The sequence below is a fragment of the Cibotium barometz genome, chromosome 31 (genome assembly GCF_041138505.1).
Source record: "Cibotium barometz isolate CiBa-2024 chromosome 31, ASM4113850v1, whole genome shotgun sequence".
Lineage (NCBI taxonomy): Eukaryota > Viridiplantae > Streptophyta > Polypodiopsida > Cyatheales > Cibotiaceae > Cibotium > Cibotium barometz.
Window position 1 is genome coordinate 22,964,493 of NC_141076.1, and position 72,089 is coordinate 23,036,581.

The 72,089-nt window shown below is 41.3% G+C and overlaps 2 protein-coding genes across 4 annotated transcripts in view; one reads left to right on the forward strand and one right to left on the reverse strand.

The window, feature by feature from the left end:
* Positions 1-3,370: 3,370 nt before the first annotated feature.
* Positions 3,371-8,919, reverse strand: LOC147620636 (peptidyl-prolyl cis-trans isomerase FKBP16-1, chloroplastic-like). The gene is made up of 8 exons (XM_086824891.1): positions 8,793-8,919; positions 8,532-8,711; positions 8,382-8,416; positions 8,153-8,246; positions 7,957-8,017; positions 7,826-7,871; positions 7,482-7,552; positions 3,371-3,561 (listed from the first exon to the last, which is right to left on the reverse strand). Exons 1-8 carry the CDS (start codon positions 8,864-8,866, stop codon positions 3,484-3,486), a joined length of 639 nt encoding a protein of 212 aa, XP_086681017.1. The 5' UTR covers positions 8,867-8,919; the 3' UTR covers positions 3,371-3,483.
* A 38,706-nt stretch (positions 8,920-47,625) lies between these two features.
* Positions 47,626-72,089, forward strand: part of LOC147620637 (hsp70-Hsp90 organizing protein 3-like) — a 48,802-nt gene continuing 24,338 nt past the window's right edge. For all 3 annotated transcript variants that reach the window (XM_086824896.1, XM_086824895.1, XM_086824897.1), the window contains exon 1: positions 47,626-47,760. The gene's annotated coding sequence lies outside the window, so the exon portion shown is untranslated. The remainder of the gene's footprint in view (positions 47,761-72,089) is intronic.

Consider the following 72,089-nt stretch of genomic DNA (forward strand, 5'->3'; position numbering starts at 1 on the left):
ATATCTCTCTATGGAAATAAGTGTGGGTGTCTAGCTTGAGGACTAATTGGGGTTAGGCTTGAGCTTGGTGCTATACCCAGCCTAATCTATTCAGGAGACTTTCTGGCAACTCACCCATGTGTGGGAAGCACCTATCGTATTATTGAATTTTACCCTACGAGGTTTCCTTATGGTACCAACAATGAGTTGTGTCATGGTTCCTGTGGCACTAGAGCACAATACTATTGATGTCTATGCCTTAGTGATGGACACTCCATGTTTGTATGGTTTCGGTGAACAAATTGCGTACTAAACCATATCTCTCCATAGAAATCAGTGTGGGTGTCCAGCTTAAGGAATCGGCTAGGGTTAACCTTGACATTACCCCATATGTTGCTATGGTCTAATATATTGAGTAGAATTTTTGCCAATTCCTCCATACTCGTGTCCTTAATTAGAACAACTATTGCTGCTCATTGGGCTCCCTTAGCTGCCAAGGCTTTGGATGATGCATCCCCTATCTCTTGGTTTAGGTGAATGACTTCACATTGCTATCTTGTAGATTGTCTACTAGGTAGGTATATTTCCTTGTGGCAACACTCATCAAAGATGTAGTGTCTAGACCTATAGACATGGTCATGAAGCCTCTTGCTCTTAAAACCAATCATAAATCGATTGCAGGGACTACATCTCATATGGAGATACTTCATTTTGGGGCACCATCTAGCTCCACTGGATGAAAGTGCCACATTGAAAGTGTGTCTCAGACCTTATAGCTTAAATGGATATAGTGCCCTAACCCACTAGCATGCTTTGCCTTCAAGGCAAAGTCCAAATCAATAGATATTAGCAGGATCATCAATTCTTCCCATAGTAGCTTCACAAACTTGATTAAACTTCTCTAAGTACTCAATAGGATCTCCAATTTCATCAAATTTGGTCATCATCCATCCTTAATATGTGGATTCACTCAGTTCTATTGAAGTCTAAGCTTATTCATGGCAACCTTCCTTCCCATTTAAATATCACCCTTAGCATGTCTTTTACATATTCACATGGCAGTGGAACGTAGTTGCACAAACCCTGTATCTCTCAGGGTTTAGAGTTTCTTAACCCATAGGGTTGTTATGCAGTTTTTCCAATGACACTTTAAGTAGTCCCTATTAATTGTTCTTGACCTTTTCTCGTGTTCCATGTTCCTCGCCCCTGAATAGAGAGGAGATAGAACTTGGTTTCATGGTGAAGAAGCTTCCATAATGCGCTCCTTGAGAATGTGGGACTCTTACTTACACTGTTTGTGCTTGCTGAGTGGTTTGTGGAATGTTCACCCCTAATGGTGCTACAAAAGAGACTTACATATTGTCATAAAAACTATGGTTGTTAGGTAACTTGAATATGGTCAAACCTAACTTAGGATTGACACCAAAAGTTTGAAACATTGTGGAGTTTGACATGATTCAAGCACTTCTTAAGGGAGCGAGCCTTGAGGTTCCCAATCCTCCTCCTACCTCTTCATTGGAGCTTCGTCCAAAGATAGGGTAGTTAGGGTGGTTTAATGCCCTTTTTACAAAGTTTACGGTGCTATTTTTATTGAGCTCGCTAGCAAATTTGGGGTTCGAAGGACCATAGCAGTCCATGTTCCTCCCCTCATATGGACGCGTAATTGGCTCATTTTATCCCAAAGTTCTTCACTTGAGGTAGATTCGAAGGCATCTTATCTTCTTAGTAGGGGAGCACTCAGTTGAGAGTGCTAGTCGACATTTGCAAGGACTAAAGGGGTTTGAGGAGGTATATTTTGATATACTATAGTCAACGACTCAATTATCATTTTTAACAATTAATTCAGATCAAAGAGTTTCTCTCTAGTGAAATCGAGTTTCAAAATAAAATAAAAAACAATAAATCTAACACATCCAAAGCTCCAAAACCGTATGTTTTTCAAAGCCTAGCCTCCTAATCAACACCGGGTAATATTGATAATCCCAATAGCCTAGAATGGATTGAAAAATAGAGATTACATTAGTGTTCCGAATCAAGTGTGAGTTGGTCTTACCTTGGAGCCGCAAATGGGTGTGCTAGCTCTTTTTGTCGTGTCCTCACTCCGTTGTCACACTAGAATGCTCCATGGCTATGGGGGTGAGGAAGACCTTCCTTTGCCTAGATGGAAGCAAAGAGGAGATGGACTCCACAATGATTCTCTCTCACAAAAAGTGGATGAAGAAGAAACTAATGAGAAAGAAGCCAACAATCAAACCTATTCAAGCAAGCACCCAGCTAGCATGCAAGAATTCCACACAATATAAGCAAGGAAGAGTAAAGAAGAGGGAGAGCTCACAAGTATTCTATTGCAAGGGAATGAATGTGTATTAGTTAATGTCAAAATTGACTTTTATATACAAATGACTAGCTTTCACACTAGGTCAAACAAAACTTTAAAATAGTTTATTAGCACTAGTTCTAGTCTTAAGCACCTCTAAACACAAAGTTTGTCACTTTCACATTTGACGTTAAGCTTAGAGTAAGGCTGCTGTATAAAGTCTAGCACCGTCTTACAAAAGATGGGATTTTGCTACATGCAAGTAAGTACACATGGGTAAGATGGCCTCGTAGCTTTGGACTTAGCTTGATGCCTTGTAGTAGCATTTAGTACAACTATTTGAATGAATTTATTACTCAATAAATTAAGATAGCCATGGAGGCCAATTTGGACACCAGAGCGACGAGGACTCTTAAATGATATATTTTATAAACATGATCAAACTCTTGAATGATATACTATATCGGTGCCAAGATGGCTAGATTAAAATCAGAAATCAGAGCTGGAAGCAAGACTTACTTTGTGCAAGCAGCTTAATGTGACACTCGAACCACTTGTGTAAAGACCTTGACAATGGAAGCATTGTAAAAGAGGCTTAAAGAAATACTTCATTTCCAACCTCAACCATAGGATACAATGAGAAAATAGAGGACGGAAGTGGGAGTCTTTGTAACATTAATGAGCACACATCTTACACTCTTGCTCGTTCGGGTTTAGATTGAAATTGTTGGTTTTCTTGTGAAGTGATGGGTTGGTGTGTGTGTGTGCGCGCGCGCGCGCGCGTGTGAGAGAGAGAGAGAGAGCTATGAACTAAAACTTAATGAATCTATACTAAATAAAATCGACACTGATTTTTAGGAGCAACTCGCTGTGTTGGACCCATTGAGTATTTGCACCCTTTCAAAGAAAGACTTTGCATTAATACCAGCTGGTGGACAGTGTCAAATGTATGAATGAACGTGAACACAATGAGTGAGAGAAGCCAACTTAATCAAGGTTCAAACTCACCCATTCAACGCTGAAAGTTGAAATGTCTTCTCAAATTTGAACTACTAATAGGGTGACTCACGCATATTATACATACACCTAGAATTCTTCATATTGACAAAAAAGAATGTCCCAACTTTGCCCAGCACTGACAAAGGTTCGGCACACAAAAGACCAACACTTCATTTTTCTCATAAGGATCATTTTAATTTTAGCAATTGCACTTCGAACAGTAAGGGCTCTTTGGCATGTGAGAGCAGGCTTCTCTGAGGTCCAAACTGCATTTAAACAAACAACTGTCAGCGCATCCCACAGAAATCCATGCATACGAGCCTTGGTATGGAACAAGAGAATAAGTGTAGCAGACATTGAGAAAGGTTTCAAAAATGAAAAACAGGCAATGCTCAGTCACCACCAGCCCATTGACAGCTGCAAAAATAGGCCAATAACAAACAGCAAATATCAAGAAAGTACAACAGATACAAGTTACCAATCAGAGAATAAAGCAGATACAGCCTACAGGTCACCAATCAGTAGGTATAAGTGCAGGTTCAGTTGGTACAGCTCTGAAAACAGCCGGTTCAGCAGCGGAAATAGCCTGTACAGCAGGTATTGTAGCCAGTATTGGGTTTTCACTCTCCAAGGAGGCAGTAATGCCAACCATTCAAATATGTCTCTCTGAATCCAGTACAGAGGAGGATAAGACTAGTGCCGCAGGACTTCCTGAGGGAGCAAAGGTCTCTGAATCCAGTACGGAGGAGGATAAGACTAGTGCCGCATGAGTTCCCGAGAGAGCAAAGGAGTCCCATGTCAATAGAGCATCCTTTGGCAAAAAAGCCAGTCGAGGAAACAGTGGCACTCCGAAAAGACAAGGTCAAGAATGGAGCAAAGGTGCATGGTTTGCCACTGTGTTCCAAGTTTAGTGAGAGGGGATGTCACGTGCACCAGTCACCAAAGTGGCATAGAACTGGGGTATGATCTCAAAGAATGGTGCATGTGAATGCCTCCTTGGTCGCATGCCCACTCGTCCACATAGAAGCGATCAAGGCAGGCCAGGTTTAGTGCCTACGAGTGCCGATCAAATCTAGAGAAGCGAGGGCTGCACAGGGACAGCTAAACTCCGCAAGGTGCCACATCCTATGCATCAAAGCTGGAGGTAGCTCCTCCCATGCTGCTCCTAGGCCAGTCACTATGGCTACGGTATTGTTGTCAAAACAGTCCTTCACAGCCTCAATCATGCTGAAGTCACTCCCAATGCACCAATAGTCTCCATGCGGAAGGCCCAAACATACGAGTCCAAAAGTCAATGTGATCTCTTGCCCCGTTAGGAGCGTAAACATTGAGAAGGCCAACACGGTCCTCCTCAAAGAAAAGAAGCACCTATTGTGCCCTGCCTATAGGACAATGGAACCTCAAAGGCTTACCAATTGAAATGCATATATATTGTGGTGGTCATGAAGGGAGTGGAATCGGGGACCTTGCCCAAAGAGTGCCCTAATGCCAAGAGTTGGACTCCACCCAAATATACCCATTACCTTCAGTTGGTCGGCTGCCGACAAACGTGCACACAAGGGTGCTTGCTTTAAGAATAGTCACTGAAGATGCCAAGGTGGCCTCAGGAGGGTGGAGCCAAAGGAGACTTGCAATTATGAAGAAACTCAACCTATGGTGAAGCAACAAAAAGGAGTAAGAAACAAAGCGATGGGTAGCAATCAAAGGCGACTCTCGAAAAAGAAGGCCTGGGAAAGGGGGGCAAAGGGGAGGGGGAACCTGAAGACGAGTGGGAGAATGACCACAAGAGAAAAGACATGGCAGCGAACCATGGAATGGGGAGAAGGGTGGAGAGCTGCGGCACAAGGCTAGAAAGCAGCAATGAGTAAGGGGAGGAGAAGGGGAAACAATGGGAGCAAAGAGCAGAGAAGAAGGGGGGGGAGAGAGAGAGAGAGAGAGAGAAATGAAATGAAATGAAATGTTATATTAACGTCTTCAAAAGGCCATAATGACCTATGAGACCAAAAGTGACTAGGGCCTTTTGACACACTTTGTGTAGCATGCAACCGGTACGATCGTGTAACACGCAGCAAGGCCTTCTTTATACCTTTTCTTTTAGTGAGCTTAAGCAATCCACTTTAATCTTTGTACACGGGAGATAGAGCTGTAGATACGCAGAGTCCACCAGATTGGGTTGTCTTACCAAGAAACTTACTTGACGACGGTTGGCTATTGAATACCAAACGCAAGGACAAGGTAGACCAACATCAGCTGAATCACCAAGCAGTTTGTAGACAAATTTAGAAGCCAATATGCACACCCAGATCTACTGAGGGGATGCGGGATTGATGACTGAATGCTGAAGATGACTTCTTATGCTACCTTGGACTGTAGCACAAGAAAGTGCTATGCTGAAAATATGTATGCATGAGTCAGAAGACTCAAGCACACATGATAAAGGCTGTGTTTCACTGCTGAAATATGAGAGGGTGAGATGATTTGAGATGGAACTAAGGGGCACCTTATATAATATCCCCTGCTGCAAGTCGGTTTGCTCTACGTGCTGGTGGCCTGTAGGAAAAATCCGACGACAGTTGGGATTTGGAGCTTTACATGTGTGAACCACCCTTAGTATGTGTAAGTGTGCATATGTGGGTGAACAGCCTTTAAAGGCAAGATATGTGGTAAGCAGTAATGTCAGCACATGTGCCATGAGTCATTGTTTCAGTGTGTGTGAGTGCGAGAGTCATAAGATAAGGCTCTAAGCCTAATATTATACATCAAGGAGCAAAGACGGATACACTAAAAGGATGTATGATCAAGCTATGAATCAACGGTATCCAAATCTACAACTTGGACGAGTGCCCGTAATGGTCTAACGGAATACTTGGCAATTCTCGCTCCACGAGGTGTGGTAGCAAGCTAGGATGAATTCCCAGTCACACATGTACTATGAGATTAACCATTGTAGCAATAGACCACTCATAAGCCTTAGACCTTGACGGCCACAGTTTAAGTGTGTGAACACTTATGGCCTTGTATATAACTCAACACTCTCCCATTGTGCAATTGAGTCTTTCTATTGCTCCTCTATCCTTATGCTTGTGTAGCTACCATAGGTGTGAGAGGAGTGTGTAGCTATTCAGTGGACTATAACCAAGCCGGCATGAGAACTGATCAAGAGAAGTACGACATAGAGCTCTCTGAAAGAAGAGAGGGATGCATCCATTGTGACACATTAGTAAATTCCCCACAACATGATGCGTCTTGTTTTCTACCTGAATGAGAGAGTTATAGAGAGAGCCGCAATGGGCCATAACACAAGGTTATTGCATCGCTCCCTATAACCAGATCTACTTGTCAACTCCACCAAAAAATGTCAATAAAAATTTAAGATTAGTGCTGCACACTTTGATTGAAGCCTCGACTAAATTTTCATGCAATACTACCAAGGTTGCTTGTCACACCACGACACCATCAAACAGTCAGTTAAGCTACTTGTGGGTGATAAATTCCATTTAGGGTTAAATATGGGCAAATCCTGATAGCAAACAAGTACTGCCATGCCAAGATAATAATGTGCTTCAAATTGCTGCAAGGAAAGCAAGTGGAGGCCATGATGCACCACAGTTCGGCAGTCTACCATGTGCTAGTCAATGTGGGCTGCTATGCCAAGACAAGAATGGACTCTAGTTGGCCCAACCCATGGAGGGAACAAACTGCACCCCACTTGTGGCAGGCTTTATCCACCTACAAGCTAAAGATGCTAATGTGAGCAAAGCCCTGGGTGAGTTGGTAAGCTTTTGTAATGGTTGAAGTTTAAGGGTGATGTCTTTCTTAGTAGAGAGTGATGTGCAAAGGGTGTAGTCTCTTTATATTTTTTAGTAATTCAAAAAAGTGTCCTGCTTCCATGGCTGTAGGACTAGCCCTTTCCTAGCTCTAACCAGCTCGTAAGTGATACTAGCAAAGAAGGGGTGTGATTAAGAGTGAGCTAATGCCACTATGATCATCTGCCATAGGTAGATAATGTGAAACAAGACAATCAATAAGCAATACATGAAAAGTTCATACATCATATTTGACTTCTTTCTGGTACTATTTTTTCTATTATATGCCTATTATGATGACTTCTTTCTGGTACTAATTTTTCTATTATATGCCTAGACTCATTCAAATTTCAAGTTGTGAGGGAAAACATGCGTTGTACCTCCCTTGGTTGAGGTTCCAAATCTGTAGTAATGTACCCAACTGCTGGTGGGATTACAGCCCTCCGCTTTCCTTATTTTGAAAGCATTTCAACAAAATAAAAATAAAGTACCATTGTCAAAATTTCATGTGCTTGCAAATATCAATTATCCCCCCCCCCTCCAAAAAAAAAAAAGAAGCAATTCACTGCTTACATTGACACAAATTGAAAATGTAGGAGGGCTAAAACCATACAGGCTTGGAGAGTAAGATACAACCAATGTCTAGAATTGAAAATGCAGGAGCAAGCCCTGATTTGTTTGTGGGGTGGGGCAAGCCCAACTTAACTTCAGGGGACCAACTTACCTCCAGGCTTCATTCCAACAATAACTCTATAAAGGCCAGCTATCATCTAGCACCAACAAACCAGATAAAATGGTTAAGATTTCAATCACTGCTCAAAAGTTGAGAGTTAGAGCAAAAGCATGCTAAACGACCTTGTTTCCATCCAAAGGTAGAGTCACAGGTGAGCTCTCTCCAGTGAATTGATTAACCGTGCTGAGGAGAAGAATGCCAGTGATGTCAGTCATATAGAACATTATTGTTGTTGCTGTTAAGTAGTGTGGGTGGGGGTGGGGATGGAAGGATGCTATGTAGAACACTGTTGTGGACTCTGCAAGTGATCAACCTGACCTGTAGACGAAGTAGCCATTGGATCGCCTGCAGACATAGTTGAACTCAACCAAATCGCCTTCGCTCGCGGTCGCCCCACTGCCTTCCAAAACCTCTGCTAAAAATGATTACTTGTTCATTCAGAGGTTGGAACCTCGGCTAAAGAACAATTTTTGTTCATGCAGAGGTTTCCAAGGTTGAACTAACACTACCTTGGAAGAGATGGATGAAGATGACGATGATGTCTCACCTTGTATTCGGAGGCCCTTATCCGCGTTTATGAACCTGCGTGAAGACAGCATGAGAATGGAGTCAGTTGTGCATGTTCTGTTGATGTTGTGTGAGACGCGTGTGGAAGAGAGAGAGAGGGGGGTTGTTTCATTCATGCTTGTCCGCCTACCCAGGGAGATCGGGCTCTTCCATCATGGTGGATGTGGTGGCAGCGGAGGCTGTAAGTTCTAGTGGGAGGTGGCAAGGGGGCAGTGCAGCAGTAGCAGTAGCCAGCAGTAGCGCCGTGAGGGCATGTCGCCTTGCTGGCGCTGAGAAAGAGGCACGTACTACCCCAGCACCACATGGGCACCTGCAAAATCAAGCGACAGAAATAAGATAGGCGAAACAGGGCGATCGAAATTGACTTAAGAAACAGGGGCAGGGCACGTACTTCCTGACGGGTGACGACGACGCTAGCGACGACAAAGACGGCAAGAAGAAGGGTATACAGACTGTCACAGCCATCTTGTAGGAGGTAGCCTACGAGCGGCTGATAACATATAAGAGGTCGGCCACCCTAAGGTCACTTTGGAGCCCGTCGGACACCGTTGTGGTAATTTGTCCCCACGTGTGAAACGATACAGCATGTGCTTACTGTCGCACCAATTAACTAATGTACACCTCCCATTGTGCCTTCTATGTTACTACAAGCGGCCACCCAACAAGGAGGTGGCATTGTTAATGGACAACTATATCACCATGCTGGTGTTTCAAGGGGGTCCATCTCATTACAAGCTCCCATCGACATCTACGCCTCTGACAATCACCCGATCCTCACCAATTATATAGCCTAGTTGACCATTGTTAATGGACAACTATATCACCCATGCTAATGTTTCAAGGGGGTCCATCTCATTACAAGATCCCATCGACATCTACACCTCCGACGAACACTCGAGATTCCTCACCAATTATATAACCTAGTTCTATCTTTCGGGAGGCCCCACTGTCTTTGCTAATGCAACAAGAAGTCCTAGCCTCGAGAAGGGTGTAACTAGAAAAATAATTGATCGGGTACCAATCGCCCCCTCGTGTGTGGTCTTCCCCATCCCCACAAGTAAATTTTTACCTTTTATTCCACTAAAAATAATTTACAAGTTAATTTTAATTGAGTTTGCTTTTTCAAGCTTTCAAACTAATTTTTACAAAAATTGAATGATGTATTTTTCATAACAGGTCCTCCCATTTAAGAGAGCAATTATCATCACAGTTGGGTAGAATAGTAACAATGAAATGCTGGAGTCGCTCCAGAATCGCTGAAGAAAGAATCTGGTCGTGTGCATATGGAGTTAGGTTGGATTCACTCATAACCGGCTCATACACCAATTTGCAGTGTGCATACGGAATTAGATTGGACTCACTCACAATTAACTCCCAGAGGCGCTTGGTTGGACTCACTCACAACAACCATTTTTTGACACGGAACTGGTTAGACTCGTTCAACAACCATCCATCACATGGAATTGGTTGGACTCAGTCAACAACCATCCATCACATGGAATTGGTTAGACTCAATCAACAACCATCTTTCACACGAAATTGGTTGGACTCACTCAACAACCATCCAGCACATGGAATTAGATTCGCTCACAATTCATGCATTAGGTAAAGAACTGCTTCCTTAGATAGGATTGATTGGAGTTGCTCCAAATCATCCAGCATGTAGAAATTCACATACATTAAGGTGGAATGCTTTGAAGTCTATAAAAATTTTAAACACTATAATTCGAGAGTTAATAAATTAGTAAATCGTAGAGAGATAATTTTAAATTAGAATATAAAATTGAAAGGTTTGAGTTAAAATAAGAATTAATTTTAGCTAAATCAATAACTTATTTGAAATGGCAAATTATATTCTACAAAATAGAGTGATTAGTAACACTTATATGAAAAAGACAAATTATGTCCTACAAAATAGAGTGATTAGGAAAAAGGGAAAATTTTAGAAGAAACAAGCACTTATCTTGTAGGGGTCGAGCAATAAGAGTTGTAAGTACTTAGTGAAATAATAAAGTTCAAAAAGACTATTGAAATACAAAAAAAAAAAACCAATTGAGATTAGAAACTTGATTAAACCTAAACAAATGAAATGGGACTATCCTATTCTCAAGAGTCAACTCACCTCAATTGAGATTAGAAACTTGATTAAACCTAAACAAATGAAATGGGACTATCCTATTCTCAAGAGTCAACTCACCTCAATTGATATAAAATAATAATAGTTTAGGATTCAAGTCAAGCTAATTATTGACATTGGAATAATTATTAACTCCTCAATAACTCACAATGTTACCTAGGATAGACAATATTTGTGGTTTTTACAATGAAGTAAGATTATGCCAACACAAAATTAAAGGTGGGCTATTACGCAATTATTGAAAAACTAAACCTATTTACTCAAACAATATGCTATTAAAAGAACTTAAATTCTTATGGATGAAAACTGCAATATGAATTGTGTTGAAGAAACGGTATGTGTGTGTGTGTGTGTGTGTGTGTGTGTGTGTGTGTGTGTGTGTGGTGTATGCTACAAAAATTGAAGCCTAAAGAGATGGCGAGGGAAACTACTCATAAGAAGGGTACTAGCCATTATTGGGAACTCTTCTTTAGTTTTAGGAATATGGATGCATATTTCTGATAGGATATCAAAGAAAAACAAAATCTGTGGTCTAAATAAGGCATCTGTGTAGGCATTTCGAGCTAGGGAAGTAATGGTGAAATCCAATACTTTTGTTTTGCCAAATCCCAAGTAATTCCATAGTTCTAAAGCATGAGTGGGCCCTATCCATCAAGAAAAACTTAGGAGGAGGTTCATAGTCGATGAGTTTTTCCACTAATTTATGAATGTGTGCCCCTAATGTGTCTCTAAGAGCCAGAAGAAGTGGGCGGATCGAGGATTGGCTGGTCATTGTAGAAGAATTCTTGATAAAGACAAGGCAAAATAATTGAAAACTGCAAAAGTGAAGAGATAAGAAAATAAACAAGCTTATCTTACTCTTCTCGATCCCATCTAAGCCGATAAGGTTAGTCAATTTGAAGTCCATTGCAAGTACTTCTTGAATGGCAAATACTCAAAGAAGAAATAATGCCGAAAAAAATCTCGAAGACAAAGCGTCAAAGATTGGTCTCGAATGCGAGGGCTCTTCTCGATCCCATCTAAGCCGATAAGGTTAGTCAATTTGAAGTCCATTGCAAGTACTTCTTGAATGGCAGATACTCAAAGAAGAAATAATGCCGAAAAATCTCGAAGACAAAGCGTCAAAGATTGGTCTCGAATGCGAGATCAAGTGATGAAAAATTGCATAACCGGAGTAGCTCGGGCCTTCTTTAGCTTGTGGCTTGTTCGAGATCCATGTAGGGATAGGTTATTCTCCCTCTTCTTCTTTTCCTTCCTCTTCTCTCTCTTCTTTCTCTTCTTCCTTCTCCTCTTCTTCCTCTTCTTCTTTCTCCTCCTCCTCTTCTTCTTCTTCCTCTCTCTTCTTCTTCTTATTCTTCCTCTCTTTTCTTCTTCTTCTTCTTCTTCTTCTTCTTCTTCTTTTTCTTCTTCTATCTTATTCTTCTCTCACGACTCACCTCACACTCCCATGCAGCTCTGCTTTATCCCACACGAGGATGTTGATGCCTAGTGGGGAGGGCATAAGACCCACAAGGGCTTCCCTTTGCCTTCAATTTGTGGGGGGGAGAGAGAGAGAGAGAGAGAGAGAGAGAGAGAGAGAGAGAGAGAGAGAGAGAGAAACATCTCCCTATTGTTCGTCGTCTTGACGCCGGTGTGGGGCTTTGCCAGTGTGTTGTCGCCGCTGCCCTATTCCAGTGCATTACCCCTTCTCCGTGCCAATGCCAGTGCACTACCCATGCATGTTTGTGTGCACAAGTGTGCGACTTATGTCCCCTCTCGGGCTGTGGGCTGCGTCTACTGGTGGGTGTCATCCCCTTGCACGGTCGTTCGAGTGTCAGAAGAACACCAAAACCTTTTCTTTAAATATCAAAACCCTAACAAAGCATAGCCATGCTCTAATACCTTTGAAATGAGAATTCCCACGTTCGAGAAGTGTGCAACCAGAACAACAACAAACATCCCCTTGCATGGTCCTTTGAGTGTCGGAAGAACACCAAAACCTTTTCTTTAAATATCGAAACCCTAACAGAGCATAGCCATGCTCTAATACCATTGAAACAAGAATTCCCAACCTCAAGAAGCGTGCAACCAGAAAAACAATAGACTAGGTACCAATCACCCCCTCGTGTGTGCTCTTCCCCATCCCCACCACGAGTATTTTATAGCTTTTATTCCACTAAAAATAGTTTACAAGCTAATTTGGTTGAGTTTGCTTTTTCAAGCTTTCAAAATATTTTTTTCAAAAATTAACCTTGACAGTGTTGTTTAGAGTATTATTTTTACTCCAACAATATCTCTCTATGTGGCCTAGTTTGCCACACAATTTGCACTTCACTCTAGCTCTTAGTCCTTTGGTTAAGAATGCTTTCTCCTCATAGTGTGATGAATGTCCACCCACTTTAACTTTGAGTCTTTTCTCCTTATAGTGTGATGAATGTCCACCCACTTTAACTTTGAGTCTTTTCTCCTTATAGTGTGATGAAGGTCCATCCACTTTGACTTTGAGTCTTTTCTCCTCTTGAGTCAAGGCTTCTTCAATGCAAGTGAAGGTTGGTTCAGGTAGATTCTTCAAGGTATCCACCAATGAATGCTTCCAAGGTCATGCTCTTAAGAAGGATTTCTATGACATCCTCCTCATCCACTAGAGACCCAACACATGCAAGTTGTTGTATAACACTTTTCATTTTATTTAAGGGAGCTTGGAGTGACTCAATCCAAAAAACTAAAATTTAACACTAATTTTATAGTTTTTTTTTGGCACCAAATAGATTCTCTAGTTCATCCCATGATTCTTTAGAATTTTCTTCCAATGCAATGTGATGGATGAAACTATCTCCTAGTCCTGTTGCAAACGATGGTTAGGGATATCTCATCTCTTCTAATCCAAAACCTTTTTTCTTCTCTTTCTAATCTGGGACACTTCTCCCTTCCACTTACTATTCCCTAAATCCTATCTTTCATGAGTATAAACTTAAGTTTTACTTGCCATATATGGAAACCATCACCATTAAATTTAGCAACTGTGAGTGGAGTTGTCATGATTTCCTTATGGGAATGGGAAAATCTTTACAATGGAGTGACCCAATGCTAGTGTCTAGTCCCTTACTATTATGGTCCGTTTCATTCGCTCCTAGAAACACATTCCCTTACTATTATGGTCCGTTTCATTCGCTCCTAGAAACACATTCACAAGATTTTATCTTCACGAGATCTACAACTACCATGGTGATCTTTCCAGTGGTTGGAGTTTGATCATATCGCTTCAAAATATCCGCATTTATGTGGGTAGCAGTTTTCGTCTCGTCTCTCGTGAGCATTGCCACACCGTCGAGTTCTTGTCCCTTCTCTCATTTGAGATCACCTAAAATCACTCACACTCACTCACTAACATGCATTAGAGAAGATAATTAGCAAGAGCGAGACTCTATTACATAATGCGAGAGTCTATTGCATTATGAGAGAAAGTGACTTATACATAAGACTATAAGTGGTCACATACACTTAAATTGTGGGCCGACCAAGTATCCAAGGCTCATATAGATTTCTTAATTTCATAATACATGTGTGAAGTACATTCACAAGGAATCCATTTTAGCTTGTTGCCACATGCTCTTGGAGTGGGAATCGCTATAAGTATTATGTCGGACCTTTTTTTGTGCGTCTATCCAAGTTGTAGACTTGGACAACGTTGCTTCATAGATTGATCATACATACTTTTGGTGTCTTTGTCTTTGCTTTTTAAATGTAGAATTATAGTGGAAACTTTTGTTAACCCCAAAATGGGTTAACATTCTCCCCTTCTTGATATCAATCACATCACTCCATAGTTTTTGAATGATGCAACCTATTTTGGGTTTTTTAGTACAGAAAATATTGTTCTGATAGGAACAATGTCATTTTGTCTTCATCACAAAATTAAGTTCCTATGGTTTTAGGACACATGTCCATTGTAGCCAACATATGCATCCAATTTTCCTCATCGTCAGGGTATGGCAGTGAAGCAATGAAAGTTTCCTCATCATGCTCACACCTTTTGCACAGCTATGCTTATTTACATGACACACATTTATGCTCTCCAAATGTACTATTGCCATAGACCCTAATTCATTGTGATAGGCATCCTTGTTTATCTCTGTACAAATGGTTCTCAAGGTTCAACTTGATAGTATTATCATCTTATCGGAGGTAGATGTCATCTCTTCCTTAATCGTGGATTAACAACATTTGGCACATGAATGGGCGTCCAAGAATCACATCATAATTAGTGGGCTTTCTAAAGTCATAATAGCAAACATAGGCTCATAGGCTAGGCCACACGGCATTACTTCCAACTCCTTTAGAATTCCTATAAGTGTTCCTGAATTTCCAACCAATCTTTGAAGGTTTAAGGGGTTTAAGGGGCTTGCTCCCCTATCTTTGAAGGTTTAAGGGGTTTAAGGTGCTTGCTCCCCTATCTTTGTCACATGTCTTTGGTGGCTATGCTCACTCCTGCTCCACCATCTAGGATCACAAATATGGTTGCACCATCCAATTTGATTAGAGTGGTGGCATTCACTCCGTCACCTTCGGAATACTTACCCACTATGCTATACATTTTTAGTGGGTTTTTCTCATTTTCTTGGTCGGTCTCAACTAGGTCTCCTAATGGTTTAGGTTTTTATCCGTTGATGGACTTTATTTCAGGCTTTTGGTTTTCCTTTGAAGTACTTAGCCATTGTGATAGTCACAGGGACAGAAGGCATATTGGCTATGGTCATCGACTCTTCATCAGAGTTGATATATGAGGACATGTGTAATAATTTTCCTTTTAAGTACTCAACCATTGTGATAGTCACACGGACATAAAGGATTTCTCTCAAGGCTCCCATTTCTTCCTTAAGCTCTGGCCTTATTAAAGATATTAACTATGGTCATAGACTCATCATTTAAGCTGATGTATGAAGGCATGGTGTGTAATGATTTTCTTTTCAATTGTCATGGCACCTACACCTATTCAAACTCATTCCCTTTAGTGTTTTCTCCTACCATTTATTCCCCAAATGCAAGTTGCCTCTCGTAAATCTCTCATTCCCTTAGGATGTGATCATGTAGCACTCAAGTTTTCACATCTTCAGGCTTTAAAGGCTCGTTTATTGATTTCTTCCTTGGTTCCAAGATCTTTTAGTGCTTCCCTGAGTGGTATGCGATAGTCGATCTTTTCGTGATCCCTAGCTCAAAACGCTACCTTCATGGGATAGTTCTAAGACTGGCTATAGAGGTCTCAGTGTAGAAATCTTGTATGGAAACAACATGATTGGTCATGCGATTTCCTTGTTGGAATTAGGGTTAGGGTTGCACCAATGCACACACACACACAAGATAGAGAAGCTTAAGAGCACACAAACTCACTAGATTAGAAATCGAACAAATGTGTGCTAGATACAAAAGATAAGTACACACCCCAAAATGAGTAAATAAGAGGGTGTACATACGCACGAGGGAAAAAACCTCCTAGTGAGGGAAAAAGTGTGTCGACAGTCCTAAGTGTCTTCACACACATCACTATTCAAGAGTACTGAAACCAGCTCATCAAATTTAAGGACATTTGGATTTCCCTTCATCATGAGTCTAAGGGTAGAGGCAAAACTCTGATAAGAATCTGGCAATGCATTGAGAAATGTGGGAACCAATGTACTATCAAGATATATCTCATCCACACTAGCCAACTGCTCCTTAAAATCTTTGATTTTGGTCAAGAAGCTGTCCATTGAGTCTCCCTCATTCATGTGCTTAAACTCTAGTTGTTTGCGCAGATATGCAACACGTGTGATTCATTGCGCACCTGGTATAATGCAACAAGTGCATCCCATGCCTGTTTTGAAGTCTTACACGATTGAATATGAGGAATAATGCTTCGCTTCATAGAAAGTGCAAGCAATGCGTATGTCTGTGCATCCCTTCCATCCTATCTCGTTTGAGCAACAGTGGAAGGTACTAGTGGTGCATGTGGAGGAGCCACATCTGTATCAGATTCTACTTCAGATGTACCTGCAGCACCTGGTTGCACTGGTAATTGTGAAACAGGACAAGTTTCACTAACAACTGACCATATTCCAAAGGCCTTTAGCAACCAGTACATGCCTTATCATATAGGACCATAATGGGTAGTTAGTCCCATCAAGTTTGTTCTCAACAGGCAACATGTCCTTTCTCTGAAGCGAAGCATTATTTCTCATATTCGATCATGTAAGACTTCAAAACAGGAATGGGATGCACTTGCTACATTATACCAGGTGCACAATGAAGCACGTGTTGCATATCTACGCAAACATTTGGAGTCTGAGCACATGACTAAGGGAGACTCAATGGATAGCTTCTTGCAAAGATTTTAAGGAGTAGCTCACTTAGTGTGGATGAGATATATCCTGATAGTACATTGGTACCCAAATGTGGGAAATCCAAATGTGACTAAGGGAGACTCAATGGATAGCTTCTTGCAAAGATTTTAAGGAGTAGCTCACTTAGTGTGGATGAGATATATCCTGATAGTACATTGGTACCCAAATGTCCTTAAATTTGATAAGTTGGTTTCAGTACTCTTGCAAGAAGAGTAGTCTAGGTAAAACAGATCTGTTATGCAAGTTGGTGACCAAGCTTTTGTTTTGCCAACAGTCAGAAAGGCAAAGGTAAAGCTTCTTTGCATGGTGGCTATAAGCCAAAATCAGAATCCTCAGGTCAAGATGCAGAGAAAGAAGGTGATAAGCCTAAAAAGAAGGGCAAGTGTCACTATCTAAAACTAGGGCACTACATAAATGAGTGCAAAAAGGGCTAAAGAAGGAGAAAAAGAAAGAATCGGGCATGGCTGTGGTGGCTGATGCATCTGCACCAAGTGCAGAGAAGAAGGAATCTGTAAGTTTTGCTCAAGATGATTGGGCATGGACTGTCCATTCCAGTTATGACCCTTCTGTTCATGATATATGCATGTGAGTGGCAAAATTGGATGCTTGGTACTTTGAAAGTGGTGCTAGTAAGTACATTACTTCACATAAATTAAAAATTATTCTCATCTCTGGAATCTATCCCAAGTGCAGCAACCGTCACATGTGTAAATGGTTCCTCGTATCCTGTCAAAGGAGTTGGTAGAGTTGTGCTCGCTGCTGCAAATGGGGGCACATTTACTCTTTCTAAAGTTTTATATGTGCCTTACGTTAAGAACTTGCTGTCAGTTTTAGCCTTAGCCTTGTCAGGTTTGACGGTGAAATTTGTGGATGACAGATGTATAGTTCATGATAGAAATGATGGCTATTCTATCATTGCCTCAAGTACCTTGTTTCATGGCATGTACACAAGATTGATGTATTTGAGAAGTTGCAACATGATGCTTGCTCAGTCTCTACCACTTGTGCTATGAGTGATGTAGAATTATGGGATGCACGATTTGGCCATCTGAATTTTGGCAGTTCGTTACGCCTTCAAAGGCATAATATGGTGTCTGAGTTGCCAACTCTTGAGACTCCTACTAGACATGTATGTGAGTGGTGTATTCTTGGTAAAATGCATCAGGGCATCATTTCCAAAGGATGGATCTGTGAGAGCTATTAAGAAATTACAGCTTATACATAGTGATGTATGTGGTCCTATGAGGACACCATCTATTGGCAGATATCTCTACTTCATCACTTTTATTGATGATTTACTCCAGATATAGCTGGGTGTATCCGTTAAAGTAGAAGTCAGAGGTTTTTATGTGCTTTAGGCACTTCGTATCCATGGCAAAAATTGCATGTGAATGTAAAGTTGGCACCCTTCGTTCAGATCGAGGGGGGGAGTATATGTCCAAGGAATTTCATGCATATATGGCTGAAAAAGGCATAAGGCATCAATGTACACTGCCATACACACCTCAGCAAAATGGTGTGGCTAAGAGGAAGAATGGGTCTATCATGGAGATGGCACGATGCATGGTGAAAGCCCAAGATTTACCTCATGGTTTTTGGTTAGAGGCAACTATGTACACAAATTATGTGTTGAAGAAATGCCCTACCAAGGCCTAAAACTCCTTATGAAGCTTGGCATGGCAGGAAGCCTTCTTTGGCTCATTTGCATGTTTTTGGCTATCTTACTTATACTCTTGTGCTTGAGCGACAATGCAATAAGCTTGATGATAAGGTAGTTAAATGCATATTTGTGGGATACAGTTCAAAAAGTAAGGGATATAGACTCTACCATCGGGCCTCAAAGCGGATTTGGGTAAGTAGAGATGCTGCTTTTGTTGAAAACTCAGTTCAGCCCATGCTTTCATACAAAAAATAGCAGAATTGTATACTCACAGGACATGTTTGATTCACTCCTACCTTTGTTTAATGGAGGGCAGCCATATGTAGAGCAATTGAAGCTCAACCAAGTGCTAAAATTCAGCCTTTACAAGTGCAAAATCAGCTTGAAATCAACCTTTTGATAAGGCAATTATTGAGGATGTAGTGGATGAGGAGAGCGCAGCCGTAGAAAAATCTAGGCGTATGCCAAAATGGCTTGTGCAGACATTGAGGGATAGCAAGTTGGCAGCTCCTTTACCTAGGAGAACTCATGCAAGTTCTCATCATGCAGATTATTCTCATGTGGATCATGTTCTCATTTCTATTTTATGTAATGAGGAGGAACCTATTTCCCTTGAGGAAGCGCAGGATGATGATCATTGGATGCATGCTATGTAGGATGTGTGTATAACTCTATACTCAAGAATTACACCTGGTATTTGACAGATCTACCTCATGGTAAGAAGGACATTCGTGCTAAGTAGGTTTACAAGTTAAAACGCAAAGCAGATGGTAGCATTGATCGCTACAAGGCCAGACTTGTTGTAAAGGGGTATGCCTAGCAAAAGGGCATTGATAATGATGAGACCTTTGCACCCACATCTTGTATGACTAGCATTAAGTGTCTCATTGCTTTGGCAGCACACCATGGGTGGAATGTACATCAATTGGACATTAAGACTACATTCTTGAATGGTGATTTACATGAGGAGGTGTATGTATCGCAACCTCCTGTCTTGTTGTGAAAGGAGAAAGTCTAAAGCATGCAGGTTGAAAAAGGTTCTTTATGGCCTTAAGCAGGCTCTTAGAGCATGGTATGAGAAGATTCATGCATACTTGGTTGCAAATGATTTTTGAAAGAGTCCAACAGAGAGTACTCTCTATGTGAAGAGGAGTAAGGACACATTTTTGGTCATCGTTCTATACGTTGATGACATGCTGCTTTTTACGGGACCTGATATAGATCAGATTTCAGCCTTTAAGACTTATTTGTAGTCATCGTTTGAGATGTGAGATTTAGGGCCCTTGCATTACTATTTGGCGATTCAGTTTATGCAGCGTACTGATGGCATTGTTATGCTGCTGCAGTCTAAATATATACATAAGCTATTGAAGAGGTTTAATCTCGAAGACTATAAACCTGTGGCTACACCTATGGAGACAGGTACTCGACTTAGTCTTCAAGATGTAGGAGACTCTTTTGATGCTAGTTTGTATCATGCTGTTGGATCCCTTGTTTATGTATGCACCACAAGGCCAGATATACAGTATGTGGTCTCACAGTTAAGCATATTTATGTATAGCCTAGGGATGAAGCATTGGCAGGTTGCTAAGTGGGTTTTTGCTATTTATAGGGCACTCACTATTTTGGATTATTTTATCCAAAAGGGGGTGAGTCATAGCTGCATGCTTTTAGTGATTCAGATTGGGCTGGATGTTATGACACACGAGTGTCCACTAGTGGGTTTTGCTTTCGCCTTGGTGATTCATGTATATCCTGGCTCAGCAAGAAGTAGCCTACAATCGCCACTTCTAACTATGAAGCTGAGTACAAGGCAACTTTTACATCTACAGTTGAGTGTGTGTGGCTCAGACGTCCTATGGTTGATTTGGGTGTTGGACATTCATCTAGCACTACCATTTCACTGATAGCCAAAGCGCATTAGCAGTTGCGAGGAACCTAGTTTCATGCTCGTACTAAGCACAGTAGTGAGGTGCATTACCACTATGTCAGGGAATGACTCTCTGCAGCAGTGATCAGCTTGGTCTATGTACTTACACATGACAACATTGCAGATTTATTCATGAAGGCTCTTCCTCGTGAAAAGTTCAAACCTTCCTGCCTTTTTAGGATTGATCGGCCATACCCTGTACATGCTCACATCATCACTCCATGAGGGATTTGTAGCATTATATGGTAGTGATGTGTGTGAACACACTTAGGACCGCCGGGGCACTTTTTCCCTCACTAGGAGGTTTTTCCCCCCCGTGCGTATGTACACCCTCTTATCTACTCATCTTTGGGTGTGTACTTGTCTCTGTATCTGGCACACATTTGTTCATTCTAATCTAGTGAGTTTGTGTGCTCTCAAGCTCCTCTATCTTTTGTGTGTGCATTGTTGTCCCTAATTCCAACAATTAGGGTTGCAACAATGCACACACATAAGATAGAGAAGTTTGAGAGCACACAAACTCACTAGATTAGAAATCGAACAAATGTGTGCCAGATACAAAAGATAAGTACACACCCCAAAATGAGTAGATAAGAGGGTGTACATACGCACGGGGGAAAAAACCTCCTAGTGAGGGAAAAAATGCCCCGACGGTCCTAAGTGTGTTCACACACATCCCTACCATATCATGCTACATTCCTCCATTTCTAGTTGGATATGCTGCACCATGTGTAGTGCTTTACTTAACCTTGAGATCTCCTCTCTCATGTTGGGTTACTCTTGTAGTTTCTTTGGAGGGGTTTCTTCATTTTTAAGCTTGGTTTATATCTTCCTTCCACAGCTTTTTTAGCCATTTTCGAGAGCTCATTAGTCATATCCATCATGATCGATCCATCATTGCTTCTCATCCCTCGTTCCTTGTTTCGAGTGATTTGAATCAGAGGTTTCGGAATATCTTCAATTTCAATGTAACTTGGATCATCCCTTGGATCTTTGGTTTGTTTGCATCTCTCATCTCAATGGGCTTGTGACGCTTTTTGGGATTTTTCCCTATGTTCTTTTGTTCTATCTATAAGGATTTATCCATCAAGGTTTTCTACTTCTTCTTCTAAGGTAGTTTGAGTGAAGGTATTTGGAACATCCTTGATCTCAAAATATCCTAGTAAATCTCTTGGATCTTTCTCTTTGGTTTCATTCACACCCTTGGGACTTTGGGAAGTCGTTGGTTTGAGTGGTTCTATTGTGGGAAGTCCCAAGGGTGTGGTTCTATTATAAGCTTCACACCCTTGGGACTTTGGGAAGTCCTTGGTCTGAGTGGTTGAGTGATTCTATTGTAAGCTTCATACTCTTAGGAATTTGGGAAGTCCTTATTCTAATTGGTTCTATTGTAAACTTATTTGGCAATAGTGTTATCTTTCACTTGTTATTATGATCCATGCTTTCCCTTTCCCTTATTATGATCCATGCTTTCCCTTTCCCTTGTTATGATCCATGCTTTTTATTTTCCCTTTTGCTCTTAGGGGGTTTTAATGCATAAGGTATCGTGGACAGGGCTGCCTGATCTTGTAATTGCTTGGCTTAGGCCCTTCTTCCATGGAACTTCTTTTTCATTGGGTCCAAAGATGACGATGAACACGTTATGCTAGCAACTCCCAAACCTATGGGTGGGAGATGATATATCCATAGGGTGATTTAGATTTATCGGCTTAAGAGGGCAGTCACTAATCAAATGATCAATGCCACACTTTGTACACCATCTGTTTAATGGTGCGGAGGGTTAGCAGTTGGCTGCTTCTAGGTAAGCTCTCATTAGACAATTGGCTACTCTATGAAGGCCTTGACATCTAAAGAAAGCTAAGGGGGAGCTCACCTTGGTGCATTGATGTCTCTTGGTTGGTAAGCCCTTGATGCTATTTGCATTAATGTTATCAATTGGTGTGTATCTAGCATCAAATGTGGGCCATGTGGTGTTTACTCCTCTTGGTGGGCTTACAACCACTGAGTCAGGGTATTCAACATAAAAATCTAGTGGGTTAGGAGGTTCATCAATGGTTAATGTTGTTCATATTTAGCATCAAATGTCATGGTTGATGTAATGAAATAGGAACCTTAGTTAGGGCATGGGCATGGGCTCAACTAGAAAACGGGCTCATGGACCTTCATTTTTATCTTTTAATCATTTGACATTTGAATGAACCTTGGAGCCTTGAGCTACCATACCTAGCTTATGGAAGTCTATTTCCATTCTCATGGTGGGAGATTAAACCAATTAGGCATTATGTGTTATTCTTGCTAATTGCATGCTAATCTACATGATGATTTATCACATATCTCAGCTTTAATCTTGTTTAATATTACCTTAATCTTGTATAATGATGTTCCATTTCAATTGGTATCAGAGATCTTGTGTTTTGATCCATGGTTCCACTGATTTTTGCACATTTTTGGTTAAGACTATGGTTCTTGGACCAAATTGGAGCATAGGACCAAATCCTTTTTAGGTTGTGATCCATGGTTCCACTGATTTTTGCACATTTTTTGGTTAAGACTATGGTTCTTGGACCAAATTGGAGCATAGGACCAAATCCTTTTTAGGTTGTGACCAAATTTGAACTAAGTGGGAGTGATTAATTGTTAGTTTTCTTTTAATCACATTTTTAATTTCTCTTCCACTTTTCCTCAAGCTTTCCATAGCTAGGGTTCATCATACAGTAGCCATTTACACACACAACCTTAGGGCTTTGGTCGGACATTTTTAGCAACACATAGAGCACAATTTTGAGGTATTTATGAGGAGTGATGGTTGCCTTAAAAGAGTCCTTTATGGTACCCATAGGTTGGGATCTCCTATATTTGGTTTCATAAAGCTCAGCCAATCTCATGGCCTCTTTGATAGTGCTTGGACTTTGGGTTGAAACTCGCCTTGATGTTGAAATCCAAACCATGCACAAACTTTTTCATCTTCATGTCCTCATTCAATCCTTCCACTGACATTAAAAGCTTCATAAACTTCTTGATGTACTCTCTTACAAACATCCCCTTTTGAGATAGCTCATACCACTCCTTATGGCATCCATCAAGTACCAATGGTGAAATGAATGCAAAATTCATTTCTTTCTTCAACTTATCCATGAGTGCGGCATGTTCCCTTGTTTGACCAAGTGTCTCCACCATTGATGAGCATAGTCCTCCATATGCAATGATACAAATTAAACTTTGTCTTGCTCATCTTTTGGGTAGTGCTAAAAGTATGTCTCCAATTTAGTAATCCATTTCTCCAAATCGTATGAATTTGAGCCATCGCCTTTGAACTTTGAGATTGTGACCTTGTCTTTGACATCCTTTGAAGTATGGATTAAACTCCCATGATGTGGTGAAGGTTTGAATTTCTACATTTTGGAGTAAGATTGCAAGAATTGAGAGAAATCATTGTATTATCGCTTTTGATGAGATTAGGTAGTTCTATCCATCTATCATGTGCATCCCGTTGCCTCTTTATAAAGAACATATGACAATCTTGTGTGTCAAGCATGACCCCTTCTTCATCCCAATACATCTCCACCGCCATCATAGATTGATTTACCTTTTGTTGGATAGACACTCTCTTGGCATCCCCATAAGATGTACCCATAGGTGTGAATGGTACTTGTGGTGATTGCTCTTTCAATTGAGATAAACTGGCATGGAATGAAGTTGGTCCCCTATCCTTCAAGAGTGGTCTTTTAGCATCCATATACTGAGTCGGATTAAGGGAGCCTTAATGTTAAAATCATGGGTAGCCTTCAAGGAAGCCTCTTACCTAGTTTGCTTTTCTTCCTTGTGGCTTTCAACATAGGTTTCTTGGAAGGTTTGCTTGCCAATGGTAAATTGACACCCACCATTCCTCCCTTCATGATTATCGACTTGAGGTTGACTCATGGGTTGGGTCAACCTTTCCTCCATAAATCCCATCTTTGTGATGACCATGGTTTCAAACTTGAGTTCAAAGTGTAGTTGATAGAATCCAACTTCTACATGAGAGGTTTGAAGTCAAGTCGATCCACTAGTAGTTAAAAGAGGCCATCATTTGATGTGGGTTGTGATGAGGCTTGAGGGTTTGGCTTATGAGCACTCTCCACAATCAACTACTCTTCAACCTCCCTTGAGGCATGACCCAGAGTGTCCTTTATATTGTCCATAGTGTCATGATCATTCATATCCCCTCCATTCATTTCCTCAATGGCCAATAACAACTTCCTCAGTCTCCTTTTTGGCCTGCCGGGATGAAAATATAGTTTTTCCAAAAGTTGATGTAGGGATGTGGGAATGAGGTGATCTAAGGCTTGTTAGAAAGCTCTTAAGATGCCCTATCCATATATGGAGAAACAATGGAAATTGAATGTGCCCTAGTATTCTCTATTTTAGGATTAACATAGCTGAAAATGAAGATTTGCTCCTAGAATACTCAAAACTTATCAGAATTGAAAGTTCCTTGGCCCTTGAGAATGCTCTAGGAGTGTACTAAACAATGGTATAAAGGGTTTGATAGTGGTAAATATGCAACCATTCTCTATTTTGACTTTTGGTCAAAGTCAACCCTAGAGATTTGACCATCCAAATGATATCGGAATCGGATGTACTTTGGCTTGTTGGAAAGCCCTATGGTTTTATAATCATCCCATGATATCAAATGCCTCAAACAACTTGCTATTTTTTATTGGGTCAAAGTTTACCTTCTAGTGAAGTTTGGTAATTTGAAAAGTCAAACGGTGCCCAATTTGACTAGTTGACGGCTTGATAGGAAGGTCTAAGGAGTAATTTGAGAGTACATAAATGCCCAAACCTCAATATAAATGTGCACAGATTGAATTAGGGTTTTTAATTTCTACAAAAATTGTCAAAGTGACTCCAAGTAGATTCAGATTGTCCTCCAATTACATTTGGTCATCCTCCCTTGCATCATTAGCATAACGAGCATTCCAAAGCACATCATAGACACCGTATTTTTCCTTCAATTTCTTATGTGAAAATAATTTTGGAAAAATTTCAACATGGTCTCCTTTGCAATTGGAATCAAATCTCAATTTTTCTATTGCATGCAATCTCAATTTTTTTGTTGCATGCAATTGGAATCAGAAAAATTGATCAAATCTCAAATTTTCTATTGCATGCAACATGGTCTCCTTTGCAATCTCAATCAAATCTCTATTGCATGCAACATGGTCTCCTTTGCAATTGGAATTAAATCTCAATCAAATCTCCTATTGCATGCAACATGGTCTCCTTTGCAATTGAAATCAAATCTCAATTTTTCTATTGCATGCAATCCAATACCCAACAATCACTTGCACTTGACCTTATTGCATGCATCATTTGGCATCAGTTAATGCAAACTCTTTGACCAATTCATGTGCCACATTGTTAAAATCATGGGTGTACCATGTGCATGATTATGGTGATTAGTCTTAATCTTAAATTAATATGGTGATTAAGCTATTCTAAGTTGGATGATGCCTAGGCTTAAACATGATGATTAACTACTAAACTAATTAAGCTTAGACTCGGGCACAATTAGGTTACAAGATTGAGACTTGTACTCATAAAGAGGCTTGAGAGTTTGCTTCATATTTCATTGCTTGAAATGGCCTCCTTTTGTAAGAGGAGATACACTCTTTGGCTTGTACATCAATGTGGGATAATTCTCAACTCTTATCACATTTTCTATAGCTCTCATTGTTATGGATCATCCTAACCCTCCTTGAAACATATCCAAAAAGAGATTACCTGGTGAACCACAACTGTCTCATGAGGATCTTTCCAATGGCCGAGCTCGTAACCCTTGAGGTCTCCAAGCTCTCTACAACTCCTTGAGAAGCAATTTCACCGTGTCTCCCGCGAGCGTCGTCACACCGCCGCGTTGAACTACGGGTCCTCGTCCCTCCTCTCACCTCACTTCACTCACACACACTCACTAGTATGCATTATGGAGAGAGATCAGCAAAAGGATTAGCAAGAGCAAGACTCAATTGCACAATGGGAGAGTATGTTGTATTATGAGAGAAATTCACTTATATACATGGCCATAAGTGTTCACACTCACTTAAATTGTGGCCGGTCGGGCACTTTAGGCTCATAAGAGACCTAATGCTATTACAATGACTTCTCTCTTTATATATCCATGAAGTACATCACTTAGGACTTCATCCTAACTTGCTACCCCACCCTCTTGAAGTGGGAATCGCCATAAATACTCCGTCATACCATTATGGGCGCCCGTCCAAGTTGTAGCTTTGGACACTATTACTTCATATCTTGAATGTATGACCCTTTGGTGTATCTACCGTGACTCCTTGATGTAAGATAATGGCGGTAGCTCTTGTGAATCCTAGAATTGGATTAACATTTCCCCGATGACGATCGCGTCCTCTTGATTGTGTTGAAGACCTTTGTGTGGGGAGAATGAACAAGCTTTGTTGATGGCTTTGATGTTGAATGATGTTCGATGGTCTTTGTTCCTCCAGAAGGAATAAGAAAAGATAGTTAATGAATGAAGAGGTTAGTGGTGTATTGGGAATTCCTAAACGGGGTGGGGGGGTTTTGCAAATGATTACATTTTTATATTTGTGTGAGCTTCTTTTTTTTTCTTTTTCCTTTTTTGCTCACTTTGTTTTTGGCAATCATCGTCGAGACAAGGTTACATGTGATTTTTGTTAATGGGGACACTAAGAGATATTAATAATGGGAGAGAAGAGAGAGAAGGATCCGGAGGAACATAGACTTAATCATCAGAATGAGATGATGATTCTCAGTTCCTTATTTGATTTATTGAAGCGACATTCATCATTTGAAGTAAATGGCTTGTGATGATGTCCCTTTGCGTGACAGGATTCTTGTCAAATGTTGTTGAGTAGGACCTGATCCTGTCTTCTTCTGTCCATGTGCTTTTTATGTTTTTATGCATATTTAAGTGCTCTTAGAAGCAAATTTTCATGATGTACAAGAATTGAGTCATATAGACTCTTATTGAATTGTTTTGTATTGAAGTAGCCACTTGTTGGTGAGGATTGAAAGAATTACGTCGACTTGCGAGGCTAATATAGAGATCTTCACTGGGGATTGAAAATCATTCAGTTGTGAAGATTGTGGCGTCGTTTGGAGAGGTTTATAATTTGAAGGAAAATTCCAGGTGATGGGTTGTACCATTGACCAGGCTTTCGCCCGCCAACCATGGCCCCCATCTACAGATGTACCTAGAAGTTGTTGATGGTGAGGCTTTGGTGCAAATGTTCTCCAGTGCATGAGTATGGATTCGTACTCTTCATGGAACAGCTGCTACATTAATTTAGCCAAAAGAATAGTAAGCGACGATAAGCTTAACAAATAGATAGTGGCTATTATATGATATGGCTTAATCCATGATGAGGCTTAAATATAAAAGTGCAGGTTCTTAAGCCTCATCATGGCTTAATCCATGATGAGGCTTAAATATGAAAGTGCAGGTTCTTAAGCCATGAGATGGAATTCCATGAATTGTAATTTCGTGAGATGGAATTCCGTGAATTTGTAAATTTTGACCCTCTTTTTTTTTATTAAAAAAAATGGGTCATCTAGGTCATGATTTGCAAGCAACAGTTTCTTGTGCACTTATTTCTCACTTCCAGAGGGGTGACAAAAGCATCGTTATTTTGTTCTTGATGTGCTCCTAAGTCTCCCTATTTGATCTTGAATTTGTTGTTGAAATGATGCAAGGCAGTATGGAAGACTATTGATTGTTCGCTTGAACAGACAAGCGCATGAGAGTGGTGTTGAATGCATGAGAGTGGTGTTGAATGCATGAGAGTGGTTGAGTGATTTGCTTATTGTTTCTTAGGCCTCCATTTCTTATCGAACTATAGGTGAAGTTGTTAGGGTTGAAGTTAGGTGGTGAGGTTTTCTTCACATTGTTTGATTTTGGCAACCATATGATGGAATTACCATTATAGTATCCTTGTTGTTGAAGTACACGCACAGGCACCCATTTTTTACGAACACTGTAATTTGGTTTGCCGATGTGCTTGGTGTTGAGGCTTTCTTCTTTGTGCAAGCTTGGGGGACTTTGTGATGCACTTGGGGACCTAAGATTTGGTATTTCTTTGGCAGTACCCTTGTGCTTGCATCAGTGTTTTTGGTACCCACACTTGTTGCATTGGTGGAGTTCTTTGAGGAACTCGCATAGGCTTTTGTGGACGACGCTGTTGTGGATTACTTTTCTTCTTCCTTGGCTTTCGAGTGCTACGTTGAGGAAGAGGTTTTGACTTCTTATGGAGTGGCTGTCGATGACGAGGCCTTTGAGCATGTGGTTGTCTCCTTTGGTGAGGTTTGTTGATGAAGATGCATAGGAGCCAGGGCCTTTTCTTTGAGTTCCCTATTAGAGTTAGATGGTTGGGCTCTGGGAACTTCTTCAGGAATAGCTACTGATTGCTAGGTCTTGGCATCGAACTTCGTAGGTGAGGATGGGATTGAAGGAGTAGATGCTTTATCCGAGTTAGTCGTTGTTTGGCGCAGATGGTAGATCATTGTGTAGAGGGGCTTTTGTGGAAGAGGCTTATATCCTTTTGTGTTCAGCATCATAGATATCCATTAAAGTTGGATCCTCTTCCTAAAAGTATGGTATTGTCAGCTTTTTGTCGTTGTTGATCGTCATGTGATGACTCTATCGCTAGCAAAGCATAATGGTGCTTCAGAAGCAACACTCCATTTATGCCCCAAGATTAAATCTGTTTCTAACACATACTCAACCACAAAAAACTTGCAAGTAAGGGGGTTAGTTTCAATATACATTGTATGTTCAAAATATCCCATACATGGCACGTTCAAGTCGTGTAAAGTTAATCCTTTCAGGATGTGCCGTGGAGTGTTGGTTGACCTAATAAATCCCATAGCTCGAGGGTCATGAGATTGTGTTCTCGTGTTGGATAAAGCTGTGCTTGAGCTGTGGTGATTTTATTTGAAATTTCCAATCCAACCAAAATCCTAGGGATTTTTCCAATAAGATATGTTGGAAGTTCTAGCTCCTGCAAGGTTTCTTCCTCCCATTAATAGCAATTATACATTGTATGCAGGAGTGTTCAAGGTGACTGTTTGCATGGATTCATCTAGTGAATACAACAATTCACTTATCCAAGGTCCACCAAAGATGACATCATACTCAAGGGAATCTAGGGTGACATGAAATGTAAATTCCATATCGCCACGAGTAGTGTATCTAAAGTAACCTGAAACTTTAATGTTTTGTTTATTGGTTTCTTTTGCAAGACTATTGCTTGTCGAGGTGAGTTTAGGTTGTCCCAATGACACCCAAGTGTTTATTGTCATGATGTTATGACATGCTCGAGGGCTAATTAATGCGCGTTTACGCTGAACGTCATTGCTTGTAGACCATACCATGATAGAATCTTCCAAAGGAACCATGGGTGTTTCGGTTATTGTTTCAGCTTCATATCCTATGTCTGTTTCATATTCCTATTCACTTTCATCCTTTGTTTGGGTCTCAGCTTTTTCAAGAGTACCTAATGCGTATAATGGCACACTTGGCCCTTTGAAAATTCTTAATGAGAGCTGTTTGGAAACTTGCGAATCCTGACATTCCTGTTTTATGTAGTTCGTTATATCCTTGTATAACTCAGGTTGAGCTATTAAAGGTGCAAGTGTTGACGTGATGCTGGCTTTATCATGAGAGAAGAGCATTACTCCGAATGAGGTTTTGAGAGACTATTTTAATCTTGTAAGGGAATTATCGAGTTCCTCACGTGCTTTCTCAAGCCTATATTTCGTAGAATCTGTCTCAAATTACTCTTCTGTTGAGAGTATGTCTTCCTCTTGAAAGGGGAAGCAGTACTCCTCTAGGCTTTGTATCTCGGTTGCTCTTTTAGGATTGGCATTATGAGGCTCAATCACAACCCTGTAAGACATTCAACCAAGCTAAGCATGCTCTCTTGAGCTTGCTTTTTGCATTCCGCATGTCATGTGATTATGATTATCCATTTGGGGTGGTTGGGTGGGTTCTAGTTTCTTGATTGGTTTATGTGGTGCACTGAGCGAAGAGTAAGAACTTGTTTCATCCTCACTTAGTGATGCACTAGAACTTGTTTTATTCTCTGACTTTCTTTGGTTTGTCAGTTTTTCATTATGTTTACTCATGCGACGAGATCAAATTTTCTTTTGGGTTTTTGTATCCTGTGTTGCACATATGGGTGTTGTGGTTTGTGTGGTGGTCTTTAAGGTGGATGCTTCTGCATCATGTATAGCTTTTGGCTATTTTGTGTTTATGTCCCCTTTTGGGTTTATGTCCTCTACAGACTCCTTTTTCCCTGTCTTTTAATTCGACCTTAGTTTTGATAGTTTTTTGTAGTCCCTTGTTTTTCTTGGGTTTAGAAGGTTTTGTTTTCTCTTTTAGGTTTTGTTTTAAAGCATGTTCTTCTACCCATGTTGAGGTATTGTCTTTTACATTCTTTTTGATTGTCTGTCATGCCTTGACTTGTAAGTGTGTAAGCACATTCAAGCGTATCATGGACAATTGCCTTTTTTGTACACTTAAGATGTTAAGAGTTGTATTTTGTGAGACAAGTTGCATTGAAGCAACTCTGTCTTGGGCAATCTTGCAACATGTGATCAATGTCACATCATTCACACATTGGTCATAAGGTGTCAGTGACTATGGACATGGAAGTATTTCAAACTGTGCAGTCTGCCACCTTGTGAGGTCCATGATAATAGAAACACTGAAGTGTTCGACTAATTACTTCCTAAGTAGTTTCTACCCTTTGGACTATTTCTGTTTGGTGCACGGAAGATGGAGGTTTTGACTCCATTGTGAATAAAGCGAGACAATCTTTAGTATCATGGTCAAAGGTTTTACAATATATGCAGTATAGAAGGACATGTGCCTTATATGCAGCACAATGAGGATTAGGATGGTCGTAGTGGTTGCATTCAACACAAGGTATTTCGCTCCTCACTTTTATAGGCATTAAGGATGTTTGGTTTTGAAGGTTTTCATCCTCTCTTACAGATGTTGGCTGTAAGGTTTTAAACAAGGCTGCATAAAATTATGGGAATGTCAATTCCTAGATCGATCTTTCTTTTGCCATTGCTTCACATGGTTTAGATGAGGAACACCTCGTAGAATGCTCATCTTCTAGCATGTTGTCATCTAAACGTATTGCTTCTTTACAACATTGATCGAATGTTTCCGGATTAGATACAATGATCAAGTTGTGTAAGCTGTTATTTTTAAAGCTCATATGAAACATCTCCTCAATTGAACATCGTTTAATTTTTCCCATGACTCACAACGTGAGTCCAAGAGTTTTATCAAAAGGATAAAATCTCTAATGGATTCATTTAGTTGACGCTCAATTGAATAGAGTTGTATTGTTGTACTCCATCGATCACCTTGTCTAGAAAAGCCATGTGTAAAGGCAGATTTCAAGGTTTTGAAGTTGGTCTTGATCGCCAGCATCAATGCGATGAAGCATCAACTAGATTTTCTCTCTAAGCATAAGTTCAACGCATATACCTTAGTGGGACAGTTGGGATTTCCAAAGGCTTCACATCTCTATTCAATCAAGCATTTGAATGAATTGAACAGGATCTGTTATTTCGTCATATTTGCCCATAATTTTGGAAATTTGTACGGCCGTATTTTTGTATGAATCATTGAGGTCGTATGTGAGTACTCTTGTTTGGAAGAGACTCAGTGAGTCCTTGGGGCCAGCCCCCTTCCTAGACTAGTCAGTATGTCCAAGGTGTGGGCATCCAAGAAAGGGTTGGTACTTATAGGACTTGCGGGAATGTTAGGCAAGGGACCAAAGCTCGGTGGTGGAAAGACTCAGTGAGTCCAAGAGTTTTATCCAAAGGATAAAATCTCTAATGGTGGATTCATTTGGTTGACGCTCAATTGAATAGAGTTGTATTACTGTACTCCACCGATCACCTTGTCTGGAAAAGCCATGTATAAAGGCTGATTTCAAGGTTTTGAAGTTGGTCTTAATCGTCGGCATCAATGTGATGAACCATCGACTAGATTTTCTCTCTAAGCATAAGTTTAACGCATGTACCTTAGTGGGGCAGTTGGGATTTCCAAAGGCTTCACATCTTTGTTCAAACATTTGATGAATGAATTGAACAGGGTCTGTTGTTCCGTCATATTTGCCCATAATTTTGGAAATTTGTACGGCCGTATTTTTGTATGAAACATTGAGGCTGTATGTGAGTGCTCTTGTTGGAAGAGACTCAGTGAGTCCTTGGGACACCCCCCTTCCTAGACTAGTCATCAGTATGTCCAAGGTGTGGGCATCCAGGAAAGGGTTGGTACTTATAGGACTTGCGGGAATGTTAAGCAAGGGACCAAAGCTCCATGGAATCGAAGTGACAGGGGGTGTAAAACTCGATGATACGCTTGTTATAGGTATGGCCAATGGCATGGGGAGGTGAATTTGCGACATAGATCTCAATGGCTCGAAGATGTCAGCCATTGGGTTCAGTCCTTGTGTGACCCCTGGCAATCCTTCCATCGTGGCCATGTCGGAGTGCCTAAATGCTCTTTAATGAGCAATTACAATTTTTTTTAAATATGCTTTTTATACTTTCCCACCACTCGTTTATAGCCTCAAGAGATTTGGCGTAATCTTCGTTGGATCAAACGGGTGTCCGTTTGTCCTAATCAGCTTAGGCGCTATACGCATGTGAACGACCTCTTAAAGATATTTTTCAGAAAAAACGTATGCTAGGAACTTCCCAGATGGAAGAGGAGGTCCTAAAACCTATTTTCCATCACTGTCTCAAGACGGAAAAAAAATTTGATAAATTTTTTCCTATTTCGCAACACGTTTTTGAGGGTGTTCGAAAAGGAATTTTGAAAAACTCTGTATGAGGGAGTTGTAGTATTTTTGGAGTACTACAACTTTATTTTCCTAAGTTGTCCGTGATTTGTCATTTTCGCGCGCTCGAATATGGCTCATCGTTGTTTTCGCATGATTTTGACTTCGGACGACCAAGTCCAAAGTTGAAGAGCTCGATGTTAGCTTATCGATAAGCCCTAGAGCGCCTTCATCGGATTTACGGTTTAGGAGATACGAGCCTCCAAACAGGGGTGTTTTCTAGAATCTTTATAAAAAAAATCCCCACGTGAAACTGGAGGTTCACGCCGTAAAACGGTTTTCATGCTGGATTTCACAAAAAATTAAATTTTGATTTTTTTGGGCCGCGTGAACTAGTGTTTCACGCCTTGAAACGGATTTCACACGTGAACCGGACTTCACGTGGAAATTAAATTTTAATTTTTATTATTATTATTTCGACCGTGTGAACTAGTGTTTTATGCCATGAAACGGTTTTCACGCGAAAATTAAATTTTGATTTTTTTTTTTGCCGCATGAAACTAGTGTTTCACGTCATGAACCAGTTTTCATGCGTGAATCGAACTTCACGTGGAAATTAAATTTCGATTATTATTTTTTTTGTCGCATGAAACTAGTACTTCACGTCATGAAATGATTTTCATGCGTGAACTAGACTTCATGTAGAAATTAAATTTTGATTTTATTATTATTATTACTATTATTTATCGCGTGAACTAGTGTTTCACGTCGTGGAAATTAAATTTTATTTTTTTAAGTGTCTAGTGGAAAATATAAATTTTCTCTTTTTAGAATATTTTTTTGAATTTAAAATGAAAGGGCTATAGACATTAAAAAAAAAAGGTAAGTAGAATCAAAAAAGGTAAGTAGAATCAAAAAAGTCAACCTGTTAATGACATCCCGTACACCCTTCATAAATGACCCCTAAAATGGACAAATTGACAACTCATGAGCATCTTCTCATTGAATGCTCATTAGCCTTAATGAGTTATGTAAAAAAGTGATTAAGGATTAACTCAAGATTAATTATTTTACTACTCTTTCTCTCTTTTACACTAATCAAGGACTCTAATTAACCATTAATCCCTAATTAATTCACATAATTGAGCACATCATTGGATAGAGCAAGGGAATGCTAAGCTTTGTGCATCAACAATTGTGTAAATTAATCTAAATTATGAGATTAATTAGACTCTTAATTATAGTCTCCTCTTTTAAGACAAAATTAAGCAGAGAGTCAAATTTCTCCAATTGATCAAAAAATTGATGTGATTAAGTGTTTTGATGCATCTAGATGCTTTCAAAACACTCCAAAACCTCAATTTCGACTACTTATATGATCAATTTAGACCCCAATTAACACATTTTCTAATTTTTTGTCCTCTTAAATAAGATTAATCACCCTTAATGACAAAAACCAGTCCATTAGGAGAAATTAGTCAAATTCAAGGATTTTTTGATGGTTTTATTTTATTTTTTTTGAAAGATTGAACTGCTCCTAATGCTTGCTAACACTCTAATCCAAATAATTTCAACAAAAAAACACACAATTAAACAAGAATTAATGATCTTAAATCTATGTTTAAACTAAAGAGAGCTAACATTCACTAAGAAATGCATTCCCTTCTTGCATTCTTTGATGCAATGGATGCAAACTACGCCTAATACAAACTATGTGCAAGCCCTAAGAACATGAAAAACCACAAAAACAATAAATTAATCTAAAAATTAAGCAAAAAGCATTCTTTTCAAAAACAAAAAAGAGAGCTATTCTACACCAGATCTCACACAAATCACCATCAAAACCACATCTTTTTCATGGGAAACCACTAATCAAGATAATAGGCAATGGGTTATGCATAGATTCGAGACAAAACGATGGAAAAAGCCAAGGGATGGCTCCTCGGCAGAGCGACGCCAAAAATGTTATGGCTCACCCTAACCCTCCTTGAAACATATCCAAAAAGAGATTACCTCGTGAACCGTAACTGTCATGAGGATCTTTCTAATGGCCGAGCTCGTAACCCTTAAGGTCTCCAAGCTCTACAACTCCTTGAGATGCAATTTCACCGCGTCTTCCCCCGCGAGCGTTGTCACATCGCCGCGTTGCACTATGGGTCCTCGTCCCTCCTCTCACCTCACTTCACTCACACACACTCACTAGCATACATTAGGGAGAGAGATTAGCAAGAGCGAGACTCAATTGCACAATGGGAGAGTATGTTGTATTATGAGAGAAATTCACTTATATACATGGCCATAAATGTTCACACTCACTTAAATTGTGGCCGACCGGGCACTTTAGAGGCCTAATGCTATTACAATGACTACTCTCATAATATCTCAATGAAGTACATCACTTAGGACTTCATCCTAACTTGCTACCCCATGCTCTTGAAGTGGGAATTGCCATAAATACTCCGTCATACCATTACGGGCGCCCGTCCAAGTTGTAGCTTTGGACACGATTACTTCATATCTTGAATGTATGACCCTTTGGTGTATCTATCGTGACTCCTTGTTGATGTAAGGTAATTGCGGTAGCTCTTGTTAATCCTAGAATTAGATTAACACTCATATAATCTCAAATCTCAACACCCCCCCTTAATGGTGACTTGACCTATCTTTAAGGTCTAGAGGGCATCTCTAAGAGAGTGAGGTCCCCTTGATAGAGACTTTAACCTATCTTTGAGGTCTAGAGGTCTCTTATAAGAGTAAGGTTACAAATTTTGACCATTTCTTCTACCTTGGCTACATCATCGGTGTTAGAGGGTAGGACATACAATGTTTTTAGAGGACAATTTTGGAGCTAGAGGCATCTTGAATTGCATTTTCTGCCACAAAGTGATCTTCTTCCATATAGTTGTTTTCTTGATTCTGTTTGGAGTAGCAATGTTCTTCCAAGTGCCCAATCCTTCCACAAGCATTAAAAATTCTTTTTGGCTTATTTTTGAAACGATAATTTACAAAGATGTCATTAAGCTTGCTACATTGATTACATATGATAGTTTTTCCTTTTCCAACATACAATGCATTTTAACTAATTCCTTGAGTGACATTTGATGTGTTTTTAAGTTAAGAATTGTGTCAAGTAGTGAAGACTCAACTTTAGTTAAAGTTTTGTTGACATTTTTAAGTGTGGACATAAGAACATCATAGGGGGTTTTGTCGACAATGTTGAGGAGAACTGTAACCGCTTCATCTTCTTCTTAATTCCTGCTAGTTGTTGTTGCTTGAGTGCCTTGAACTTGCTAATGTGAGCTACCATTGTGTCAGATCCTTCTTTATCCTATCTATAAAACTACATCAAAAGGTTAATCTTGGAGCTCTTGGTTTCACTTCCAAAGACTTTGTTGAGTTCCTCCCATGCATTCTTGCAATCTTTTATCCCTACAATGTGATGTATAACTTCATCTCCTAAACTCTGAGCTATTATGCCAAGTACTTTGTGATTGTTGAATGTGTTAAGGGACATGCTATCACTATCTTCACTAGGGTCAATTAGATCCCATAGCCCTCTTCACATCAATGTGTACATGGTTTTCATTTGCCAAGTATAAAAGTTATCCCTGTTAAACTTATTTTGCTCTAATGTAAGTTTCTCCATCATGTACAACAAGGGGGTCTTATCGATAATATCGGTAATGTCTATCCTTTTTTATAATATGCAATGAGAAGGTCGGGAAGGTCTTTGCATGTGATAATGATTCATAGTCAGTGTCTAGTCTCGGTAGAATATTGGCGATGAAAACTCACTTCAATTTAGTAATGCAAGTGGATGAGATGGACTAGGATGTAAGAGATGATTTTCCACTCTAGATTGATACTCTAATTATTTAATTTGAAGCTTAATTAGCCTAATTTTTTGCTAATAATACACTAATAATAGTGATTAGTGCTTAAATGTGATTAAGGACATCAAATTTTGGTGGCCGAAATTAGACTTGTACAATGCAACATAGAGAGGGTTTTTTGCATAGCATTCTTGCCCTAGATGAGAAGAAGTGGTTTGTGTTAAAAAACTAGCTCAAAACCTTTTGAAAATGCCCAAATATGCACATAATGAGGTGACAAGGTTTCTTCTTGCTGTGGTTATGTTCGTGGATAAACTGGGCCAAATTTTCATTTATAGAGACCTTGTATCATTGCTAAGCTAGCCCTAAAAGGGCCTGGACCAGGTGCGGAGAATTTATCAAAAAACCAGTCGCGATGCGACATCGATTGTTATGCGCTCTACAGTACAAAAAGCGCCGATGCACCTAGGGCTAGGTAATTTTATCCTAAAATATCAAGGGAAATGGTGTCTTGGTTGAGGAGAACAAGCTCATGCAATTTTGGACCACAAGTAGGAGAAGAGGATAAGCTTGAGATTAGTAACTTAATGAAGATTATTAGCACTAATTAAGAAATGCCTACTAGATACTGAAGGGGAATGAGAGAAGCTCACAGATAGAGAACTTGAGATTAGTAACTTAATGAAGATTATTAGCACTAATTAAATTAAGAAATGCCTACTAGATACTGAAGGGGAATGAGAGAAGCTCACAGATAGAGAACTTGGCTCTAATACCATGTTAAAATCATGGGTACCATGTGCATGATTATGGTGATTAGTCATTATTCTAAATTAATGTGGTGATTAAGCTAATCTAAGGTGGATGATGCCTACGCTCAGACATGATAATTAACTACTAAACTAATTAAGCTTAGACTCAAGCACAATTAGGTTACAAGATTGAGACTTGTACTCATAAAGAGGCTTGAGAGCTTGCTTCATATTTCATTGCTTGAAATGACCCCCTTTTATATGAGGAAGTTATCACATTCTCTCTAGCTCTCATGTCACCTAAAACATCAACACCCATTGCCCACATGCAAGTATCCTTTGAAGTCTTCAAGTGTCAATAGGGCCCATGCCCTCATGCCAGTAGCCTTTGAAGTCCTCAAGTGTCAAAGAAGCGCATTGATGCTTGCCGATCTCCCAACCAAGCACTTCCTACCCTCTTACCAATCAAATCTTCACACCGGGTATCTAATCCCCTCCCGCACCACTTTAACAAAGCACTCACGGCACCGATGGCTCAAGACATGATCCCATTGGCCTCTCCATCATATGCCAAGGTATCCTCACACATTACTAGTATTCTAGGAAATGTAATGTGTGAGGACAATGAGTAGTGTTGATGTATATGGATCTCAAATGTAGGGTAGGGATGCTTACAATGAGTTTAGCTTGAACTCATGCCATTATTTCATATCATTAACCAACTTAGCATGGACTCATGCTTCCTTCTATTGTCCATAATAGCTCCAAAACATCAAATTCACAACCAACAACCAGCTAATGTCAAATATGAGCATATTGCCATCAATTCTTCATGCACATAAGTCTAATAGCATTCCAAGGCATCCAATGAGTGTAGAATCTTTTATGAATTCCCTCTCTACTCAATGAAACCACAAATGGCATGTAGATGGCCATGAGTGATCTCATAAGCATGTAAATGGCTTCAATATGCAAACCAAAGCATCAATGGTACATCCTTCACATGTATTATCATTCAACACATCATCCCTTGTGCAAGTGATCTCATAAGCATGTAGATGGCCATGAGTGATCTCATAAGCATGAAAATGGCTTCAATATGCAAACCAAAGCATCAATGGTACATCCTTCACATGTATTATCATTCAACACATCATCCCTTGTGCAAGTGACAATCCATAAGCTTGAAATTACATCCAAAGCATCAATGGTACATCCTTCACATGTATTATTATTCAACACATCATCCCTTGTACAAGTGACAATCCATAAGCTTGAAATTACATCCAAAGCATCAATGGTACATCCTTCACATGTATTATCATTCAACACATCATCCCTTGTGCAAGTGACAATCCATAAGCTTGAAATTACATCCAATGATGCCACAATAAGCCAAATCTTGTCCAAATGTCCACAATGAAAGCCTATGCAAGCATTATGGCATCAACAATGCTTCGAATGGCCCCAATGAGTTCCCAATGACAAGAGGGAATGGCCAATTTATGAGTTCCTTGAAGAAATCCCTAAATGCCATAGAAACTTAAAAGAAAACAACCATGGAATAACTACTCCAATGGCCCTTAGGCATCACCAATGCTTGGAGTTAATGAAGATTTGCCCTCTCTTTGTGTTGATTTGTGAAGCATTATTCTCTTATTTTGTCCACTTCAAGAAAGCTCCAAAAGCTCCAAGATCTTCAAGAAATGCGCCAAGATTGTCCCATTTGGCCTTCCAAGATCATTTCTAAGCTAGAGAAGCCACCCTTGCTTGTATTTAATCACGTCTTTGATGAAAACAAAACTCCCTGCGGAGAAGAATTTGCTGCCAGCTTGTATGCTTCTTTGGAGAGGTTGCAGAAGCATATCATGCTCCTAAATATTCCCTAGTGATGGTAGAAGGTGTGTATGAAAGCCTTTGATCATTGTGAAACCTTGGGAATTCCATTTCGAGGGTTTCTTGAACACATGGGAAGAGGGAGAAAATAAAAAAATCCACGCCTTCTTACTCTTCTAAGAATCCAACCATCACTCCTTCCTACTTTGGCAAAATATCCCTTCCTTCAACCCAATCATCCATTCCCAGATTCCCTACAATTTATGGGGGTGGACGGCCTAAGAGCAAAGCCTATTATGATGCAAAAAAGGGGATAAATTTAACAAGAAGGCTCCCCAAACCTTCAATAAAACTCAAAGAGTAGATGACTCTAAGATTGAAGAATTTAGGAGCAAAGGTCTATGTTTCAAATGCAAAGAAAGGTGGTCACCCAGGCACAAATGCAAGTTAAAGAAGGTTGTGGGCACTATGATCCTCGTGGATGGGAGGAAGATACCAAGGACTCTCATGATGGGGAAGGATTTGAGGATTATAGTGAAGAAGCACATGATGAGTCACTTGAGGATCACTCCTTCATAAAAGAAGATGGGGAATTTCCTTTTGATCCCCGGTGGAGGAGACAAATGGAATGTGTTAGATGAAGCTACATCCACCACAAATGCAAAAATTTTAGCATGGGTGTATGCTTTATTTCTCAAGAGCTAATGGCAAGTTGCAAGAGCCCAAACACCCTATGTTTGGTTGGATCCATTAATGGGAGAGCCGTGCATATATTAAGGGATTTCAGAAGTACCATAGCTTTATGAATTCCAAATCCACTAACTCTCTCGAGCTTGCTTCGGTGGAAGTACCCATAAGCTTTCAAGTGCAAGTAACCAATCGAGAAAATGAGAAGACTAGCTTGGCATATCCTTCTATTAAAATGATTTATCTCCTTCATACACTTGGAAGGGTGGCTTGGTAGTGTTGGAGATGGGTCCTATTGATGTGACTTTGGGGTGTGATTAGTTATCATCACTTGGGGATTTCCACATTGAACCTTCAACAAGGGATTATTAGTTTCTTGCATCCTCGACATCAAGTGTTATTAGCTGGAAATCATTCAAAGAAGCTCTCTTTGATCACCCCAAAGAAGCTCTCTTTGATCACCCCAAAGAAACTTAAGAGGAAACTCAGACTCTTGGCACTATTTATGTGTTACATCTTGCTCAAGAAGGGATGGAAAGCAGTGGGGTGGTGGATAGCATATGGACAAAGATATGGTAGCCCTTCTTAAGGAGTTCAAATATGTTTTTCAAGTGCCAAAGAGTTTGCCTCCTAAGAGAGAGAGATTGATCATGCCGTTGTACTTGAATCGAATGCAAAGGCCGTCAATAAACCTCCCTATCACTTGTCCAAGGTCGAAAGAGAGGAAGTGGCAAAGCAAGTGTAAGATTTGCTTTCCATGGGTCATATTCAACCCTCACAAATCTCCCCGTTGTGTTGGTGAAGAAGAAGGATGGGTCCTTTTGCATATGCATTGATTATTGAGACTTGAACAAAGTCACCATCAAGAATAGGTACCCCATTCCATGCATTAATGATCTCTTGGATGAGCTCAAGGGAGAAAGATTTTTCACCAAGATTGATTTAAGATTGGGATACCATCAAATAAGGATGGAGGAGGGTGATGAAGAGGAGATCTCATTTAGGAATGAAAGAGAGTTGTTTCACTTTATAGTCATGCCCTTTGGTCTTACAAATGCACCCGCCACTTTCCAGTATATTGGCTCCTTTTCTATTCGAGTTTGTGCTAGTGTTCCTCGATGAGATATCGATATATAACAAGAGCAAAGAAGAGCACCTATCTCATGTGAAACAAGTGTTTGAAGTGATGAGGGAGCATAAGCTATTTGTAAAAGAGAGAAAATGCTTATTCACAGTCAATGAAGTGGAATACCTTGGGTATTTGGTGGGAAAGAATGGCATAAGAGTGGATCCAAAGAAGGTGGCATGTGTCAAAGATTGGCCAACACCAAGAAATTCAACTCAATTGAGAGGGTTTTTTGGGATTATCTTATTTCCATAGAAGATTCATGGAGCATTATGCATTAATAGCAACACCTCTTATCGATCTTCTCAAGAGGGAAGCTTTATTTTGGGATTCTATTGCCAACCAAAGCTTCAATGATCTCAAAGCATTAATACCCACATTCCTGCCAACAAAAGCTTCAATGAGAGCGGATGCAAGTGGAAAAGGACTTTATATGTGAGAGTGGATGCAAGTGGAAGAGGACTTGGGGCTATTTTGTATCAAGGGCATGGAGTCATTGCCTTTGAGAGTAGAAAGCTTACCGAAAAGGAGATGGCATTGCATGTTTATGAGCAAGAGATGCTAGCTATCCTTCATGCTATCAAGAAGTGGCATCGTTACTTGTATGGTTCTCACTTCAAGGTGAGAAGTAATCATAAAGTGCTGAAATTTTTCTTATCCCAACCAACTCTCTATCCCAAGAAAAAGAGGTGGATAGCCACTCCTCAAAGTTATGATTTCAAGATATCATACGCATCGGGCAAAGACAATGTAGTAACAGATGTATTGTCAAGAATGTGGGCTTGCACTATGGCATCAATTATGGAGGTTTATAGTGATTAGATTAAGAAAATTCAAGAGGAATACCTCCTAAATGAGGTTGTTGTCCACATTTACAAGAAATTATAGCAAGGTAATCATGAAGATATTTCTTTCCCATTACAAGTTTCACAACAACCGCTTAATCGAGTGTATCTTGTTTCTACCTCATCCTACATACCAAAGGTACTTCATGAGATGCATTCTTCTCCACTTGTGAGTCATCTTGGTGTATTAAAAACATATGACAAAGTGAGCAAAAGTTTCTTTTGGAAAGGCATGTGGAGGGATGTCAAGAAGTTTGTGATGGAATGTTCTTCATGTCAAAGAAACAGGGATAGTCATCAACTACCTAGTGGTTTACTTCATCCTTTACCCATTCTAGATGGGAAGTGGACTCACATATCAATGGATTTAATTATGGGTCTTCCCAAGACTAAGCATGGGTGGAATTAAATATTTGTGATGGTTGATCGGCTTACCAAATCAGCCCATTTCATTGCTTCCAAGGTCACATATGGAGCATCTCAAATTGCCAAACAATTCATGGAGCATGTATTCCATTTGCATGGGTTGCCACTCAACATAGTGAGTGATGGAGACATCAAGTTCATGGGGACTTTTGGATATCTTTGGATATCTTTGTATGAGAACATGGGCACAGGTTGGTGACTTGGCCTACAAGCTTAATTTTCCCACTTCTATAAGAATCCACAATGTATTTCATGTACCCAATCTTAAGAAATTTGTGAGTCTTATACCTCAAGACAAGGAGGAGCTTCCACCCATAGATGAAGAAGGAGGAGCTTCCACCCATAGATGAAGAAGGGAGATCATATATGAGCTGGAGATGATTATTGGGAGGAGAACAAGAGAATTGAGGAATAGGAGCAGTGAAGAATTCCTCATCAAATGGAAGCACTTACCCTTGGACGAGGCTACATGGCAACCACTTTCTCATGTGCAACAACAAGATTTTGTAGAAGTTTATTTGAAGGCTTCTTCTCGTTGATATTGGACTTCAATGGCCATCATGATGAGTGCATACATTGACAAGAATGTTGGCTACCTTATCGATGCATTTGCAGCCCATTATGAGCTCATTACCATCCTCTCCATTGATGTATATTGGGGGATGTACCCAAGTATACATAAAGTAGATTTTGAGGACAAAATCTTTGGGGAAGGGATGGCTTGGGGCATGGGCATGGACTCAACTATAAATGGGACTCATGGACCTTCATTTATATCTTTTGATCATTTGACATTTGAATGAACCTTGGACCCTTGAGCTACCATACTTTAGCTTATGGAAGTCTATTTTCATTCTCATGGTGGGAGATTAAACCACTTAGGCATTATGTGTGATTCATGCTAATTGCATGCTAATCTACATAATGATTTGTTCCATATCTTAACTTCTAATCTTGCATTAGTGATGTTTCATTTCAATCGGGCCATGAGGTGTTCTCCCCTTGGATGGCTTCCAATGAGTCAGGGTATCAAAATAGAAATCTTCTGGGTTAGGAGGTTCATCAATGATTGGCTCAGTCTCGAGTAGCCTTGTAGAGTTATTCCCGAGGGCTGGTTAAGGAGGTAACATTAGAGGTGGAATCTCTATGTTAGTGTAAGCTGCATTTGCACCATTGGGAGGTAGCAATGGCAAGGCCAATGGTTGTGGAGGTGTTGGAAAAGATGGAACCACATCATTTTATGTTTGGGAGCTAAATAAGGATGGCCCATCTCTCTTGGAGCAACTTTGAATACTCCTTCGACACTCTTAGATGCTTTAGCCTTCCTTGAATTCTAGCTCTTAATACTAGGCTCAGTTTTGGTTGATAATTCCGACCTAAGGCTATCTATGGATGGGTTTCTCATCAAGTTGTCATCAAAGTATGGCATCCAAGCCACTAGTGTTCGATGCCTCTTGGAGTATAATGCATCATATAGCTTGCTTCTTAATCCTTCCAAGAACAATGAGATTAGCCTTGTTTAGGTCAATTTTTCCTCAATAAGACACATGCTGTTCCAGTTCTTGAGACGATTGATGCAATCTCTCACATTGTTTTGTGTTCAAAATGCTTACACATCATGTAGTTACCTGATTTTCAATTCTTACAAGAATAATGAGATTAGCCTAGTTTGCCTTGGTTTTTCCTCAATAGGACACCTGGCTATTCAAGTTCTTATTGTTGAGAAGATTGATGTAATCTCCCACACTATTTCGTGTTCAAGCTGCTTACGTATCATGTAGTTGCTTGTTTCTCAATCCTTCCAAGAATGATGATGTTAGCCTAGTTTGGCTCAAATTTTCCTCAGCAAGACACCTACTATTTCTCCAATTTACAAAAAGTCAAATCTTTGCTCAAGTTCGTGAAGTGTAAATCAAGTAATTTTGTTGAGTGATAGCTCAAAAATCGATAAGTGTGAAGTCACCCTTGATTTGAAAATTTCTTTTTTTGAAGCAAACCATTTTCCCCCTTTTTTGAAATTTTTAGAAACCAAATTTTGGGGTCTTCCTTTGAGCCTTTTTTTTTGGGAGCTTGTTAAGGCTTTAATTTGATGCCTTAAAAAGCCTTGGACTAAGGGTTTAATAGTATTTAGAACAAGCCTTTACTAAAGGTATTATAAGCCTTATTACTAAGGCTTAATAAGCAAGCCTTTCAAGATTTAAGCCTTTAAACCTTTAAGCTTTTTCTTATAAGCAAAATTGCCAATCGTAGAATATATAGCGAAGGCACCGGTCATTTGTGGATGAGAGACATACAAATTCTTAGCTATGCCTTCTTTTGAGGGTGGAAACTAGACCTTCACAACCTACTAAACACATCCATGAACTCTGATCTTGATGAGGTTGAGGTTTGGAGAAAACCATTGTTGGGAAAAGGGTGGTTTTTTTGGCTCATGCAAATCCACTTTTCTTTTATCCTCCTTCAGTAGTGTTTTCTTCTATTGAGTGGGTAAAAGACCTTTACCTTTGCTCCCTTAGAAATTACTTTGAATTAAGTGGTTCTTCCTCTTCAAAGTGGTCCCAAGCTCTGATACCACTGTTAGGACCTTTGTACCACTTGAGAAAATTATCTCATGCACACATCAACAAACATAAGCGTAGACATAAGCCTTGGGAAAATTAAACACAAAAACCATAGCATAAACAATAAATAAATAAATAAACATCATGGATTGAATTTCCCCCCTCATGCGAGTAGCTCCCTTCACAACATAAGCATTTTGATATCTATTCAAAAATTATCCCTTAGAGCAAAAAATATTATCTTGTACAAAATTGGGCTTACACTTCAAAAATAGAGTTATTCGTACATATAATATGCATAAAGTGTGTGAAACTAATAAACCTAGTTCACATGTGCTAATACAATGAATGGTGCATGGTGGCTAACAAAGTAATCACAAAGATGACACCATAATAAAAAATAATCACGGCTAACAAAATAAAAATGGAGATCACATCAGTATAAAAAATATCACCGGACATTCAATAAGTGTCCCGTTGTGACCATCATCATAGCACACACGTGCTCGGCATCACCTATGCCTCTCTTTCACCTACTCACAAAGATAATCATGTCATTGTTGCACAAAGCTATGAATAAACAAAATTACACACCAAGATAGTGCTGCACAAAGCTGTAAATATAAATCACACATTAACAATGATTTAGGCCCAAACGTACGCCTGATGACTGTGGTGTTTTGCACAGTAGCACCTGTAACACTTAGTCTGGTCACAATCTTGCATATGCCATGTGTCCAGGTATAATGGTATCACCCAAGAGCCATACACATGATATAATGACTTTTTGAGCATCCCCAATGGTCATGAAGGGCAACGTGCTAACATGAACAAAGACTACCAAACTAGTCTATATATAGTGCCCAAGGTCGGCATGGATGTAGATCGGCCATATCGACTAACCCAACAACTTGGTCCAAAATGACCAATTGACCATATCATATGACCGAGACCATATTAGACTACAACAAAGTTCTATATGAACTTTTCACACCACAACCATTTAAGAATGTATGGACCTCGAGAATAATGTGTCCTTGGTTTGTTGTCCATAGTGCTTACCACTGCCGCCATAGTGCATGCAAGCTCCTCCCATAGCTCCCACAGCCATCCGAGAATGTATAGACCTCGAGAATAATGTGTCCTTGGTTTGTGCAACTCCCACAGCCATTTGAGAATATATGGACCCCGAGAATAATGTGTCCTTGTTTGTTGTCCACAGCGCTTACAAACTGCGGTCATAGTGCATGCAAGCATAAGCACACATTCTACTTATAGGGTGTCAAGTCTACATAATCCATCTCCTAACCAGTTGACCACATTTTCCACCATCCAGTGTCTAAACTAGGAAACTACTAGGTGCGCGGGTACTCACACCATGATGGCTATTCCTCATATAGGAGTGGGGCTTACAAATAGAGCACATTTGTCACCACCGTGACAATACGAGGTGGAGTATCGAGTAGATGCTTTTCCAATGGAAGGATGTTCCTAGATTTAACAAGGTAAGTGTTTGCTTTCTCCATATGTAGGTATTCTCGTACATAGACCAAATTTAGTTTGAATGTGTAACTTGGACATGGACCATGTCAGTTTTCTCTATTTTCACCTAACTTTATCAGATACTCTATTTTTTAGATTTTTAAAGTTAAATTATATTGATAGATGTCACATATTAAAAACAAGAATTATGATCTTCAAATAATCAATGTCGTTTTATTATGTAATGTAATATACATATTTTCACTCGCCATTTGGTAATTTATGCAAAGACTACAAAAGGTATATAAGAGCAACGAAGGAATCAAAGCATTTCATTGGTACTTCTTATAACTCTTTAACAATGGCATTCTCTTAGCATTGATCATAATGTTTTGTACATCATCTTGTCATGTTAGGGATTTTGAGATCATATTTGATCAAGTTATAACTCTTTAACAACGGCATTCTCTTAGAATTGATCATAATGTTTTGTACATCATCTTGTTATGCTAGGGATTTTGAGATCATATATGATCAGGGGGGAGTAAAGCATCTCATATTAATGTGTTTGTTTATAAGATAAATTGCCCTATATAGGGGTTGAACTAGTAATAGTGCTCTTCTCTTTCAATTTGTGTAAATAGATTTTCATATTTATGTGTTTATTTATTAGTGCACTAGGGAGTGTACTCCTAAATCAAATAAGGGGTACTTTGAATTGGTTGCAATTTATATATATGTTTATGTTTACGAAGCCGAGGTTGCTAGAAGACTCTGGAACATTTAAAACGTGATTTTAAGGTAGCTTTGTCCCCAAAAGCATTCTCCTCCCCTTTTTTTTTTTCTTGGTTGCAGCTGCGGGCGATCTTGCGAGGACAGTCTGCTCCAGGTACCCCCCCCCCCTCTCTCTCTCTCTCTCTCTCTCTCTCTCTCTCTCTCCTTCGGCTCCCCACTATCAGATTTACGCGTGCGCACACATACCAGCTGCTAGGTTGTTGTTGTGTTTGCGTGTACTCACAACGGAATATGTGTAAGCGCCAGGCTCCGCAGTTAGGTAGAGGAAGCCCCTTGTTTTTGAAAGCTTTGATTTCATGAATTCAACACGAAAACTTGGGAATCTAAAGGGCGTGGCTGGTATCAATGCATCTGTGAACGAAATACTTCACGCTTGATTTTCCATGAGCATGGATTGAGGGCGTAGACAACATGATAGCATGTAAGCGGGGTTCCTGGTTTGCATGGGAGTATCAGTGAGCTCATCAACTCTCCCGTGGAAAATATTTGTGATGGGCTCAAACCCTTCTTAGCTCAAGAATAACTTCACGTGAAGAGATTTCCATCTTTCATTAGTCATGTCATGCCTATCCTCTGCTGACTTGACTCTTCCCCCACACTATCAATGCTTCATGTGTAGTTAAATCACGGCTTTTGTAGCACTGGGCTCATATACCTCATTTCTTCTGTTTAACCTATTGTCGTGGTCCGCGTGGTTCTAATGCATAGTTGCAGTCTACAAAATTTAGTCACAGTTATTGTCTTACTTTTGCACTGTATATGGGTTGTGACCCGTTATATTATCTTGGGAAGAGACATAGAGCAACGTAGCACTGCCATGTCCCTCTCTTAGGAGAGAGCGCATGGAACCTGGGGCAATGAATTGGGAAGCATTGGGGAAAACTACGATGGTGACAACGTACTTTGCTTGACATTGCCTTTTCCCATGAGTCTAAAGCTCGAGAGAAAGTAGAGTTGTTTGGGGCTGGATTTAAGTTGTTCCAAAATCCCAATTCCTAGAGATATAAAAGGCACCTTTAATACACCACCATTAGAGCTCAGAGGAGTATTATGATAGAGCCTTGGGCCTTGATTAGGGTTAGTAGTGCTATAAGAATAGTAGGCTAGGTCAAACAAGTTTCTTTCTACTTATTGTTGTTGCTCTGTAAATTTCTTGGCCTGCATCGCATCAAGATGCCAAGTTGAGAGACTACTGTCTCTTTTCTCAAGCCTTTGTTCCCTGTTATGAGCTCTAATGGCCATAACAAGGTGGCTTTAGACTGGATGTGCCTTGGGTGGGTGTTGAGACCCAGAATAAAAAGAGGGGTGCTTTTACTTGTGCTCTATGCCTCTATTTTTTTTTCTTCAGAAAGAGACTTCTATTAAGTATGAAAAAAACATACAACAATCACAGTTATAAGCCGGAAAAGAATAGAATCACCCCAATATGTAAGGTGATTTCAACCACTAAGGAGCATCATGATGCCATGTAAGACCTGAGGTACTAGAGGAAAAGAAGATGCCATGGTCCGACTCCCGCATAAGTATCACGCGCTTCGCCTGCGCAGAACGAGAGGGCCCCTGAATGTGAGCCCAAGTAACCATAAGAGTATGGATGATATCACCCCATGCAGTACTAATGCACTGAGACCCAAAAATCTGGACACCCTCAATAGCCTCTGTGCATCTAGCTCTCCAGATCTGCCAGGCTGTAATATTGGCAACAATCTCCTAACTGGTGTCAATCCTTTGTTTGGGGGGTGTATAATCAAAGTGAGGAACATCCTGCAATAAACCATGCTGGGCAATACCTCTACGAATGAAAATAGCAGAATCTGTACCACTGCCCTCATAAAAAAAGCTGCGGACTGAATTGGGAGAGCCAAGCAACTGCCCCCCAAGTCACATGCATGGCTCGGTCACTCAATTTGCCCATAAGTTGGGCTACAGAATCCCAAATTTACTTTGCAGTGCTGCATCCCACAAACAATGTTGTACAGTCTCAGAATCTGTCGCACACCTAGGACAGGAAGGTGCTACACCGAAAACCGATCTCCACTGATTGGTGGGGAGACCACCATGTAAGAATAACCAAAAGAAATGAAAGATTTGGCTCCTTCTGTGTGAGTGCCAAAGTCTATGCCAATATCAGCGTTGTATCATTGGAGAAATATCATAGTTCTCTCAATGAGGCTTGAGAGTAGGGATCCTATGCATCTGTCGAGTGAGGAGAAGCCTGGCATTCCGGACGCTGAAACTGAAAAAAGGAAGGTTTTTCAAAGGATTGAAGGCATCAATCCACTCCCACTCTCCTAGATCCCACTGAAGATATCTGATGGGACTGCCACCATATAACCACAAACACCAAGAGCCATGAGTCACTATCTGAGGAGAAGGGTCAATGAACTAATGCTTCCCCGAACGACCAACAATCCTCACGGGACTAAGCTTAGTATTTGGGATGATCTCCTCCATACTACATCTCCTCAATCTCCCTCTAGGCATGATAAGTAAATGATGCAATCTGTAGCCTCCTGGCCTGGGAGAGCAATGACCTGTAGAGGTATGTCTATCCTCGAAAAAACTCCCAGTCAACTCGGATGATAGTCTCCGTGAAAGGTCCCAAAAAGCCACTCATGCGGAATAGCTACATCAATCTGATCAATATGAATGCGAGAGCCCCTAAGATGCTGAATGGATGCAGCTCTCCGATCCTCTGGAAGACTCTTAAAGATCTTCCAAGCAAGAATTGTGTATGCACATCTCTCCCATCCTGACCACTGCATATAACGAGATGCACCAAGTGGCCGACCAGCCTCATCCCTAATGAGCTCGTTCCACATAATTGGTTGTCGGTCAACCTCGTCCAAAGACCTAGGAAGCCTTTGTCGCAAAAAAGATCTCATGCTTCTCCATGCTCTGACAATGGTTGTAATAAGAGGGGAAGATGGTGCCCTGATATCAGCCTCTGTGAACAAAAAACGTGTGCTGGGCATCCAGTCTCTCCCGACCCTGGGTGTACATCCGGAAATCTGAGACAAGAAAAAATCCTTCCAAGGCTCAGTGCCTGGTAGGAAACCTCTGACCACAAGTTTGCAAAGTAACGCCCTACAGTGAACATCCGGATCGATAATATTCAAGCCCCTCTTTCGTTTGGGCTGAATAACTGTGAGCCAAGCTACCCTGGCATGAGAGTCTGAGGTGCCATCCAAACCCGACTAGAGAAAATTGCGGATCAATCTCCGCAATTGGCCAATGCACGCACGAGAGAAGCACCAACAAGAGGTAATAAACCAAGCTGAGGCAAGCAATACCTGATTAGCCACCAAAGCTCTGGAAGCTTAATCTAATGTCCTGGAGCTCCAAGGGAGGAGCTTCTTTTTCCGGATACTCATAAGTATCGGAGCAAACTGCTATGCAGGAGAAATATCAATCCCAACTTGGCATCCCAAATATCGAGCAGTGCATCTTCTGCTGATCCAAGTAAAACCAAGCTTTGCACCCCAAGCAACTCTTGGTGAATCACTAACCCAAAAACCAACAGATTTGTGCCAAATAATGAGTGTCCCTGTTGCCAAACAGAACTTCTCTAGTGCCACTCGGAAGGAACATAAGGATATATGTGAAGCCTCCAAGAACATGGCTGTGTAATTAGCTAACTCAGAGTCAACCAATTCCTCTTGACTACAAAGAGACAACCTCAATCCCGAAGTACTAGCAGTGGAGCGGAGAAAGATGCTCATGGCCTCTGCAACTATGATATATAATAATCGGGCTAAAGGGCAGCCCTGCCGTATTGAGCGAGAAATCTGAAACCGCTCTTCTCTATCACCGTAAGATAGCACTCTACTGTGGGCATTACGATACATGCATGAAACTCCCTTGATCCATCTCTGAGAGAAGCCCATACCGCTAAGAGTACCCTCAAAGAAGTCCCAATCCACTCTATCATAGGCCTTGTCAAAATCCAAGAGCAGAATGGCTAAGGGCTGATTGCTCACTTTAGCCCATTCGACGGCCTCCCAAAACGAGAAAATGTTATCAAAGATGCTCTTGCCGTGTAAGAATCCATTCTGAGTATCATGAATGACATCGTGCAAAATTGGCTGCAATCTAATGTTCACTGCCTTAGCAAGAATCTTATATGCAGTCCCAAGTAAGGTGATAGGTCTCCACTGGCCAATCGATGTCTTATCCCCACTCTTAAGAATAAGATAAATAAGCCCCTCAGTGAGAGAAGAAGGCATAGATCACATCTCCTGTAGAGCCGATGTGATCTCAGCTCCAATCTCATCCCTAAAAGTAATGAAAAAAACAAGGGAGAGGCCATCCTCCCCTGGACACTTACCATGAGGTAAGGCATGAAGAGCATGATTGAACTCTGCATAGAAAAAGGGGCATCCAAAGCGGCACACATCTCCTCAGTGATCAAATGTGGCAATGCATTCCCAACCTTCCTTTGTGCCTTGTGTCTCAAACCAGAGTGCGGCTTAGCACTAAGAAGCTGGCGATAGAAATCAGTGGCAATCTTTCTAACCATAATAGGATTTGAGTGAAGAGTGCCATGTGAATCTTGCAACTTTGACACTCTCTGGCATGAGATGGGCCGCGAGTAGCAAAGAAATGTTTGTTACATTTGCCACCCATCTGTGTCCAAAAGGATTCCTGGGCATGGAAACAGTATTCCGCGCGTTGCTCAAGAGAGTGATGAAGTTCTGCTCTAGCAACCCATTGAGCATGCGGATGTTTCTCGTGCTCTTTTTGCAAGGCAGCCAATCTACGTCTAATAGCCCTTTCTAAATCCAAGGCCTCTTGCCTCTTAGACACGGCACATGTGTGATAAAAGTCACTAATATCATAGAGAGCAGAGGCCAGGCTTTGAGAGGCTTGTGAGAAATCATGAGATCTCCAAATATCAAGCATACGACGCGATAGCTTTGCATCTGAAAACAAATGATCAGGGATGCATACATGGGGTGTTGATCCATGGCGATTCGGATCTCTAATACATAAAACCATTGGGCAATGATCCGATTTAGAGGTGCTTGTAGCAATAAAAGTGTGCTTGTAGCAATAAAAGTATGTTCACCTTTGTCAAGCACCCAATCATCCACATAAAATTTGTCTAATTGTGCATAAATACATCCTGCATCTCTTCTCCTGTTAGACCATGAATAAAGAAGAGTGGATGGACTCCTCAAAATGTCATCCTCATGCCAACAATCTCTGCCATGAATGGAGAGTATAAACCTCTCCCAAGACGCTCTTTCAAGAGGATGCACCAAGCCCTCATGTCCACCTCTTTTATTTGTTGGCATCTCAATCATGTTAAAATCCCCACCAATAATCCAATGGACAAGTGAGTGGATTGTGCATAATCAAATGTCTTGAGTTGGGTGGACTCCCAAAAGATCAAGGTGATGTGATTCCTAGGTCCAACGGTAGACCAACAAGTGGTGCTAGTCTTAGGGGTTTCGGCGTAGGGTGGTTATCCGTTGGTCGACAAATGAGTCTAGCCTCAGGCTTGGGGGTGCTCCAAATGGAGCTATGGTTGGGTGGGAGTTAGCGAGCTCCCCTAGCATGTGGATTCCACGGCGGGCATTGCAGCAATCCTTGTACACAAGCTGTACTCGTGGGGTGAAGGGTTTGTTTCATTGTGGCTTAAGGAGAGTGGAATCTTCAAAGCTTTTTTCAATTGAGAAGAGGTAGATGGTTGTAAGAGACATTGAGTCAATCTGAGTTGAGTCAATCTGAGTCAAGTTCTCAGGCAAGCTATGTGGGAATTAAGTTGTTGGCAAAAAGCAAAATGATTGGGGTTTTCTTAGTTAAGTGTTTTAGTAGGATAGGTAAAAAAAAATATATCCTCAGATTACGATTGGAGAAAAAGATATACCTAAGATTGCTTGATGGATTTGGTTTTCATGAGTATCTTGTTATGGCATTTAGTTTATGACAAGTTTGTAGAGGAATTTAGTGTCAATATATTATAGTTTTTAGTGAAGATTTTTGAGCATAAGTCTCACCCAATATCACTATTTGAAGTTTTAAGAGAGGTAACTTGATATGTCAATCAAGGTAGAATCTATAATATTGTTAGTATGGAGTATCAAGGTTGCTTGCTTGAATAATTTAAGTGACATTGTACACTTAAAATGCTTTTTTAGTATCTCTTATCTCTCTTGATTGAACACTATGCCATGGATCTACTTTAACACAAAGTACTTTTTTTATTTGCTTATATACTCAAATGATTTTGTTCCTTTTTCGTAATTGAGGGAGTTGAGACTCTCACAAGTGAGTAGCTCATGCTTGCCTTTTACTATTATTTGTCAAGCTCTGATTTTTGTTCTCAACAAGGTGAACGATACTGAAATATTCAATAGATCCACATGAAAAGCATAGAGAATCCGCAATAGACTCATTGAAAGCAACCTCATTGATTTGCCTGGTCACTTTAAAAGGCCCATAGTACTTGGTAGAGAGCTTAGGACATGCTCCCTCTTTCCTTGGCCGCTTGTGAGTCTTGCATTCTCAAATTTCAGCTATACACAATCATTCTCCTTGCTGTCCAATTCCCTTTTGTGTTTGTCGACAACCTGTTTATGCGTATCTTGTGAATGTGTAATGGCTGTCCGCACTTGTGCAAAGGCAATATCGAGGTCCCAAACACTCATGGGCTGCTAATATCTCATCCTTAGTGTGGAGGATGGGTGGCAAGATCACTCTTGCCATATACAATCTCAAATGGGGGACTTTCTTTTGGGTGCATGCACCGTGTTATTGTAGGCAAACTCTACAAGCGGTAGATACTTCTTCCATGCGGTTTTTCAATGCACAACATAGTACTTAAGAAGATCTAACATAGTTGAATTTGTAGCCTCACTTTGGTCATTTGTTTGCGGGTGATAAGCTGACCTCCAAAATGGCTCGTGGTCGTGGGATCTCTATCACCCACAATGGACTTTGGCATAATGGACTTTGGCATACCATGATACTTGAACACTTCTGCAAGAAAGATTTTCACCACTAATATGCTTAGGTTTAAATGTCTTCTTGATCGGCAAGAAGTGTGCTTGCTTACTAAACCTGTCCACAATTGTCCATATAGTATTTTTCTTCTGTTGGGTTCTAGGTTAATCGTCCATAAAATGCTTTCCCATGGTGTGAGGGAATAGGCAATGGTTGAAGTAAACTTGGAGCCTTTTGCTTGTAAAACTTCACTTTTTGACAAGTGATGCATGCACGTGCATATGCCTCTATCTCCTTTCGCATGCCTGGCCAAAAGAAGCTTCGGTTGTGTAGTAGGCACTATGACCGGAAGGAGGAATGTGGCACTCATTGCCATACAACACATTGACAGCTATCATTTATGAGGTAGCTCTCTTTGATCACATAAGATGCATGTGCACAACCAATCAGCAGATTAGTCCATAAATTGCTAAAAATTTCCATAAATAACCTCAAAAGGAGCCTTGTCTGAAGAAGCGTTCACCGTGTTATTATATGCAAACTCTATGGGAGGCAAGTACTTTTCCCACATGATTTGCCACACAGCACTTAAGCAAATCAAGCACAGATGAATTTGCAGCCTCACTTTGATATGAGGACGAAAAGCTAAGTTTTGTGTCCATATTGTCAAACAATGCCCTCCAAAACAAGCTATTGACCGAGGGTCCATGTCTCTCACAATAGATTTGGGCATTCCATGATGTTTAAACACTTGAGCCAAAACGACTTCCTTACTGGCAAGAAAGGAGCGTGTTTGCTAAATCTATCTAGGATAGTCTATATGGCATCATTGCCATTCTGAGTGAGGCAAATCCATTGATAAAATCCATGGTTCATGAGGCACGGGCAATGGTTGTAACAAGCCTAGTGTTTTTTGTTTATTAAACTTCACCTTTTGACAAGTGATACATAGAGAGTTTGCTTCCCAGGCCTTACGAAGGAGCACCCTCCCCCCACTGCTTCCTCGGCCCTCGCAAGGGTAGCGGGGATTCCATCCTGCATCCCCATGGTGAGTGGTGTGATGCCATCAATGTATGTGAAGTTAGAGGGTCCCATATGCAAGAACTTACAATACCAATTGGCAATGCTTGGGTCGATGCGGACTTCTTTGAGTGCGGCCATGTATTGCCAACACATTTCATGGTCACTAACTCGGTGGACTCTTATGTGACCTACATCTAAGTAGTCCCTTGGATCAACAAAGTTCCACCCTCCTCCTCTTATGTGCTACAGGCGGTCTTCCATTGGGCAAACATGTGATCCGGGGTTGGCTCCAAAGGCATCAATATCCTTTCGCATGGAAGGCCAATAGAAGTATTTCTCAATCATTTGTGTGGTAGGCATTATTTCTCTAAGAACTCCATCATACGGCGGTGCACGTGGAGTTCCGGCCTGCAAATCAGCCCATACGGCTGCAAAATCATCATTGGTAGCATACTTCCTCTCGTATCATAGACAAATCCTCATGTGAGGCCAATGTTATGTTGGCCACGGCTTTCTTCTTTCCCGGCATATGCAAAATCTGAAAATGAAACATGGATAGAAAATTTGTCATACGCGAAAACCCTAGTTTGGTGAGTGGAGGGGCTGAAAATCAGAAAAATCAGCATGTAGAGAAGGTAGAGCATGTGTCAAGGGTGAGAGAGGGAAAAGCAAAAACGAGTTTCTCCTTGAATGGAAGAAGGAGAGGTGTCAAAACATACACATTTTGCTTGTCAAGTGTCGAAACATGCATGCATAACTTGACAAGTGTTCACATACACTTAAAAAATGGGCTTGGTGTAACATGCGGAAGCTTCGGGGGAGATCGGTAACTTCAATGCTTAGAAATCAGCACACTTTTTGCGACGGAATTAATGCACAAAACTGAATGAAGATGTGCAAAAAATAGAGAGAGAGAGGGAGAGAGGAGAGGACACAGTATTGGGTCCCAAAGACCCTTTGTAGGGCCCCCACCACGAATGGTGTATTTGCTTTATTAGAATGATGTAAATCTGAAAAGAAAATACAGTAAACTTGACCTTTCTTGGCTGAGAAATCTCTGCCCTTGACCTGCAGTCCTCCACCCCTTTGCTTTAGCAATCTTCTTGGCTGTCCTAGGCCTTGTATGCTTGAGCACTTGGTGAATTGTGAGGTAACACCATGACTTGAGCTCTCACCTATTTATACTTCTAATAAATAGCAGTCGGCCAGTTTATATCCAGGCGGCCAGTTCACTTTTCTGCCACAACTGAATATTCAGCATTTAATGCTGAAAAATCACATAAAAAACTTGCGCTTTTCTCCCTTGAAGGCTGGGCATCAAGCGATTGAATCTCTAGGGCTGGGCACTCATTTCGCAAGCACATTGGGGATTGGGCAGCCTGTATGGGCTGACCCAAACTTGCCCTACAGCCATACAAAGGCTGCATCTCATGTATGTTTGCCCCTAGCCTGCCCCTCGGGCTGTCTTATAGCCTCTCCATGGTTGGTGGGTTCAGCCAGGGCCTTCCTGGCCCTCATGGGGGTGGTTTCACACTATCTCCATGCCCACACACAGACCTGGGGTAGCCCTATGGGCTGGCCCCTATTCCTAAAAGCAAACCCTAACTATCTACACAATGATCTGGCATCCGGTACCATACCAGATACACAGAATCATTTCAGAGGGAGACTCACAACGCGGACTGGCACTGTTTCATGTGCAGGATATTGCACACTTGACCTTGGACTCCTGTGTAGGACAATGCACACCTGACCTCGGACGACTGGGATGCATCGCTGGCTGACTCGTCTCGGACAGGGTTCACATGGGACCAATTTACCATCCAGGTTATGCACCTTGTGTACAGATATGTCTACGTGGCATCCAAGTGCGTGATGCACGTGACATCCCCTTCTGCTTAACTTGACGGAAGTTGCATAGCCTCCAAATAATCCGTCAATAACGCCGGATAGTCTTCGAAAAACTTTGTCGAGCCATACCGCTTCGTGGGTCCCTTGGCCCTGAAACTTCGTGAGGAATTGTCTTTGTCTTCGGCCTGAGCCATGCTTGAAACGGTACAGAAGGATCCGTTCTGAAACCATAACTTCTGCTTCATCAACAATATTTGGTTCCACCTTGTCTTTAACTTTTGAAGGGATTGGACCTGCATATGGCTTGAACTAACTGACGTGAAACACATCGTGCATAGTCCAACTCGGAGGTAACTTTAACTGCATAGACACCTCATTAATCTTCTTCCTGATGGAAAAAGGTCTGAAGCTCATGAAAGATAACTTTGGGCATTGCTTGTCCACCTACTTCAACCTTTGCTTCATAATCTGAAGATAAACCCAATCCCCTTCTGAAAACTTCATTTCTCTTTTGTTTTTATTGGCCTGTCGAGTGTAGGCCTCTTGCGCTTTAGCCAATCTGTCTTTTAGTGACACTAAAATCTCTTGGTAGGACTTTGTCACTCTGTTCGCTTCAGGTACTGAAGACGAGGTCTTGGTTAACAACGATTGGAAAGGTCTTCCAAACGCTGCCTCATATGGAGTCCTGCCAATAGCTGAAGAAAAAGAATCATTCAAAACAGCTTGAACTAAAGGCAAATAAGATTCCCACTTACCTTGCTGATCGTGGACATAACACTTCAGCACATCAAAGGCCGACTGGTTGTATATCTCTGTCTGGCCGTCCATCTGTGGGTGGAATGCACTGGAAAAACTCAATTTAGTACCAAAGTTATCAAACAATGCCCTCTAAAAATGATTGGTAAACTTGGCATCGCGGTCTGACACTATGGTCCTAGGAATCCTGCCAATCGGGTACCAATGCCGAATGAATAACTGGGCAACATCCTCAGTGGTCACATTGGCCCCGCAAGGAATAAGCATAACAAATTTGCTAAATCTATCAACTATAGTTAAGCACTACGTATTACGCTTACCCGGACTAGGAGGTAGATTCGTGACAAAGTCCATTGAAATATCTTGGAAAGGATCCTTGGGAATTGGCAAGGGCTGTAACAACCCTATCTTCTTTCCACGAGGAGCTTTCACCTTTTGACAAATATCACAGTGTTGTACATATGTAAACACATCCTGCCTCATCTTTGGCCAATAATATTGTCGTTCCAATTTCTCCAGAGTTGAATTCATGTCCCTATGACCAGCAGTAATGGTGTCATGGGCATCATGGAGAAGAGCTGCCCTGAACGACTTCATGACACACAGTCGGTCTTTGTAGAAAAGCCAACCATCGCGTATCAGAAAGTGGCATGGTCCTGTGGCATCCGATGTCTGTTCCCACTGTGTACCGAATTCCTCGGAATCCACGTACGTGTGCTTCATGTCATCTAGTCCTGTACCAACAACAAGATCGAGTCTAGTGGTCTGAATCGAAGTCACTTGTCCCTTCTTGCTCAAAGCATCGGCCATTGGATTGGCCTTTCTAGGAAGGTATTCTATCATACCACCGAATTGTTGGAATATCTGACTCCAGCGGTGTTGTTGATCACTCCACTATGCACTTGGCATTGTCTGAATCCAACGTAATGCCTGATGGTCAGTGCGAACCTCAAAGTCACGGCCATACAGAAAATGTTTCCAATGTTTCTAGGCCTGTATAACTGCAAGGAGTTCACGATCGTAGACTGAGTAATTTTTCTCTGCGGGCAGTAACTTACGAGACATGTAAGCTACTGGATGACCATTCTGTTGTAACACACCCCCAATTGCGATGTTACCCGCATCAGTGATCACCTGAAATGGCTCGTCCCACGAGGCAAGTGGTAAACAAGGCGCTTCAGATAAAGCCACCTTGAGGTTCTTGAATGCCTCCAACGCTCGTGGAGTCACTCGAATCCGTTGCCTTCTTGTTTTCACACCCTTTAATAGATCGGTGAGATCCGTCGAGAGGTCAAAAAACTGGTCTATGTGGGTGGAGTATGCCTGGCATATACCCACAAAGGATCTGATGTCATATGATGTCTGAGGTACTTCCCAATTGACAATCTCGGCCACTTTAGCTGGATCAAGTCGAATGCCTTCTGCACTAATTATGTATCCCAAGTAATGCACCTGGAACAAATAAAATTCCAACTTCTTTTCATTGACGTAGAGCTTGTTGCTTTCCAGCAACTTAAGGACTTTCTCCACATCAATGTCATGCTGCTCAACCGTAGCTGAAAATACTAGTACGTCGTCCAGAAATATGAACACACACTTTCCAATCAAATCCGGAAGACACGCATCATCATGCCGTTGAATGTAGCTGGGGCGTTCGTCAAGCCAAATGGCATGACCACAAATTCATAGTGGGTCCATTTCGTACGGAAGGCTGTCTTGGGGATGTCCCCCTCCACAACCCTCACTTGGTGGTACCCACTCTTTAAATGAAGTTTCGTGAACACCTTTGCTCCATTCAGCCTCTCGAGAATATAATCAAACCAAGGTGGAGGGGATGTTACCATTTGGTCCCTTCACCAATCTTGACTAGTGTTTCACACATTGAGCGGAACCAAGGTGTGAATGGGGATTTTCCACAGTAGAAAACATTAAAGTTTGGCTTGAAAGATGGCTATGCAAAGCAACATGAGCACCATGGGTTTTTTATCAATAAAGTGACTTGGGCTACCTAGGGAAAGGCTACAAGCCTAGGGAAAACTTGGGCTACAAGCTTGGGAAAGGCACAAAAGTTGATATTTTGGGCTCAAACTTGGAGTACAAGCCAAGAAAAAGCATAAAGTTGATATTTTTGGGCAAGTTCACTCATTTTGGACAAAAAGGGAAAAGTGCTGCAAATATAGCTACTTGGACTCTATTAAAGCAAGGATTGGGGCTGTTTTTGAGCATGCGCATCCCTCCTCATTATATTGGAGTCTTCTCTCTCTCTTCTCTACTGGTCGACTTCCTCCATACCTCCTACAAGGCTGGCCGAATTGTTCCATACCTTCTATAGAGCTGGTCGACTCCTTCCAGGACAGCCATAGAGCTGGTCGACTTCTTCCAGGGCAGCCACATGGCTGGTTGCTTTCTCCCAGAGCCTAACAAGGTTTGTCGACTCATTTTTGGGTAGATATGGGACTGTTTTTGGGGCTGATTTGGCACGGAGTTCGGGGCTATTTTTGGCTCCATACCAGGGCTGATTTATGGAGTGTTTGTGAATTGAATTCATGGGACTGTTTTGAGACAGTTTTTTCGGTTTGCTTTTGGTGCTGTGTTTGTATCTTGGCTCTAGATTGAGGTCTGGGCAAGATTTGTGCTGATGCTTTGTGGCAAATCCGGTGCTGATTGCACCCGCACCTTGGTTTATTGTAAAAGCTTCTCTCTCAATAAGAAGTTCCTAGGGAGGTTGGCCGTTCTGGCTCACTGCAGTGTTATTGTATTATTTATGGTTCTTCCGCTGTGTTTTTCATTCTCTGTCTGGTATTTGAAGTGTTGGTCTATTCTTGTTCCAGGAGTCCACTTCTTGTGACACACACTACCATAAGACTATAGTGCATGTACATCCAAATGCAAAGTATCACCAACTAACTGCATTGCATCCTCACCACGAGTGCTGTCATGTTTCTGACGATACTCGTGTGGAGGAACACCATGGAAGGATGGGTATAGACCTTGGTGTGTGTTCCAGGCATGTTTTAGTACATGTGGAAGGACTCCATGGAAGGATTGAGATCTTGGTGTGAGCTCTTGGCATGATTGGTTACATGTGGAAGGGCTCCATGGAAGGATTGATATCCTGGTGTGAGTTCTTGGCATGACTTAGTACATGTGGAAGGGCTTCATGGAAGGGTGGATACCTTGGTGAGAGTTCCTGGCATGCTGATGAAGTTTCATGGAAGGGTGGACACCCTGGTGAGCATTCTTTATACTTGTATGGGTGGTGCTCGAGAAGGGTTTGGTACAAGATGAATAAGTTTTCCAATGGAATCCATAATATTATGCATAAAGCATTTGTGTGTGTGTTGACATGCATGAATGACTTGTCTTCATTGCTTGGACAATGTGTGGTACTTCTGCATGTGATTGTCCATGGGCACCGGGGACGCTGGAAACCTTGTGGACGAGTGTGTGCGCGTGTGTGCACACCTGTTTGGGACTAAGGCGGTGGTCTTATGTGTTTTGCAGGTGGTAAGTGACCTCAAACTCAATTTACAGCTTATATTATATTATACCAAGGTTTATGAGTGCAGGTGTTCACATACACTTAAATTTGGGGGGACAAATTATAAAGTATTCACATACACTTAAGTTCGGGCGGACAATTTTTAAGGTGTTCACATAAAAAAGGACCAATTTTTAATAAAACTTGGCCATTACTCAAAGTGGGCAGCCCCTCGAGCCAAGAAAGGTCCACGAGTTGTTATTTTGGGGAGGAGGGCCAAAATCAGCTAGGCACCCCCCTTTCCCACCTGTTTTTGGCAGTAGAACGTGCAGGGCTTGTGACAGTTGTCAAGAGGGCATGCAAGGGAACTTGGGAGAGCTGGTCGACCATGAACAGGGTTGCTTTATAGCTGGTAGGCTGCCTCCATAGGTAGTACATGAAAAAGCGATTCTTCTCTCTCTCTCTCCCCCTTGAAGTAGGCGACCACTCCTGGCCTCTCTACCTGGTCGACTGCTGTTCAGCAGGCTGCTTGGCTGGATATTGATGCTCTGAAGGCTCGGGATTCAAGGCAAACAATAGAGCACCTGTCTCAAGTCTTGGGGTGGCTTTTATAGCATGTTTGTGGGCTGAAAACAGGGCTGTGCAGTCCAATTCAGCAAGGTCTTTTGCGACAGATTTGAAGGCAAAAATTCTTTGAACTTACGTGAAGCTTGTGGCTCTAAGGGTGGAACTTTCAGGTGGCCAGAGCCAAGGTTTTCATGGCTGGTTATTCGGGACAGCACCACTGCTAGAGGGTGCGATCACATACTAGATTGTGGCTGAGGGACTCATGGAAGCTTGAGATTGAGTACTCACGCAATTGTTTGATTGGTTTTCATCTTATTTTGGATGTATCTGGTGCTAGTTTAAAGAGTGTTTACTCTCTGGTACCCGTTCTCTTGTACTGGAACACTCTGTTGGTAATAAAGATACCTGGGGGGGGGGGGGGGGGGGGGGGGGGGGGGGGGGGGGGGGGAGGGTGGGGGAGGGAGGCTGGCCCAACTTCAGCCCCTAGTGTTGTGTCTTTGTGCAGATTTTCATATTGTTGTTTAAGTGGTATCTAAGTATGATGATGATGTTGTCAGATGCTATGTATGATGCCATGATGTTATGTATGGGATAAGGTTTTCTGTGAACATGCTTTCGTATTTGTGACAGTGGTATTAGAGCCTTGATTCTCTAGTCTGTGGTAAATCCCCTTGTTGAGGGTAGCAGATAGAGCCGGGCATAGAAGATATTATGTTGGCAGAAATTTTTGATCTACAATCATGGTTGATCATGTGAGTGATGATGAGCATGTGATGAATACACCCGACAGATAGATGCAGGATGAGGTACAAGCATGAAGGCTCTTCTCATTCTTGGGGTAAGAGAGACAGATCTGTTTCTCCTGACAGGTTACGCAGCAAGAAGAAGACCCAAGTATTTAAATTGGGAGATAAGGACATTAAATTTGAAAATTTCCATGGAAAGATGGATACTACAAAGGCTCTTTCTTTTGTCAGGCAATTTGAGATAGCCTTTTGTGATGGAGACTTCACAGAGAAGTCCAAGCTGCGACACGTGGGCATGGACTTGAAAGATACGGCCAGTGATTGGTGGATGGCAAAGTTATCGGATGGCATAGCAGCTCTTTCTTGGACTGACTTTAAGAGGCAGTTTTATGCACAGTTTTTGCCACCGAACTTTGTTAAGAATGTGAAGAAGGAATGGGATTGGCGTAAACAAGAAGAGGGAGAGTGTGTGTAGACTTATGTGGGCAAATTTTGGAAGGTGCTGCCGAAGATAACCCCCTTCATGTCTCTTGATGAAGAAGAGAAGAAAAGAAAGTTTGAAGCTAGTTGCACTCTGTAATACATGACAGCCTACCTGAATCAGACTTTTCAAAAGCTCATTCATTCAGCTACTGTGGCAGAACGGTTGCATGTTTTGCCCAAAAACAGGCCATTTTCAGATTGATATAAAGGCAAGAAGAGGGCTGGCTATGACCAGAAAAAGGAGGGGCAGTCCCCTAAAAGTGACCAGAAAGGTTCTTCAGATACAAAGGAAGGCTCGTCTAAGAAGCCGGGGAGTAAATTCTTTGGTCATGGGCTGTCCAAACAGTAGAGGCTTGAGTATGTACGAGATGGGAAATGTTTCGGATGTGGCAGCAAGGACCACTTGTATCTTAAGTGTCCAAAGAATCCCAAGAATATAGGGGACAAAGCAGAGAAGCCTAATGTGAATGTGATTCTTGATGTTCAGGGAAATACGAGGCAACCTATTGAGAGCAGAACCATATGCAAGGCGTGGGGGCAATTGAAGGATGAGCCCGCTCTTTTCCTTTTTGATGATGCATCCGCAAATAACTTCATTTCTGAAGAGATGGCTGCAGCTATTGGGTTAAATGTATCAGATTATGGTATGCAAATGAATGCCGATGCCGCTTTTGCTGGTAAAGGGGTTATGTAACTCCTATCATTGGGAAACTCTGCATCCATATCCAGGGCTACCTTGATCATGAAAGCTTTTTGGTTGCACCACTCACGGGATGTGCATGCTCGTATGGAGCCGAAGGACTATAAGCCTAAGAAAATTTCCTTTTTGCATAGAGGCATGGAAGTGGTCATAGATGCTTGTGCTCCATGAAGCACCATACCAATTGTCAGCCATGTACAAATTCACAAAGTAATGAACAAGTCTACTTGTTCTTACTTGGTTTTTGTCAGAGATGGGTTGAACATGCTCAAACTAATGTAAATGTGGATCATTGGACGCATAAAAGATTAAAGTTTTTGTATGGTTTTAGCAATTGCTTTTGTGATACTTTGCCTGGTGAGTTACCACTAAAGAGACCAGAAGATCATCGCATTGATCTAATCCCGAGAAGTTCTCCTCCTAATAGGCCACCTTATCGGGTGAGTAGAGAAGATTATGATGCAAGTTAATGACTTGCTTGAGAAAGGGCTAGTACGCCCTAGTTCTTCTCCTTATTGTTCGCCAGTTTTATTGGTGCAGAAGAAGGATGGTTCGTACCGTATGTGTGTGGATTATCGTGCCTTGAATAAAATCATTCTAGAAAGAGCATCTACCACTACATTCTTTTTACCAGGTGTATGTAAAATCTGAAAATGAAACATAGAGAGAAAATTTGCCCATCTCATATGCTTCTCTGATAATTTAGTTTGCGTCAAAAAGTACCACAGACTCTGGTGATCCGTTTTGACAACAAATTCAGTCCCGAGAAGATAATGCTTCCATACAGTAAGGGCATGAATCACTGCCAATAGCTCTTTTTCATAAACCTACGAGTGGAGCTCTGCATTTTGAAGATGCCTACTCTCAAAAGCTATGGTGTGTCCTTCAAACAGCTCCAATGTTGTCCCCACATGCATCACTCAAAAGAGAAGGGTTTATGTAAATCCAGAATAATCAATACCGGTCTTGATATGATACAAGCTTTCAACGTATGGAAAGCTTCCTTCTCTACATCACTCCACTTAAAGACAGCTTTCTTCTTAGTGAGATCATGCAAAGATGAGGCAATCTCAGAGAAGTGTCTGATAAACCTCTTGTAGTATGCACATAATCCAAGAAAACTTCTGACATGGTGAATCGAGTTCAACTCTGGCCAATCCTGAATAGCCTATATTTCGCTTGGATCCATGCATACCCCATCCTTGGATAGAATATAACCAAGATAATGGATCTCAAATAAGAAGAATTCACTCTTCTTACCGTTTATGTAGAGCTTATGCTATCTAAGCTCTTCAAAAACTGTCGCCAAATGTTCTCTATGTTCTTGCTCATTCTTTGAGAAGACAATGATGTCATCAAAGAACGTGTCAGTAAACTTCCTGTGTTTCCTGAATATGCGGTCCATCATTCGATTAAATGTGGCGAGAACATTAGTAAGGCCAAAAGACACTACCAAAAACTCATATAGCCCAAAAGCAATTCGGAAAGCCGTCTTATGAACATCCTAAGGTGCCACTCTGATTTGATGATAGCCACTTTTGAGATCAATGCAGCTAAAACAAGCACCTCCTCCCAGTTTATCCAAAATACAATCTATGCGTGGAATAGGAAACCTGTTCTTAATCGGGCCATAGGTACGTGCTGTCATTGTTGCCTATCATCAGTATCTTTCCGATATGCGAAATTCATATGATACGCTTGATGATTTTCAACTTGTATGGGCTGATTTACAGTAGGGCATTTCAACCCCAAACTATTGCATATGGGATGGATATTTGATGATGCAAAATCGCTTATGTGTGCATAAGGATTTACGGGTTAAGGTGATGGATGAATGCCATGCACTGTCGTATGTAGGGCATAGAGGAATTCTTCCCACTACATAGGCTTTGGAGAGGTACTTTTTTTGGCCAAACATGCATAAAGACATAGATGTTTATGTGCGCGAATGTATGGTTTACCAGAAAGTGAAGTTTGACAGGCATAAGGCACCCGGTTTGCTTCAACCGTTGCCTATTCCGGATCAGCCATGGGAGTCCATAGCCATGGATTTTATCATGGATTTGCCAAAAAACGCAGCAAGGGAATGACGCCATATGGACCATCGTTGACAGGTTTAGCAAGTAGGCTCATTTCATTCCTATGCGAAAGAATATTAAGCTTGAGCACATGGCGAGGATATTCTTGGCCTAGATTTTCAAGCATCATGGTATGCCTAAGACTATACTGAGAGATCGCGATGCGAGAACCACAAGTTTGTTTTGGCAGGCTTTATTTGATAATATTAGCAAAAAGCTGAATTTTTCATCAGCTTATCATCCTTAGAGACGGATGGGCAGAGTGAAATTGCAAATTCAGCTGTACTTGATTTGCTCAAATGTTATGTGGCTGAGCGGAAATCATACTGGGATACTTGCCTCTTGTGGAGTTTGCTTATAACAATACGGTGCACACTTCGGCACCCTTTGAGATTGTTTATGGTTTGGCAGAGTGGTGCTTCCACCTATCCTTCGGGCAAAGGATGAAATCTTTGTTGCGGATGAGTATGTTAGAGATCTGGATATAGCTTTCTCATAGGTACGGACAGCCATACGAAGAACTCAAGAAAAGCATAAGAAAGTTGCAAATAAACATTGCAAGCAAATGGATTTCAAAGAGGGTGATTGGGTGCTTCTCAAGTTTGAGAAGGCACGCCTTCGGAAGCAACCTGGCAAAGGCAAATGTCCAAAGCTGTCTCCTAGGTACTATGGACTATTCCAGGTATTGGAACGGGTTAATGAGGTGGCTTTCAGGCTTGCTTTGCCTGAACATTGGCGCATACATAATGCTTTTCATGTTAGCCTCCTCAAGAAATATGTGGGTCTTGAGCCACTTGAGCTAGTTATTGAGGACCAACCCGAAATTGATGAACTTGAAGAAGTGCTTCAACCGGAACATATTGTGTTTCATAAGGAACGAAAAGCTGTTGGTGGCAGGCTTATTCGCAGGTTCCTTGTGAAGTTTAAGAACTACCCCGCGTTGGATGCGAAATGGGTAGATGAAGACTACTTCAAGGATTAGCGGGATCTTCTACAGGTTTATTTAGCAACATTTCAGCCGCGGACAATTGATTAAAAGCTAGGGAGATGTCATATTTTTTACTATACTCATGTGGAGGAACACCATGGAAGGGTAGTTATAGACCATGGTGTGTGTTCCAGGCATGGTTTAGTACATGTGGAAGGACTCCATGGAAGGCAGTGGTCTTATGTGTTTTGCAGGTGGTAAGTGACCCCAAACTCAATTTACAGCTTATATTTTATTTATCTAAGGTTTATGAGTGGAGGTGTTCACATACACTTAAATTTGGGCGAACAAATTATTAAGTGTTAACATACACTTAAGTTCGGGTAGACAATTTTTAAGGTGTTCACAGCCATTACTCGAAGTGGGCAGCCCCTCAAGCCAAGAAAGGTCCACGAGTTGTTATTCTGGGGGAGGAGGGCCAAAATCAGCTAGGCACCCCCCTTCCCAGCTGTTTTTGGCGGACGAACATGCAAGGCCTGTGACAGTTGTCAAGAGGGCATGCAAGGGAACTTGGGAGAGCTGGTCGACCATGAAGGGCTGCTTTATAGCCTGTGGGCTGCCTCCATAGGTACTACAGGAAAAAGCGACCACTCTTGGCCTCTCTATAGGGCTGGTCGATTGCTGTACAGCAGGCTTCTTGGCTGGATATTGATGCTGTGAAGGCTCGGGATTCAAGGCAAACAACAGAGCACCTGTCTCAACTCTTGGGGTTACTTTTACAACATGTTTGTGGGCTGAAAACAGGGCTGTGCAGTCCAATTCAGCAATGTCCTTCGCGACAGATTTGAAGGCAAAGTCTTTGAACCTACGTGAAGCCTATGGCTCTAAGGGTGGAACTTTCGGGTGGCCAGAGCCAAGGTTTTCATGGCTGGTTATTCGGGACAGCACCATTGCTAGAGGGTGTGATCGCACACTAGAGTGTGGTTGTGCCCAAGGGACTTACGGAAGCTTGAGATTGTTGTTTTCATCTTATTTTGGATGTATCTGGTGCCAGTTTGAAGAGTGTTTACTCTCTGGCACTGGTTCTCTTGTACTGGAACACTCTGTTGGTAATAAAGATACCTCCGGGGCCGGGGGGGGGTGGGGGGGGGGGTTTGGTGGGGGGCAACTTCAGCTCCTAGTGTTGTCTTTGTGCAAATTTTCATATTGTTGTTTCAGTGGTATCTAAGTATGATGATGATGTTGTTAGATGCTATGTATGATGCCATGATGTTATGTGTGGGATAAGGTTTTCTATGAACACGCTTCCGTATTTGTGACAAGTGCCCAATTGAACTGCATTCTCATCATGAACATCATCATCATCTTTAGCAAGGGACGCAAAACGGTTGGGGTGCTCTAGTGTGGGCTTTGACGACAGGTCATGAGTGGGGGTCTAGGAATCGGGATGCCTGTCACCGCACCTCGCCTAACGCTATACAACATAGGGAACAAGAGCAATGGAGGTGGGGCCGTGTAAAGGACCCGATGGGTGCATTTGCGCCATCTTCTAGTCTGGCCGCTAGATCGGGGCAATCTTTGACAATGTGTTCCTGTTGGCAAGAAACACTACATTGGTCTCGCATGCCACTGTTGTAGAAAGAATGAGCCATCACGTCCCAATAGCATAATGTAATCATCAGTAATGGAGGGATTGCTTATTACGAGGACCATGACTCGAGGCACCCCATCAAGGTTGGCGGTAATTGCTGTTGTAGTTGTGGAAGGCGATTCTCAAAGGACGGGTACATCTAGAACCTACGCAAACACTGATCCTATGGAGGCCAACAACTTCCAATATATCCGGGGAAGGTCAAATCTAAGAAAAATTGGAGTGTGGTTGCTGTCCTCTACCATAGTACTACTGGATAAAGAAGAGTTTCCTCGGCCAAGAGGAAATGGGCTTCCAGCAAGTGCTTGAGAAGTGGCCTCTGAATTGAAGTCGACTTGGAAGAATCCTCTTCCAAATAAACAGGTGTCAATAAAGTGTGAGGCCAAATCTGAGGGCAATGTTGCCAAAATCCATTTTTTTTGCCTGACATTGGGAGGGATTAGACCCACAAACTTTGCCAATGAGAGTCGTCTTCAGCTCTTTGTCCAAATCAGTTTGGAGGATGAGAAGCTTGTCTTTGGGAAAATTAATGGTTCTCCTGGCCGGTGAGGGTGAGAAAGGATTGGCTTGAGCAAAAGCGATAATGCCAATCAAGAGGTGGGCGGCCTTCTTGAGCACAATAAAATATTATTACTTATGTTGATGCATGTAGAGGTAAAATGGTGGGAAGAAGAGGAGAAGGCGGGCAGAGGAGGAGAATGGCTGGCAGGAGGTGAAGAAGGTGGACAGATGTGCAGAAAGGAGGAGGGTGAAGGATGGGGTACATGTGTGCATCAGGGGAGAGGTGCGCAGGTGGGAAGAGTTGCGTAGGTCAACAGTATGGGGAGCTCATCTACGGGGAGTTGCATATGGTAGGCGCTACTTATCTTGTGGGCTTGTACTAGCTACGTAACCCCTCTTCGTTTGTCAAAATTGGTTTGACCATCTCTTGTTAACTGTGTTGAGAGAAGCAACAATTCTCTGTGCGGGCGTCCTCTGTATGAAAAGAGCTGCAACTAAAGTAGTGTCCTTTAGTGATTTAATTGGCCACATTACCCCTATGAACACCACCTATCTGTGTTGGTACTGGTGGTATGGTTTTGCTGTGTGACAGGTTTGCATATCGAGAAGCAAGCAACATGCCTTCTTTGTGGTACACGTAAGAGTAGCAAGTATATAGCTAAGCAAGCTGATGCTTGATGCTACGTACCTAGTACTTATCTTTAGGATTAGTGGTCTATTCCTGCAGGGTTAGGGAAGCCTTGGGATTAGAGGAAGCAAGCTGATACAGGCAGCTAAGGCTCATGGTTAATAATACCAAGTATATTGGCTATTTATGATTGGAGAGTTATTTATAGCAGGAGTAGCCAATATACAAGTGAGACTTGGGGTTATTTTTGTTCAGAGATAGTTATTCACTCTCTGGTCTGTGATGGACTAGGATTATTGTCGAGAACATGATTGGATTCGACGGATCATGGACGGTCATGTCGAAGGCCTCAGTAGGCATGTGTTGGTGGTACTAGTGGTGCTAACTGGCATGGTTTGTGGGATTGGAGTCTTAGCCTCCGGCTCGGGGGTGGTTTGAAGCATCGAACCTATGGTTGGAGGTGAGCTAGCGTGCATCCCTCTTACGAGGTTTGTACTAATCACTCGTATTTTGCGTTTAGGAGATCCGTGGGGTTGTAACACTTTTGGTATCAGAGCAACCTCAATGCTGATCGCACGAAGCATGGGTGAAGGTCTTAGTAAGCTTTTCCTATTTGCTTTTGATGGTTCCTTCGAGAGACCTGATGGCTCTTTCCCCTTTGTTAGAGGATTTCGTGGGTTTCACCCCAGGAGGAGCAGACATAGGTGGATTTAGTTTGCTTAAGTACCGAGAAGCAGATTTTTGATAGCTTCTTGAGTTGTACTTAGCTGAATAACATGGACCAGGATTCTCCTTGATTACTAGAATTCATGGTAGACCGATTTAAAGAACTAGATTTGGTAGATAGATCTGAAGGACTAGATCCGGACCATGTACGGGTGATCTAAGAGAGGAACCCGATAGTAGTTGATCTTTTGGGAGGTTTGGATGGAGATACACACCTAGCAGACATACTTTGGTGTCCCATTTGGTACACGATATTTGACAGATTATTGTTTTGTATATTTGATTGGATCCAGTTGTAGAAGGGTGATTTCCTTCTGTGAAGAAATAAACCCAACCTGCAGAGAAGAATTTGTTATAGAGACCATTGACTTGGGGGACCAAAGGTAACCTTGAGTTTGTTTATATGAGGTCTTGGATGGGGATGCACTTTGGTGTTCATTCTGTGACCCATGTGTTGCCAAAGTGGGAACGCACGTCTCTTGTGGGGATCCTAGTGATTGCAAGCTACCTAGAGCGAACTAGTAGAGGATGCGAAGGATCGATAGCATGACTTTGATAGCGCTATGTATACTATGTACTTACCTAATTTTATTTTGCCAGCAGAGTTGTCATGATATCATTGATCTTGCCTATTTTGAGTCACCAACAGTAACCTTGGATCATGTATTTGTTCGAGCACATTTCTTGGATGTAGTGCACAAGATCTCATAGACGGTTTAGTCATCTTTTGATAGAGAGGTTTTGGCTTTAAGCTAGGGATTTAGTGTAGCTTCATGTGACTAGTTATTTTTTGATGAAGTTGACTCACGAGGGAAGATGTCTTGACTTTTGTCGAGAAGATTACATTGATGAGGTTTTTGTGTGACCATGGATAACTTATTGGTGTCAACATGGTGAGAATGGGCCGTTGTGTCATATTTTCCTTGAGGTGCACGAGGTTCAGTGGTGATACTTTTGGGAATGTGCAGATTTGGGTTCTCTAGAGTAGAGATACCTAGATCCGGGTCTATCTTACGGAGTTGTATCGGTACTAGATTGATGGTACTTGATTTCCATATACCTTTGGCTCACATATGTACGCTAGCCGAGAATCATAGCAAATGTTGGATGGCATTTGTTTTGGAGTCCTTGCATGCTGTAATAGTAGTGGGTTTTCCTTAGGGAGCATTTTGGATAAACCTTTCTTTCATCTCAGATTTTGAGATGAGAGAGGCTATCACTTATTGAATGTAAGATGGGTTTCTTGGATAGAACTTGATTATCCGGCGGTGCGTAGATACAAAGGTGGAGGTGGGTATTATCGTTGGTTCCTTGGGAGAGTTTAGCAACTTCGTATGGATTTATGGTTTCTTTTGA

Coding starts and splice junctions, on each gene's coding strand:
- LOC147620636 (XM_086824891.1), bottom strand. CDS start 8,866: ATGGCTGTGACAGTCTGTATACCCTTCTTCTTGCCGTCTTTGTCGTCG. Junction 8,417..8,531: donor GAAGAGCCCGATCTCCCTGG/GTAGGCGGACAA, acceptor GTCTTCACGCAG/GTTCATAAACGCGGATAAGG. Junction 8,247..8,381: donor TAAGGGCCTCCGAATACAAG/GTGAGACATCAT, acceptor CATTTTTAGCAG/AGGTTTTGGAAGGCAGTGGG.